Source organism: Lactuca virosa, chromosome 4, assembly GCF_052849685.1.
Source record: "Lactuca virosa cultivar CGN04683 chromosome 4, Lactuca_virosa_CGN04683_v6, whole genome shotgun sequence".
Taxonomy (NCBI): domain Eukaryota; kingdom Viridiplantae; phylum Streptophyta; class Magnoliopsida; order Asterales; family Asteraceae; genus Lactuca; species Lactuca virosa.
The window spans coordinates 283,164,644-283,236,732 of record NC_136429.1 but is presented as its reverse complement, the minus strand read 5'-3'; the positions used below and the strand labels follow the sequence as shown (position 1 = coordinate 283,236,732).

The window sequence follows — 72,089 nt, the reverse complement described above, 5'->3', positions numbered from 1 at the left end:
TAGTGCTCAACACTACCGAATTGATTCAGCAAGTACGCGACCGGCTACGACTCGCCTAGAGCCGTCATAAAAGCTATACTGACCGGTACCGATCGGATCTTGAGTTTCAGGTGGGGGATTTCGTCTTGCTGAAAATGTCACCATGGAAGGGTGTCATTAGGTTTCGGAAGAGGGGCAAGCTAGGGACCCGATATATTAGACCGTTCAGGTTTACTGTCCGGGTGGGCAAGGTGGCATATCGCTTGGATCTGTCGGACGAGCTTAGCCAGATACACAACACCTATCGATTAGGAATGGATTGAAGTTATAACTTCAGATCTGAACTCTTCAAAGCCCCTATAGTCATAAAGTTATCAACTTTACCAATCTTTGTCCCTTCTTCATTCCCTAAACCTATTATCAAGTTTGGTTTTAGAATTTTAGCTCTTGGAGCCTTACATGCACGTAAAGTTGGCAACTTTACATGGAAACTACACCCTAGAGAACTGGATCTGTAGTTTGGAGCTTTAGATTCGACTAAAAAGGGTTGAATAGGTTTAGACTTGTAACATCCGGTTTTCCAGGTATATTAATTTAAGCATTTATTTTAAGAATCTTGGGCGGACTCGACGAGTTAGTGCCTCAACTCGTCGAGTGGGATCGCAATTTGGTGACGTGTTTAATGAATGGACTCGACGAGTCGGGTATCTGACTCACCGAGTTAGCACTGCTGCAGAAAACCCTAATTGTCCGGGTTTGTGGCCTATTTAAAGGCTCTTATGGCCTTCATTTGCGGCCACACTCACCCTTGATAGACCTTAATCGATCCAGAGAGCTTAGAGAAAGAAAGGGAGCTAACTTCTTCATTTTTGGTGCATTCTTGAAAAGGAAGAAGGAGAGGGTTCAAGCTTGGCTGTCTAGAAGGGGCTCAGATCTTTCACTATTTCATTCAAGGCTTCTGTTGGAGGTATGAGTTCATACCTATTTTTGTTTGATTAGTAGATCTCATGAATTTAGGGTTTCTTTACCCTCTTTTAAGTTGGGCTATGAAATATGTGAAGTCCCCTTGAGGTTTAGACCTCAGATCTGGACCTTGAGAGGTCCAGAGAGTCCCAAGAACCCAGCTTTATGCAGTCACATAAGAATATTGAGCTTAAGACACCATTATGAGGGTTATTTTGTCAAATAGAGCTAGATGTGTGATGCATGATCATAAAGGTCGAACCTTTACGTGAGTAATGAGCCTTTAGTGCATGGATCTGAAGTTTGGGAGAGTGTCTTGCACTAAATCGACTGAATGCAAAAGAGTCTTAATAGACTCGCCGAGTCGAGCCGCTGACTCGGCGAGTAGCCCAGGGTTTTGTCCCTACGAACTGAGTCAAATGGTGACCCGTCGAGTTAGGGGTTAGCTCGTCGAGTCGGAGCTTGTTGGGGTTGCCATGATCGACTGGACTCGACGAGTCTCCCGAATGCACTCGACGAGTCTGGTCAGAGTTGGAGTTGATTTCTGTTGACTTTAGGGTTTGGTCAAGATGAGTGAAAGAGGTCAGGAAGGGTAGAATAGTCTTTTACCCATCCGAAAAAGCATAAGAAGGGAATAGTCTAGCCTTTTAGAGCCATTATTAATTAGAGGTAATTTATGTGTGTGATTAGGCGAAGGCTAGATCAGTGTTTCGAGTTCGAGATCACCCGAGTTTACCCGAGGTGAGTCTTCTCACTATACTTTACCTAGAGTGGTAATTATGTGTGACCAGAGGGTCTTATGTTCTTTCTTGAGTTATGCATGATTGTGTGATATGTATTGTATGCTATATTATTTGTTGCTTATACCGGACCGGAGGGTACAACGAACTATGAGGCCAGAGGGTCCTCAATCAGACCGGATCGGAGGGTCCAACGAGCTAGACCGGACCAAAGGGTCCAACGAGCTACGTGATGGGTTTTGAGCATTCTAACACTCCTATGGTGTACATGCAACCCTAGAAACCTTGGATCTATGTTTGACTAAGATACATGCAAATAATTATTTTTCCAAGGTTCTTATCCTAACTAGCATGGCATGGGGTACTTGAATCAAATAAAACTAGTAGAATTACTTACCTTGTAGTAGTAGTTGATTGCTTGGAGTTTGAGAGCCTAGCACCAATAATGTGGATGCCTCAAATGGAAGTCACAAATCACCACAAACTTGGAAACTTGAGAGAATAGTCACAAACTTCTTGAAATCGGCCCTCTTAGTTTACACACATAAACTAGTGTTATTTCAAGAACCAAAGCCTCCTTTATATAGTGTGGTGGATTAGGGTTACATCCATGTAAGCCCTAATACCCATGTCTTTTCATTTCCATGAGATCCATGGGTTAAATCTCCATGGAGTATCCATGGACTTTCCATGCAAGCCTAGCCCATTCCAAATAAGCATTAGCCCACACTATATAAATACAAGAGCCCATATTTAATTAGTCATACTTTTGATCTCTAAATTAATTCTAAATTAATTATAGATCAACACTAATTAAATAATATGATTTTATATTAATATATTAGAACTTATAATATATTAATAAATCATAACTTATACTATTCTCAAAAGATTATCCGTAAATTGTTCGGGTGAAGTGCAACCCAAATGGACCATGCCGGGTCGGGTCAAGTACATACCAAATATAGTTATGGACTTAGACACTATCTCCAACAGTCTCCCACTTGGATAAGTCTAATAACTATAGTTGCAAATATGACTTCAGGAACCGATCAGCAATCGTAGCTCTTAAAACTCTGTTGAACTATGAAGCGCCATTTCAGATAAGTGATCATATAATCCTCTGTTCTAGATATCAGCCGGACAAATACATGGAACATGGTCTTGCTTATTGTCCAGCATTTGTTTCCCGATTTCCGATTTGTTTGACATAGAACTTAACTGAACACATCAATTTAGTTCTGACCGGGCCCGGTACATAGGTCAAAACAAAATCATCGAGGGGCCCAGATATCGCTTCTAATTCTAGAAGGAACAGATAAACTTCGACTCATATGTTTGCTCTACTACTTGTTGAATTACACACAAAAGCACGGTTTATAACATCGAGTTACCAATGCGTTTTCGTGCAATCAATGCATAACCAACTCATAGGCAACAAATCATATCTCTAGGTTTGAAGACTTATATGATATTACCGTCTCACGATCACTCGAGATAAATTCCATGAAGTGATACAAGTGAGCGTGGGTTGAATCCAATACTCAGAACTTATGAGCACTCATGAGTGCTGTAGCCCCGCTTTGTCTAACATCTTAGACCTCTACAAGCCAACCCATGACAGTCTTGATTCATATCTACTTCCAACATATGACCGACTGTGGAGAGTTTGAATAATATGATATAAACCATAACATAATTATTCTGGAAGTCAAAACATGCAAAAAGAAATAATAGTAAACGATTGACAAGAGATAGCAACACTTTACTCATAAATAACAGCTTTTATTTATCATCAAATGTCAATTACATTTTACAAATTTCAAGATTATCTAACTACTAAAACTAATATCATCCTTCAGCCCTATGCTCCAAGCATGCTGGAGATGCTTAGCCCGAGTCAGTCCCTTCGTGAGAGGATCTGCTGGATTCTTATCTGATGATACCCTCTTTGCCACGAGGATTCCTTCTTCTATTCGATATCTGATGAAGTGATATTTTCTGTCAATGTGTCTGGATCTCCCATGATCTCTTGGTTCCTTGGCTAAGGCAACCGCACTATTGCTGTCACAGAAAATCTCCATTGGCTCCTTTATAGCTGGTACAACTCCAAGGTCTCCGATGAAATTCTTTAGCCATATAGCCTCCTTTGCTGCCTCACTTGGTGCTATATACTCTGATTCACAAGTGGAATCAGCCACTGTCTCCTGCTTGGAACTTTTCCAAGTAATTGCCCCTCCGTTTAGAGTAAAGACCCAGCCCGACTGAGAGCGGAAATTATCCCTGTCAGTCTGAAAGCTAGCATCACTGTACCCTACAACTCTCAAGTCCTCACTGCCACCGAGGGTAAGGACCCAGTCCTTAGTCCTCCGTAGGTACTTGAGGATATTCTTTACCGCAGTCCAGTGTGCCTTGCCAGGGTTCCCCTAATACCTGCTAACCATGCTCAAAGCAAAGGCTACATCAGGTCGAGTACACGTCATAGCATACATGATCGATCCTACAGCTGAAGCATAAGGTATTCGACTCATTTCTGCTATCTCAGCCTCAGTACTAGGGCTTTGTGTTTTACTCAATCTGGCGTTACTCTGGATGGGTAACTCTCCTTTCTTGGAGTTATGCATGTTGAACCTTTTCAACACTTTGTCCACATAGGTGCTTTGACTAAGTCCAATTAGTCTTTTACTCCTGTTTCTCAAAATCCTTATCCCTAGGATATAGGCAGCTTCTCCAAGGTCCTTCATAGCGAAACACTTCCCAAGCCAGGACTTTACTTCCTGCAGGGTTGGGATGTCATTTCCTATGAGTATTATGTCATCCACATACAGTACTAAAAAGCTGACTATACTCCCACTAGCCTTGATATAGATACAAGATTCATCTTCACTCCTTGAAAAGCCAAATTCTTTGACTTTCTCATCAAAGCAAAGATTCCATCTGTGAGGTGCCTGTTTTAATCCATAAATGGATTTCTCGAGCTTACACACTCTACTGGGGTACTCTGTACTGACAAAACCCTCTGCCTGAACCATGTAAACATCTTCAGCCAACTTTCCATTAAGGAAAGCGGTTTTGACATCCATTTGCCATATTTTATAATCATGAAATGCAGCAATGGCTAACAGAACCCTAATAGACTTAATCTTGGCCACTGGTGAAAAGGTCTCATCATAATCAACTCCCGGAGTTTGAGAATAACCCTTTGCAACCAGTCGTGCCTTATAAGTGTGTACATTACCATCCATGTCAGTCTTTTTCTTGAAGATCCATTTGCACCCAACTATCTTACGATCAGGTACATTGTCAACCAAGTTCCAAATTTGATTGTCACACATGGACTGTATCTCCCTATCCATAGCCTCTTTCCATTTAGCAGCCTCAGGGCCTGCCATGGCTTCCGTGTAGCTGTTAGGCTCATCCAGATTTACCAGTGTGTTATCACTGATAAGTGTCTCACCTTTTGCAGTAATATGAAAACCATAATAATGCTCAGGTGCATTCCTAACTCTGGTGGAACGCCTCAGAGGTATAGATTCTTCAGTCGGCTCAACAGGAGTTTCCTCCTCAGGTTGAGGGCTAGGGTTTGAGGTTCCTTCACCACTTGACTCTTGAATTTCCTCAAGGTCAATTCGCCTCCCACTGTCTCCTTGGCTCATGAATTCTCTCTCTCGAAAGAATCCTCTTCTTGCTACAAAGACCATATTATCACTGGGTCTGTAGAAGATGTAACCAAAGGATTTCTGTGGGTAGCCTGATGAAAATACACCTTTCGCTTCGGGGTTCGAGCTTATCGTGAGTCTCGCGTCTCACGAAAGCCTCGCAACCCCAAATCTTGATGTGGACTAGATTGGGAACTTTTCCAGTCCACAACTCGTGAGGTGTTTTGGCAACCTTCTTTGTAGGGACTAGATTAAGGATATAGGCGACAGTCTCTAAGGCATACCCCCAAAATGAGATTGGTAGCGAAGCTCGACTCATCATGGAACGAACCATGTCCAACAAGGTCCGATTGCGCCTCTCAGCTACACCATTCAACTGTGGTGTCCTAGGAGGTGTCAATTGTGAGACAATCCCACATTCCTTAAGATGGTCAAGGAACTCAGTACTAAGATACTCACCACCACGATCGGATCGAAGCATCTTAATGTTCTTGCCCAACTGATTCTCCACTTCTTGCTTAAACTCTTTGAATTTCTCAAAGGTTTCTGACTTATGCTTGATTAGGTAGACATATCCATATCTACTAAAATCATCAGTAAAAGTCACATATAACCGATTAGCATCTCTTGTGGCGGTTCTGAAGGGTCCACACACATCCGTGTGTATGAGGTCCAACAAACCTTCACCCCTAGCACAAGTGCCAGTAAAAGGTGATTTTGTCATTTTACCAAGCAAACAAGATTCACAACTATCATCTGACTTTAGGTCAAATGACTCCAAGACTCCATCCTTTTGGAGTTGGCCTATGCGTTTCTTGCTTACATGTCCAAGACGACAATGCCATAAGGATGATTTATCTAAGCTAGTGGAAGAGTTAATATACAATACATTATTTCCTAGATTATCTACAACAGATACAGTTTCATACACGCCATCACAAGGTAATGCTTTAAAATAAAGAACATTATTAAAGAAAGCATCAATACTACCATTATTATTATCAAAATAAAAGGTAAAACCTTGTTTATACAATGCATGAAAGGAAATAACATTTCTTGCCATTTCTGGCGAATAATAACATTTATTTAAATCTAATGTAAACCCACTATTTAGCACTAAGGAATAAACTCCTATCTTGGTGACAGGTGAAGCTTTCCTGTTTCCCATGATCAAGTTTATCTTTCCCTGCTCCACATTCTCACTTCTTTTTAGTCCCTGCAAATCACAACATATGTGAATACCACAACCTGTATCAAGGACCCAAGACTTAGAATGAGGTGAGTTATTAGACAATATAGTGTATATACCTGCATGGTTGGGTTTTACTTTCCCATCCTTCAAATCTTGCTGGTACTTTGGGCAGTTTCGCTTCCAGTGCGACTTTTCATGGCAATAGAAGCATTCAGCCTCATTAGGGTTAGCAGAAGGAGTGACAAAACCTTTCTTGGTTTTGCTTGAAGAGGAGCCTTCAAGGGTCTTACCCTTGGTACCCTTAGAAGGGTTCTTTCTCTTCTTCCCTTTGCCATGCCCGATTGCCAAGACATTGGCCGCAGTTGGAGTAGGAGTAGGAGTAGTAACAACCGACTTACCCTTTAGACCACTTTCGGTGGTCTTCAAGAGTCCTTGAAGTTTGTTGAGGGTGACTTCTTCCTTGTTCATGTGATATGTCATGCGGAATTGATCATAACACGATGGCAAGGAGTGCAAAATGATGTCTATTGCTAACTCCTCAGGGAAGTTCACATTCAGCTTCAGTAAACGGTCCACATACCTTTGCATTTTCTGCATGTGGCCCGTGATGGGTTCACCATCCTTCATTCGGGTTGTTATCATAGAGGAGATTATTTCATATCGCTCTTGACGAGCACTTTGATGGTAGTAGTCCATCAAGTCCTGGTGCATCTCAAAAGGATAATAGTCCTCATAGGACTTTTGGAGCTCAGCTGTCATGGTGGCCATCATGATGCATGCCACTTTTGTAGCATCTCTTTCATGTACCTCATATTCAGCAAGCTCTTCAGGAGTAGCAGTTGGCTCGGGTACCTTCAGCTCCTTGTCGAGAACATATTCTTTGTTCTCATACCGAGTGACCATCCTGATGTTTCTGATCCAATCTGTAAAGTTGGACCCATCAAAGATGACTCTCCTACAAAGATTCATGAGAGAGAAGGAGCTAGTAGGGTTTGAGCCAGAAGCATTGTTATTGGAAGACATCTGAAAAGAAGAGGGAATAGATTAGATTAGATATAGAGATAGTCCTTAACAAAACACCCAAATGTAATATTAAGGCTAGGACCCAACACAATATTTTATAACTTAGAAGAGGGATGCCGTAATCTAAGCTATAAGATATTTGAAGGTAGGCGAATGACGATTCACCAATTTCCACCATGAAAAATGAAATATTTAATTAGGTTTTAATTGGTTTAGAAACTCCTAGATTCTTTGAGATTCATTGAACTTTCTTCAATGGCATGTTTCAATCTCGAGTGTGCCCTTCAAGTTTTGTGACTGGGATGCCGAGGATCACAAAACAAGGTGTGAAGTAACCATGCAAATTACTTGGTACCCTTAATGTATTACCCCTCAATCGATGTGCCGGTTAACCACACACGCTCCATCGATACTATGATAAACATTAAGTCACCCTTTACCTACCTTGTTAAGTTCAAGTTAGTGTGCCGGTTAACCACACACGCTCCACTAACGACTTAAACAAAGTGTAAAGTGTAATTTCATAGATTAGCACCTTATTCACATTTTCCTAAAATAACTAAGATTGGGAATTCAATAAAGTTTAGTTACTTTAGTATTATCATTATACTTTTAATGAGAATTTATAAGTCCTTGTCCTACCCGTTCGGCTAACGACCCTCCACCGATCAAGGAAGCGGTGGGTGAGAGTGGACACCCATTAAATTGCCATTTTATTGGCAACAACCTTATACCCCCCTTATAGACCGGCTTCGTGAATGAGGCGTACTAGCGGTAAGACGACTTGATCTTATACATATATAAATATTATTAAACTTATAATATTATAAAGTATAAGGGTTGAATTTTAACTTTTAAAATTCTAGGGGTTGGAACTAAAGTTTTTAATATGACTTTACATGTTCCAAAACTTGAGGGCAAGTTTTGTAAACTTTCAAAACTTTTCATTTCTCATAACTTATGAGTTAATGGTTATTAAAAATGAAGACTCTTCATTTTTTGTAACCTATGTGTTCTTTTAATGGTTATTTATAAATGTGACTTTTGGTTATCCATAACTTAAGAACTAGTTATGGACTCCATTAAAACACATAAAGATCAAGAATTAATCTAATCAATTATTAGCACATAATTTCTATGATCTTCTAAACTCATATGTTTATGAATGTTCATATCAAAAATTTCAAGAATCGTAAGTACATATACAAAACATGAAATTTTGATACGAGCTTTTGAACAAAACATCGATTTTCAAGTTTTTTTTTTTTTTTTTGCATCAAGTATCAAATAAACAAACCTGGCTCTGATACCACTGATGGGTTTTGAGCATTCTAACACTCCTATGGTGTACATGCAACCCTAGAAACCTTGGATCTATGTTTGACTAAGATACATGCAAATAATTATTTTTCCAAGGTTCTTATCCTAACTAGCATGGCATGGGGTACTTGAATCAAATAAAACTAGTAGAATTACTTACCTTGTAGTAGTAGTTGATTGCTTGGAGTTTGAGAGCCTAGCACCAATAATGTGGATGCCTCAAATGGAAGTCACAAATCACGACAAACTTGGAAACTTGAGAGAATAGTCACAAACTTCTTGAAATCGGCCCTCTTAGTTTACACACATAAACTAGTGTTATTTCAAGAACCAAAGCCTCCTTTATATAGTGTGGTGGATTAGGGTTACATCCATGTAAGCCCTAATACCCATGTCTTTTCATTTCCATGAGATCCATGGGTTAAAGCTCCATGGAGTATCCATGGACTTTCCATGCAAGCCTAGCCCATTCCAAATAAGCATTAGCCCACACTATATAAATACAAGAGCCCATATTTAATTAGTCATACTTTTGATCTCTAAATTAATTCTAAATTAATTATAGATCAACACTAATTAAATAATATGATTTTATATTAATATATTAGAACTTATAATATATTAATAAATCATAACTTATACTATTCTCAAAAGATTATCCGTAAATTGTTCGGGTGAAGTGCAACCCAAATGGACCATGCCGGGTCGGGTCAAGTACATACCAAATATAGTTATGGACTTAGACACTATCTCCAACACTACGGGACTGGAGGGTCCCGCTGAGACACATAGACCGGAGGGACTTACAGAGTATAGCCTCGAATGGCGAATTGTTGTATGTGGTATTTTGGGGAACTCACTAAGCATTCGTGCTTACCGTGTTATGTGTTATGTGTTTCAGGTACCTCAGAGGATCGCGGGAAGGCACCGGCGTGATTGTACACACACTCTTGTTATGGAGCTATGTTTGTGGATCCTGGATTTGAATAATTGTTTTGAAAACTTGTTGGTTGATTTCGAGAACTTATGATGAGATATATGTTTTTATGTGTATTAAAAATGAAAATTTTGGTTTGAAAAATCATGTTGTTACAAGACTGGGGAAAACTCGACGAGTTGCCCTGGTAACTCTACGAGTCGGATCGAGTTACCCCGTTTTCTGGATGTTGAAGGAACTCGACGAGTTGATGACACAACTCGGCGAGTTGGCTAGGGTTTTTTCCCGGTTTTCTGAACACTGAAGGAACTCGATGAGTTGCTAGATGCACTCGACGAGTTGGGTCAACATGGACTGTTGACCTTGACTTTGACCATGGTTGACCAAGTTTGACCTTAAGTGTATGTAACGCCCACGTTTCGGGGCTAAGCATTATTAGATGATCTAATAGTCTAGGTCAACTATTGTAAATCTTTTTGAAGTAATAAAGATGAAGTATTTGAGTATTATGTGATTTATGTGCTTATATATTTAATTATAAAGAAATAATAAAGGATAAAAATAAGCTTCAAAATTAAAGTGTGAGATAAACCCAATATCTATACATAAAGTTGTAGTGGTCGAAACAAGGGTTCCGGGGATATAAAGAACGCCGAAATCCTAGTTATAACGAAGGAGTTATGACCCGTCGAAGTTTCGCGACGGATCCGGCACGGCACCAGGAAGCGTAAATAGTGAATTTACAATAGAGCGACTTTTAGCCTTAGCGATCTAAACAAAAGTCATAGAAAACGTTAAACCGAGATCGTCCATAAAAAGAACGCCCAAATCTGACTTCGTATGAGGAAGTTATGATTTTTCGAAAATTCGTCTTAGTAGTGTACAGCCCGAAGTTCGAATATTAGATCGGTCGATTGTTGGCCGACACAACCCAAACGAGAATCGAATATCTCGTTAATATCAGTGCAACGGTAAAAAGACAGACGAAAACGGAGTCCGTGTGTGGAAGTTATGAGTTTTACACGGTCGTTTAACGGTGTAATCTTCTCATACTATTAAATTTAAAATCAGTCGAGAATTAACCGACAAAGTCTAAACGAAAGTTGTAGAGTACAATCCCACCTACGTGTGGATATAAAGAACGTCGAAAACGGAGCTCATATGAGAAATATATGAATTTTAGAAGTTGGAGGTGCAAATTGCGAAGCTGGATGCGAGGCTACGCCCAGCGTAGGCTTCGGACGCCTCGCGTACCAAGTACGCCCCGCGTACGAGGACCCTACGCCCCACGTATTGACTTTTTCTGCGGTTCCAAAGATGGCCACGTCGCCCCACCCGAAGCGAGACACCTGCCCCTACGCACAGCGTACCACCGAGGGTACGCCCAGCGTTCCGAGGAGGCTCGCGCCTATAAAAGGGCTGCCAAAACTTTTTCTCATTTCCTCAACTCTTTCTCTCTCCATCTTCTCTCTAACTCACCCAAACACCCCCCCCCCCCCCCAAAGCCTTGGTACCTTCCTAGCAATAGAAGAAAACCTCGGAGAGCCTGGAGTCTCCGAGAAAAAAAGAGTTTTTCGGTTTGAAACTCTGCCCGCGCAGAGCCCGGTTTTCAAGCAAACTTCCCGGTTTCGTCAAAGAATATTATTTTTAGAAGCGAAGTGATGTCCAAATCACTCCGTATCAAGTGAGTGTATAGTCACTTTTATCATACACATACATATGAAGTATTTTATATAAATTATGTGTTGTGTGTATAAATATGTTATCTGTTTACCTGAGATGTTTGTTGGATGAAAAATCTATACTTCTTTCCTTCAGATCTGAAACTTTTTCCTTCAGACCTACACTTCCTTACCTCAGATCTAAAATTTTTCTTCAGATCTAAACTGTATACTTTGATATCTATGTTGGATGAAAGATTTGAACTTCTTTCCTTCAGATCTGGACTATATATGTATTTTATGCTTTAAAGGTTATGATGGATAAAAGATGTAAGCTTTATTTTACAGATCTAGACCATGTATGTATTTTATATCTACAAATATGTTGGGTAGAACATGGGTATATGAAATAGTTGGTGTGTGGTAAAATAAAATGATGAGAGGCCTCCATGTTGACATTGTTCCAGTCATCTAGCGGAGTATGGATGACGACCACAGACTTTTCTAGGAAGTCCAGTGGAACGCTAGCAGGCTCGCAACCTGTAGGTGTTTGTGAACGAAGTGTTCACCGGTGTACTCCATCCCCCCCATGGTTGCCGTACGGACACTTATGGCTGAGTAATCCCCTTATCAGTAGTGTACATCCCAATGAAATTCCTTAGGATAGGTCCCTTGTGATAGATGCTTTAGGGACGTAAGGTGAGGATAACGGGAATGGGTAATCGGGTTTAATAATTGTTGAAAATAATAAAATTATTTATTGTGGGTTGAAAACCCTATATGCTCACCAGGCTCCCCAGCCTGACCCACTCAGTTTCCTGTATTACAGGTAGTGGCAAAAGCATAGTTGGATGACTTGACGAGAGATTATGGATTTGAGACCAGATTGTGTTTTGTGGCCTAAGATGTTTATTTCTTTTTGGTTTATGCTTATGGTCTGTATTGATGATTGACATCCCGAGTTTTTGTAATGTAATGAAAATACATTTCTTTAAGAAATGCTTTGATAAAATTTATATCATATTTTGTTTTGGGAACAAATTCCGCAATACTTTTCTTAAGAAGTTACTCTGATTTTTATTAAAAAGCATAAACGAAATCGGTCTTTTCTGGCCGTAAAAATGGGGATGTCACAGTTGGTATCAGAGCATTAGTTTAAGCGAACTAGGAATTTGTAGGATTTGTAGACTTAAACTTAGAATGCTAAGCGATGATCGTGAGATGAGTGTCTTCTATATTTTAGACCCAAGCACTAGTTTATTTTAGGAAAAATGCCTAAAATTCTTTTATGTGCTAAATGCTTTATGCTTTCCTTATGCATTGTTAATTGTTCGGATCTATGGTCTGTTGCCGACCGGATCTGGAAACCTTATGTATTTAGGATTCTAAGTGTTCGGTTACGATATTAGAACTAGCATGTAACGTTTCGGTGTGATAAGGGGAATTTAAACGTCTATCGTGAATGAAGATCTAAATTCACCTAATTTGGTGTATAGATCGAAATGGCAAGAACCCGAAGTGGAGCTGGGAACACAAATGGAAACAGGAATCAGCAGCCTCGTCCCGAAGTGATTGAGCAGGTGCCGATAGTCGAAGTTGCACCTGAGCCAGTCACAATGGCTGGAGTTCAAGCCATGATTCGTGCTATGATGGCCGAATAGAGGGAAGAAATGACACAACTGTTGCTGAATAACAGAAGCAAACCTTCAATGCCTGTTGAACAACCAGAACGAAATGACGGAGAGTCGGAAGAAGGGAATAACAGCCGCACTGTCAGTCAAGTGGAACCCCCAGTGGTAAGAAGGATTGACTCGGAGAGGGAAATCGACCGAGAGGGACGTATGTATAAGAACTTCTTGGGTGCCAAACCACCAAGTCTTTCCGGAAACCCAAAGCCTATGGAGATTATGGACTGGATCTCCGAAACGGAGATGGTATTTGAAAGCTGCAACTGTAGTGAAAAGCAGAAAATCGTCTTTGAAGTTCGACAACTGAAGACCGGAGTCTTGAGCTGGTGGAAATTGTTGGCGGATACGATGCCGCGAGGAGAAGCTTTGAAGATGTTTTGGGAAGCGTTCCTGTAGAAATTGAAGATGCAGTATTGCTCCGAGATAGATCTGATCGATCTAAACAATGAGTTCCAAAACTTGAAGAAAGGGAAAATGAGCATTGATGACTATGCTACTGCGTTTACTGAGAAGATGAAGTTATTTCCATACTTGGTGCCGACTAAACTCGCCAAGATCGAGAAATTTGCTAACGGATTGCCATCAGACTTTGGCCCAACAGTCAAAATGGCAAGCACACTGAAGGCAGCTGTTAGGGCAGCCAAAAATGTTGAGACCCAGTTAAAGGAAAGGGGTCTGGAAAGAACTGAGGCAGGAGAGAAAAGGAAGTTCAAGGGATCTTCAAGATCCAACAAGAAAAGTAAATCCTCGAAGTCTGGTTTGAAAGGAAGGGGAGGCGAAGCGAAATGGTGCAAAAAGTGCAAAAAGAAACATCATGGGAAATATGACGGGGAAGTCACGTGTTTTAAATGTGGGAAGCCTGGGCACTATGCCAACGACTGCACGTTCAACAAGAAAGTTTGTTATGGTTGCAATGAGGAAGGGCACCTTTTGAAGGACTGCCCGAAAAAGAAGGAAGCAGCAAGGCCTAATGTCCCACTGAAGCCAAAAGCCAGAGATTTCCAGATGACACTCGAAGTCGTGAAGGAAGCAGCGGACATCGCTTCAGGTACCTTTCTTGTAAATGGATTGCCTGCCAAAATATTGTTTGATTCTGGAGAAAATTACTCCTTTATATCACATAAATTTGTTGGAAGACTAGCATTGCCTATAGAAAAACTTGATGATGCCCTAGTTGTAGAAGTTGCCAGTAGCAAATTCATACCTGTTAGCAATTGCATTAGGAATATCGTCATCGACTTAAACGGAAACGAATTCCATGAGGAGCTGTTACCTATTGAGCTGAATGGTTTCGATATCGTACTGGGAATGAATTGGCTTAGCGCCAATGATGTCGAGATACTGTGCAAGAAGAAGATAGTAAGAGTGAACCCGCCTGGGAAAGAGTCGTTTGTGGTCTACGGGGACAACCGTAGAGTGAATTCTAGAATCATCTCCCTGATGAAAGCCAGAAAATGTTTGTCCAAAGGTTTCTCATCATACTTGGCATTTGTGATCGATTCTAAGAAAGAGAAGAAGGGGATGCAGCAAATACCAGTGGTGTGCGATTTTCCGGAAGTCTTTCCCGAAGATCTTCCCGGATTACCACCTGATAGACAAGTGGAGTTCCGAATAGACTTGTTACCAGGAACAACACCAATAGCAAAAGCACCATACCGATTAGCACCGCCGGAGATGAAGGAGCTTATGACGCAACTTCAGGAGTTGTTGGACAATGGTTTAATTAGACCTAGTTCATCACCCTGGGGAGCTCCATTGTTATTCGTGAAGAAGAAAGATGGAAGCATGATGATGTGCATAGATTATAGAGAGCTGAACAAGGCAACGGTGAAGAACAAGTACCCATCGCCAAGGATTGATGACCTGTTCGATCAGCTGCAAGGTTCAAGTTATTTCTCCAAGATCGATCTTAGGTCAGGATATCATCAACTGAAGGTGCGAGAGCAAGATATTGAGAAAACCGCGTTCAGAACGAGGTACGGACACTATGAGTTCTTGGTTATGTCGTTTGGACTAACCAATGCTCCAGCAGCATTCATGGATTTGATGAATAGGGTTTGTAAACCGTTCCTCGATAAATATGTAATAGTGTTCATAGATGACATTCTGGTTTACTCGAAGAGCCAGCAGGAGCATGGAAAGCACCTGCGAGAAGTGTTAGAAGTTCTGAAGAAGGAGAAGTTGTACGCAAAGTTCTCCAAATGTGATTTTTGGATTCGAGAAGTCCAATTCTTGGGTCACGTGGTTAACCAAGAAGGGATCATGGTTGACCCAGCAAATATTGAAGCTGTGATGAAGTGGGAACGACCGAAAAGTCCTACAAAGATCCGAAGCTTTCTGGGATTAGCCTTATATTACCGAAGGTTTATCCAAGGCTTTTCTTAAATAGCTGCTCCATTGACAGCTTTGACCCACAAAGGAGCTACTTATACATGGAGTGAGAAGCACGAAGAAGCATTCGAGAAGCTAAAGAAGAAATTATGTGAAGCACCGATTCTTTCTCTACCCGAGGGAGTCGAAGACTTCGCAGTCTATAGCGATACATCAGGAGTCGGGTTGCGATGTGTTCTGACCCAAAGAGAAAAGGTGATAGCATATTGTAACGCCCGTAGATCTGGGCTAGTTAATTTAGAGATAATAGGGGGTCGAAAACGACTTTTCGACAAAAGATTATTTAGAATAAATAATCTTAACCAAATTGTAGAATATGTCTCAAGGATTCTGGGGATATAAAGAACGCCGAAATCCGAGTTATAACGAAGAAGTTATGACTCGTCAAAGTTTCACGACGGAACCGGCACGACACCGGGAAGCGTAAATTGTGAATTTACGGTAGAGCGACTTTTAGCCTTAGCAATCTAAACAAAATTCGTATAAACGTTAAACCGAGAGCGTCCATAAAAAGAACGCCCAAATCTGACTTCGTATGAGGAAGTTATGATTTTTCGAAGTTTCAGCTTAGCGGTGTACAGCCCGAAGTTCGAATATTAGATCGAGCGGTTTTTAGCCGACACAACCTAAACGAGAATCGAAGATCTCTTTAATAGTAGCATAACGATAAAAATACAGACGAAAACGGACGTCGGATAAAGAAGTTATGAGATTTTAACGGACCAATCCTGTCCCGGCTTGTTAAAAATATAACTTTTAAAATAAAGTCAAAATTAGCCGACGGAGTCTGAACGAAAGTTGTAGAGTACGTTCCCGCCTACGCGTGGATATAAAGAAAGTCAAAAACGGAGCTCGTACGAGGAAGATACGAATTTTAGAAGTTAAGGAGGCAATTTGCGAAGCTGATTCATGGATTGATGACGTGGCCTAAGTCCCAGCCGTCCGATGAGCTCGCTTCGGATTGCGACACGCCACCCTCGCATTACGCCCCGCGTCCGAGGTTGGGTACGCCCCGCGTACTCCGATCCTTATCCCTTCCGATGTGCGAGCCAGCTGGTGCGAAGCTGGCAACCCTATCCGGAGTTATGCCCAGTGTAACCGAAGGCTACGCCCAGCGTAGTCCGAGGAGCTGCAGCCTATAAATAGCTGCGAGATGTTCCGAGAAAATCACACCTTTCTTCATTCTCTCTCTAAATACTTTCTCTCTCTAGGGTTTTTAACCCCCCCTAAACCCTAGATAAAACCCCTAGCACCCAAAGGAAGCCCCGAGGCTCCCGGAGTCCCGAGAAAAAGGGTCTTTCGGTTCGGAAACGCTGCTCCGAGCAAAGCCCGGTTTTTAAGAAAACCCGCTATAAGTGAGCTACGCCTACGCAATTTTTAATATAGCTTTTAAATAATTATAGTAATGTTATTAGGTCCTTAAAATAATTATTTGGGCTATTATTATGAGTTATATTGAGTGTTATTTAACGCTTATATAATAGTAATAATAGTTAGACTATTAACCAGTCGCGCTTAACGTTAGACTAAACCCTAGTGGTATTGATACTAGGTTTTGTCAAGGAAAAATTGTTTTGAGATAACGAAGCGTTGTCTGAGTTCGGAATCACCACCTAATCAAGTGAGTGCATAGTTACTTTCATCTTACACATAGATATGAAGTATTTTATTTAAATTTCGTGCTATGTGTGCATATTGTTTGAATACTTGTTGTCCATGTTGTGTGAAAGATTTTTATACATGTTTTAAATGATTTAAACTGTATATGTATTTTATATCTACAAATATGTTGGGTATAACATGGGTAGATGAATGATGAGGGACGAAAGCTGATATAGAGGAACATTGGTAGTGTGGATATAGTGCCCTATAGGTGGACATTGGCAGCAATGGACCTAGTACCCTATAGATGATCATTGGCAGATGCGCCATAACCTGTAGATGTTTTTGGATCTACGAGGTACTCTAAACATCCTAGCAGCTGCGCTCTAAGGATAGTGTCGGCATCTGCGCCTAATAGAGGACATTATAACCGTGACAGTAGCGTTTAAAGGACAATACCGGCAGAAGCGCCTCATAGAGAATGTCATAATTATGGCAGCTGCGCCTAAGTGATAATATTAGCTGTTGTGCTTGACAACTGTGGCAACGTTGGACTTCGTGCCATATCCTTAGGATGATCCTAGGATTGAATGAACGAGGAATAGCTGATTCTTAGGGTAAATCCTTAAGAAGATAACGGGGATGGGTAATTGGGTTGATTGTTTGATGTTTAAACATAATAATTATATTATTGTGGGTTGAAAACCCTATGTACTCACCAGGTTTCCCAACCTGACCCACTCCAGCTTATTTGTATCACAGGTGTCGATATGAAGTTACATTACACTGAGAGATTAAGGAGATATAAATCACTAGTGATAATGAATGTAAGTTCAGTTTATGCGTATGTTTCTGTATTGACAATGACATCCCAACGTTTTAAAAGGAATAAAATACATTTCTTCGGAAATGATTTGATAACGTATTTATCGTGTTTTTCTGGGAACAAATTCCGCAACATTTTTCTTAAAAGAGATACTCTGATTTTTATAAAGCATAAACAAAATCGGTCTTTTCTGGCCGTGAAAGTGGGGGTGTCACAGTTGGTATCAGAGCATTAGTTTAAGCGAACTAGGAATTTGTAGGATTTCTAGACTTAAACTTAGAATGCTAAGCGATGATTGTGAGGTGTGAGCACTAGCTTATTTTAGGAATTGTGCCTAAAATGCTTTTATGTGCTAAATGATTTGTGCCTGATATGCTGTTATTTGTTCGGATCTATGGTCTGTTGCCGACCGGATCTAGAAACCTTATGTGTTTAGGATTCTAAACGTACGACTACGATATTAGAACTAACATGTAGACGTTTCGGAGTGATAAGGACGGTTTAAACGACTATCCTAAATAAAGATCTAGATTCACCTTATTCGGTGTATAGATCAAAATGGCAAGAACCCGCAGTGGAGCCGGGAATGCTAATGGGAACAGAATACAACCCCCAGTGATTGAGCAAACACCGGTTGTGGTAGCCGCTGCTGAGCCAATAACGATGGCCGGAGTGCAAGCGATGATCCAGACGATGTTAGATCGTCAAATGGAGGAAACCAGACGTTTGCTCCAACAGAATCGAGAGGAAGCTACCATACAGATCGAACAGCCCGAGTTGAACGAAGGGCAGTCTGAGGAGGGGAACTACAGTGGGACCATTGGTCAAGCCAACCCACCAATAGTTCGACAAAACAACCAAGATGACGGAGTCGAGAGGAATGGATGCAAGTTCAAGGATTTTCTGACTTGCAAGCCATCGACTTTCACTGGAAAGGAAGATCCGATCGGGGTCATGGATTGGATCTCGAAGATGGAGTTAGCTTTCATGACGTGTGGTTGCAGAGGAAAACTACACACCACCTTTGCAGTGCGTCAGTCCGAGGAGGCGCTGTTCGTTGGTGGAACACCCTGGGGAAGACACTGAGCCCCAATGAGCCCCTTCAACTAACGTGAGTAGAGTTTTTGTACAATTCAAACGCAAGTACTGCTCATCCCAAAACCTGCTCGAGCTAGAGAACCAATTCCTAACCTTGAAGAAAGGAAGCATGTCGATTGATGAATACACCAACAACTTCACAGAGAAGATGGAGTTTGCCTTACGTCTTGTCCCAGATGGAGTTTCAAGAAGAAGCTTTAGAGGAAAATGACCGAAAAGAAGAGGGTTTGGGCAGAACGCTGGTGTTCGGTACGAACAATCAAGGGTTGAAGGTATTCCATGATAGGATTTGGGTACCTAAGGCGGGAGGAATAAGAGATATTCTGATGGAGGAAGCGCACAAGACCATGTACTCGATTCATCCCGGTAGCACTAAAATGTATAGCGACCTAAAGCCCTACTACTGGTGTCCGACGATGAAACTCGATGTTGCGAAGTATGTGGCCGAGTGTGTGACATGTGCGAGAGTTAAGGCGCAACATCAGAAACCGTATGGGAGTTTAGAACCTTTACCTGTTCCCATGGGTAAATGGGAAGACATTACCATGGATTTTGTCACTAAACTGCCCAGGACAAGGAACGGTCACGACATGATTTGGGTGGTCGTTGATCGATTCACTAAGAGTGCACACTGCATAGCAGCTAACGAAAGATGGACGATGGATAAGCTCGCCAATGCTTACGTGAAGGAGGTAGTAAGACTTCACGGTGTTCCTTTAACGATTGTATCAGATCGTGATAGTCGTTTCACATCAAGGTTTTGGAGGAGTCTACAAGAGGAATTGGGTACGAAATTGTGTTTAAGTACAGCTTATCATCCGCAAACCGATGGTCAGAGCGAAAGAACGATTCAAACGATGGAGGATATGCTAAGAGCGTGTACCCTAGAGTTCCAAGGTAACTGGGATGAACACTTACCTCTGGTAGAATTTTCCTACAACAATAGTTACCATTCGAGCATTAAGATGGCACCTTATCAAGCCTTGTACGGACAGAAGTGTCGTACGCCGTCTTGTTGGCTTGAAGCCGGAGAAAAGCAGTTTATGGGTGTCACACCCCGGCCGTCGGCGGAAACACCAGGCGGTGTAACGTCATTTCTCGTATCATAGTTATCAATTTCCTGAAAACACATGCAATTTAAAATACGTCAACATAAAGTTGGTGAGTCCACAGGTTTTGACTCCATATAAAAATAATACATTTTCCAAGTTCAAAAGTATAGTTTTGAAAATATCATTTTGACTCTCCAACGTTTAGTATATATATCCTAGGTATAAAATTTTACTTACCAAATAAGTAATTTACCTATAAGTCTCATATACTATAAATATAAGTGTTTGTAATTCCATACAAACGAAAGTTGCTACGTATAAATCTTATTTCAATTCTATACGAGTAAAACCGTTACGTATAAATCTATTTCAATTCTATACGAGTAAAACCGCTACGTATAAATCTATTTCAATTTTATACGAGTATGTGTGTTAGGTATAATTATCTACTTAATATACAAGTATTATACCTACCAGTTTCTTGTACCTAGAGTATAAGTGTTTGGGAAACTTATACTTAACATTAATACTTGTATAACGACAAAGTATAATGCTTCTAACAATTTGCTACCATGAGTCCGTAACCACGGCTATATGACTAGTTTCAAACCTCTGCTTGATGCTACAAGTTTCGCATCTTGAGATAAGTTCCACACACTTCATCAACGTCGGAACAATACACAAACAAAAGGACAGTTCGTCACTCGCACACGGTTTTGTTGTAGCTAGCAACCACGAGTCGGGTTGTCAACCCGTATCTTATTCATACACGACTTCCTCGCTCACACGGGATTAACGGTTACAGGTCAGAGGATTTTCCCTAAGATTTCCAATCTTAGTTGATGAATACAATAACTCATGTAGACTTGTCGAGTTCCGTTAGTTCTAGTAGTAAAATCATATTCGTGTCTAAAACCCTAAGTTATTAGACTATGCTTTTAACATTACTCCTAATATTTATAATACTTAGGTAGTACAACAGCTATAATTAGAATTAAAACCAGGTTTTATCTTGACATAAAACCAATAATAACAACATATAACGTTCCTAGTTTTATCTTGACATAAAACTATTAATAACAATATATAACATACTAAGTTTTATCTTGACATAAAACTAACAATAACAACATATAACATACCAAGTTTTATCTTGACATAAAACCAATAATAGCAACATACTTTATAACTTAACATATAGAACTTCCGAATATAACTTCGGAACTATATCGCACACAAAATATATATAGAATCCTATCATATAGACATAATAATAACGTATATACAATACTTAGCATATGTTTTCCCCCGAAATATTAGAAAGTGGGGCTGTGAAACTCACCTTAATAGCGTGATTTTATGTAATCTAAGCAGAAACGGTCAGCGTACGAGGTCGTCGGGGCTCGGGATGCAAGAGGGCTTCAGCAAAGGAGAGAGGAGAAAGAAGTTCAGGTGTAAGAATGGCTGGGGTCGATCTTGCTATTTATAGTAAGATTTTTGGCCCTCACGACGTGAAAAACTCATTGTTCACGTCGTGAGTTTGGATCTTATCTCTTCGTAGACTTGTCATCCGTCTTCTAGCTTCCGAAGGTGGCAAAATGACTCCTCACGTCGTGAAATATCAATGTTCACGTCGTGAGTTTGGATCTTATCCCCTCGCAGCCTCGTCACACCTTCTAGATCCGAAATATGGCGGTTTGACTCCTCACGTCGTGAGTTTCTGTGCTCACGTCGTGAGTTCAGTCAAATTAGGGTTTCTGACAGCGAAATCTTCGGAAGGCCATAACTTTTGCATACGAACTCCGTTTTTGACGTTCTTTATATCCATACGTAGGTAATTCCGAGTACTACAACTCTCTAATAGATTACAATAGCTAATTCTAAGCCTATTTTAAATTCCTCTTTTTATAAAGATTTTATAGTTTCGGTTTATCATAACTTCTACACGCGAAGTCAGATTTAGACGTTCTCTATATTTTTGGAATCGTATGGATGTATACTTTGATTTATACTATAAAGTATGTATGAAAATTCATATTTATATTAGAATTATCATGAAATACATAGTAAGTTTACTACATTACTAGTTTTAACAAAATCACATTACATGATTGATATAATCACATGTGATTGTTATTGACCTACTTTTGACTAGTGTTACAATGGGCACCGAGATAGTCCATCAGACTGCTGAGAAGCTGAAGGTGATCAGGGAAAGGATGTTAGCAGCTCAGGATCGTCAAAAGAGCTATGCTGACAAGAAGAGGCAACCGGTGACATTCGAAGTTGGGGATTCAGTTTTGCTCAAAGTCTCACCGTAGAAGGGACCTATAAGATTTGGGAAACGAGGAAAGTTGGGTCCAAGGTTTATTAGACCGTTCAAAGTTCTTCAGAAGATTGGGAACCAAGCTTACAAGCTCGAATTACTTGAAGAACTAGATGGTATTCATAACACGTTCCATGTGTGTTATTTGAGGAAGTTCACGGGAGAAGTTCCCGACATAATTCCAATCTCAGAGTTAAGGATGGATGAGAATAAGAGGCTAATTGAAGAGCCCGAGGCAATAGTTGATCGTAAGACTAATAAGTTACGACGCAAGATGGTCGACTTAGTGCTAGTCCGTTGGAAACATGCGAATGGGCCGAATCTCCCTTGGGAAACAGAAAGTGACATGATGAGTCGCTATCCGCATCTGTTTGCTGACACATGATTCCGGGACAGAATCATCCTAAGGGGGAGAGAATTGTAACGCCCGTGTTTTGGAGCTAAGCATTATTAGATGATCTAATAGTCTAGGTCAACTATTGTAAATCTTTTTGAAGTAATAAAGATGAAGTATTTGAGTATCATATGATTTATGTGCTTATATATTTAATTATAAAGAAATAATAAAGGATAAACATAAGCGTCAAAATTAAAGTGTGAGATAAACCCAATATCTATACATAAAGTTGTAGTGGTCGAAACAAGGATTCTGGGGATATAAAGAACGCCAAAATCCGAGTTATAACGAAGGAGTTATGACCCGTCGAAGTTTCGCGACGGAACCGGCATGGCACGGGGAAGCGTAAATAGTGAATTTATGATAGAGGGACTTTTAGCCTTAGCGATCTAAACAAAAGTCTTAGAAAACGTTAAAACGAGAGCGTCCATAAAAAGAACGTCCAAATCTGACTTCGTATGAGGAAGTTATGATTTTTCGAAGATTCGGCTTAGCAGTGTACAGCCCGAAGTTCGAATATTAGATCGGTCGATTGTTGGCCGACACAACCCAAACGAGAATCGAAGATCTCGTTAATAGCAGTGCAACGGTAAAAAGACAGACGAAAACGGAGTCCGTGTGTGGAAGTTATGAGTTTTACACGGTCGTTTAACGGTGTAATCTTCTCATACTATTAAATTTAAAATCGGTCGAGAATTAACCGACAAAGTCTAAACGAAAGTTTTAGAGTACGATCTATGCGTGGATATAAAGAACATCGAAAACTAAGCTCGTATGCGAAAGATATTAATTTTAAAAGTTGGAGGTGCAAATTGCGAAGCTGGATGTGAGGCTACGCCCAACGTAGGCTTCAGACGCCTCGCGTACCAAGTACGCCCCTCGTACGAGGACCCTACTCCCCGCGTATTGACTTTTTCTGCAGTTCCGGAGACGGCCACGTCGCCCCACCCGAAGCGAGACACCTGCCCCTACGCGCAGCGTACCACCGAGGGTACGCCTAGCGTTCCGAGGAGGCTCGACCCTATAAAAGGGTTGCGAGGGCTACCGAAATTTTTGCTCATTTCCTCAACTCTTTCTCTCTCCATGTTCTCTCTAACTCACCCAAACACCCCCCCCCCCCAAAGCCTTGGTACCTTCCTAGCAATAGAAGAAAACCTCGGAGAGCCCGGAGTCTCCAAGAAAAAAAGAGTTTTTCGGTTTGAAACTCTGCCCGCGCAGAGCCCGGTTTTCAAGCAAACTTCCCGGTTTCGTCAAAGAAGATTATTTTTAGAAGCGAAGTGTTGTCCAAATCACTCTGTATCAAGTGAGTGTATAGTCACTTTCATCTTACACATACATATGAAGTATTTTATATAAATTATGTGTTGTGTGTATAAATATGTTATCTGTTTACCTGAGATGTTTGTTGGATGAAAGATCTATACTTCTTTCCTTCAGATCCGAAACTTTTTCCTTCAGATCTGAAACTTTTTCCTTCAGATCTACACTTCCTTACCTCAGATCTAAACTTTTTCTTTAGATCTAAACTGTATACTTTGATATCTATGTTGGATGAAAGATCTGAACTTCTTTCCTTCAGATCTGGACTATATATGTATTTTATGCTTTAAAAGTTATGCTGGATAAAAGATGTAAGCTTTATTTTACAGATCTAGACCATGTATGTATTTTATATCTACAAATATGTTGGGTAGAACATGGGTAGATGAAATATTTGGTGTGTGGTAAAATAAAATGATGAGAGGCCTCAATGTTGACGTTGTTCCAGTCATCTAGCGGAGTATGGATGACGACCACAGACTTTTCTAGGAAGTCCAGTGGAACGCTAGCAGGCTCGCAACCTGTAGGTGTTTGTGAACGAAGTGTTCACCGGTGTACTCCATCCCCCCCCCCCCCCCCCATGGTTGCCTTACGGACACTTATGGCTGAGGAATCCCCTTAGCAGTAGTGTCCATCCCGATGAAATTCCTTAGGATAGGTCCCTTGTGATAGATGCTTTAGGGACGTAAGGCGAGGATAACGGAAACGGGTAATCGGGTTTAATAATTGTTGAAAATAATAAACTTATTTATTGTGGGTTGAAAACCCTATATGCTCACTAGGCTCCCCAGCCTGGCCCACTCAGTTTCTTGTATTACGGGTAGTGGCAAAAGCATAGTTGGGTGGCTTGACGAGAGATTATGGATTTGAGACCAGATTGTGTTTTGTGGCCTAAGATGTTTATTTCTTTTTGGTTTATGCTTATGGTCTGTATCGATGATTGACATCCCGAGTTTTTGTAATGTAATGAAAATACATTTCTTTAAGAAATGTTTTGATAAAATTTATATCATATTTTGTTTTGGGAACAAATTCCGCAATACTTTTCTTAAGAAGTTACTCTGATTTTTATTAAAAGCATAAACGAAATCGGTCTTTTCTGGCCGTAAAAATGGGGATGTCATAGTGTATATGTAGTATTTCAGGATTTTGACAAGCTAGTCACATGATGATTGTAGGCAGTTGAGTTGGAGCTAAGCGGTGGGACTTATCTGATCTTATCTTATCAGTTCAGCATTCTTGAGAACTGAGTATTCTCACCATACCAATGGTTCTAAGGCACCAAGGCCGGCCCATTTTATGATATGTGGATTGATGATTGATTATGCATTATGTTGGTATGACACTTGCATGGAAGACCCGAGGGAGTTCTCGTGGCAGTAGATTGAAACCATGTGGGGGTTCCCATGGCGTTGGTGTAAGACCTTGGAGGGTTTCCATAGCATCCTAGTATATTTGCATGTTTAGCTTGTATGATATTTTCATGGTAGTAAAGACCATGTGGGGGTTCCCATGGCAGGTAGTTAAGACCACGTGGGGGTTCCAGTGGCACTAGGTGTAAGACCTTGGAGGGTTTCCATGGCATCCTTATATGTTGTATGCATGGCTTATGTGGTTTATGTAGCTTTTATAGCTAATATGGATTATGCGATTATGTGGATTGTGTGGGGTATGCTATGGGAAACTCACTAATAATTAGCTTACAGTTTTTGGATTGTTTCAGGTACTTCTGAGCCTAAGGGCAAATGCAAGGCTTGATGGCGCGTCATGCACTCTCTCAGGAATTTTTATGGGACACTCTGACATTTGAAATAAAAATGTTGATGTTATGAATTTGAAAGCGATTGTACTTGAGATTTGGTGGTTTATTGGGAAATGTTTTTATTATTTAAAAACGAAAAATTTCTTTTGAAAAATTGGGTTGTTACAATCCATGAATTGTGTCCCATTAAGACATGCAAATGGATAAAGTTGCCAACTTTATTGTTCAGGACGTCTTAAGGAGGATAGATCTAAAGTTGGACGTTAGGCCTTAACTGATTAAGACCTTAAAAAGGGAATTTGGCATGATGGGGCGTACATAGGGCGTACGCAGATGTATGCCAAGCATACGCGCTTGGGGTCCCGATCCAGTGAAGCATCCGAGTATGCCGGGCGTACTGAAGGTATGTGTCCCGTAATCATGTAAGGGAGTCTTGGGCTTTTAGTTTCGGGCCATCTTAGGATTTAGTATTGTGGGCCCTTGTTGGACCGCAAGTTATTTTGAGTTCGTCCTTTATGGATTTGGGCCCATATTGGACTTGGAATGCCTTTTTTGGACTTTTGGGCTAGTTTGGATTTGGGCCTTGGTATGTTAGGCCCGATAAGGGGAAGGAAAAGCAGTCTTTTTTCCCTTAAAGTCGGGATTTAAGTTTTGGACTCTTGGGTTGGGTTATTGACCTAATTTCTAATTAGGGTTTTATTACTTGTGATTTAGTGAGAGGATTTCACGAGTCAGCAGCTCAAGTGTGATTTTATACCTTTAGTCTGAGATGAGTTTCCTTCACTATACTCGTGGGTCGAAGACACTAATGTCAGCCCACCGAATTATGCTTAGAGGTTGATAGTTGTCTTTGTGACAATTTTCCTATTATGATTGTATGTGCTTGTTGTCTCTGTGACTCCAAATGTTATGATTATATGCTAGTTGTAGGGGGTGAAGAAGACCCGATACCGGTTGAAAGATATCGAAGGGGGTGAATTAGACCCAATACCAGTTAAAATATACCAAAATGGGGTGAAATAGACCCAGTACCGGTTCAAAGATACCCAAGGGGGTGAAATCGACCCAATACCGGTTGAAAGATACCGAAGGGGGTGAAATAGACCCAATATATTTTCGACTGTTATGTATGTATGGTATGGGATATTTTCGGGGAGCTCGCTAAGCTTTATGCTTACGGTTTTCAGTTTATGTTTCAGGTACTTACAGCTCAAAGGGGAAGGGTCCGACTTTATCGCACTGCATCTGCCCATGTTTTCCGCATTTACTTGATTTTGGGATTTGTACTTTGATATTATTTCCATTATGATACTCTTTTGGTTGTTTTATCATGAATATTTGTCACAACTAGCATTTTTGGCTAGGAAATTATGTCCTCATGTACTCAACTTTTGTGTAATTTCTAACTTTAAGTTGATATTATGCTCTATGCTAATTCAAAATCAACCATTTGAACCAAAAACTCACTCGTGAAGTTCAAAATCTAACTTAATACATCTCATATACTCAACTGTAGGTATGAAACCCTAATATCCCGGTTCAAACTCATAATGGACCAGGATCCTTTTATTGGGCCTATTGGGCCAATAAACTTTCAAGTTGGGTATGTTGGACCAAGGAACCCTATTTGGGCTCTAATTGGACCCACTTTCATTAAACTATAACGTTTTGGGCCATGTTGGGCCTAAAATGTCTCACTTCATTTTCATAGGCCTTTATGGGCCGTGAACAACTCTCTTGAACATTATTTGGGCCATAAACCCCTTTATTTATCGTTTTGGGCCGTAAACCCTTATATAGGCCCAATGGGTCGAAAACCTTCATAGCAGGCCACATAATTTCGAGCATATTCAAAAATGGCCCAAACATTTCTTTCTCTTTTCCTTCCCTCCCATTCTCGGCCATATAAACAAAAAAAATATTTAACAAAAACTAAGGCTTGCCACCTGATTATTGTTTAGTGGATATCTAAGCACATTAACCACCATACAACTATGCATTCCCATATCTCCATGCAACATCTTGTCACTTTCTTCCTCTCCTTCTTATTCTCGGCCAAGACTCATCACCACCTCCCTTCACTTCAAATCTCTTTAAACACTCTCTAAGCACAAGAAATCCCATCCTTTACTCTCTCAAATTTGCGTGAGTTTGTATGAGTGCATGAAGAGCTCTTCATCAAAATCCATCGATTCTTGGTAAGCTACTTTCTCATCAAGGTGTTTAACTTCATATTCATGTTGAACTTACTTCTCTTACACTTCATTTCATGATCTATGTTCCTTAGAAACCTCATAAGCTCGAGATCTACTCAAGAAAGCTTGCTAGCGCCGAAATCTCTCTATTTTCTTCTCCAAAACCGAATCCATCAAACCAATGTGAGTTCATACCCCCTATTTTTGGTTTTTACTATGTTTTGGGGGAGAATACAAGTTGTTTTTTGTAGATCTATGTGTATATGCATGATTATGTATGTTTTTTTTTCATGTTATATGTTCTGATTATGTGTTATAGACTTCATAAACTCCACAATATGCTAAAATATGATGATATTTGTACAACATAACACTTGATGCAACTTATTATGCAAATAAAAGGCTTAAAACATTTCAAGGTGGTTTAACTAAGAAAAATCGTATAAGAGGGCCAAAAATGACAAAATAATCAAAAAGTGAAGTTATTATACATAAATCACGGTTTTGAAAAGATTTATTTTAATAAATATGGATCTTTATGGTATTTATGATTTTAGAAGGGCTAAAAGTGTAAACTTTCACAAATGGGCCTCATATTGGACTTTCAGAGTTTTTGGGCTAATATTGTAAATTTTTGGACTTTTGTGGGCTTAAGTGTCAATTTAAACAAAGTTGAGCCAAAAATGTTATTTTTCGGTTATAAGGGCTGAAAATATAATTTTATCAAACTTGGGCCAAAAAGGAATAAATTCTATGCTTTTGGGCCGAAAATGATCTTTTTGACAAAAGTAGGGTTAAAAATGTTATTTTACTCAAATCAAGCCCTTAAATGTAAACTTTTGGTTTTAAAGGACCTAAAGTGTCATTCTTACCAAAAATGTGCTTAAATTGTAAATTTTCGGTTTTAAGGACCAAAAACGGCTTTTTACAAAAGTGGGACGTTTATGTTATTTTGGTGAACAATTAAGCTTAACCAATCAACATAACAACAAACGGATTAATTACGTCACTTACACCTTAATTGGGCCCAGAATATATATTACATGTTTATTGGGCCTTAGTGTTCCATTTACATGCTTGTTGGGCCTGGAATATTCATTACATGTTTATTAGGCCTTAGTGTTCCATTTACATGCTCATTGGGCCTGGAATATACATTACATGTTTATTGGGCCTTAGTGGTCCATTTACATGCTTGTTGGGCCTGGAATATCCATCTACATGCTTGTTGACTTCATTCATTCATTTATATATACTTGTTGGCTTGTAAACTTAAAACTTGCACGGAAACAATATACTTTGTGCAATTCAATGTTAGCGTAAATTCAGTTAATGATCTTGTGAGACACGTCGTTTGGCACCTATCGAGTGTACAACCGTAGCCTGTAGTTATAACCAGAGTCTCCTGGAGGGAAAGCCGGAGTTTGTGTATAGATCTATACGGGGGTGACACCCCATACCTGAGCTGTTCGCTACAGTTAGACTAGGCCAGCCTAGGGTGACAAACCTTACCTAACAAGTCGGCGTCTGAAAAACGTCATGACGGGTGGATTAGTCATTATCAAGTATAGTTATAACGACTCACTTAGAGGAATTAACTCCATTATAAAAATTTACGGAATACCTTTACAGTTTGGTAACACGGAAACTTACACTAATAAGACTACAACGTTTTTATAGACAGACAATATCGAATTGTCTGGGACCAATCACTTTATACATTTTCAAATATTAACACACATGCATTAATACGAGATCGGACACAAACATTTCAAATTGTCTTTTAGAAAATATCGGATTTTATGGTGTTTACAAGTAATATAAAACATTTTACTAAAACATGATTATGAACTCACCAACATTATATATGTTGACCCTTTTCAAATTAACTTGTATTCTCAGGAAATCGTTGAGTAGGTTGGTCAGCAAGAATACCTGGATATTTTGTTGTGTTTTGTTATCATCATACTTTGAATATTTAGGCATGTAATTTGAAATATAATACTTGATGTAAACAATGACAGTTGTAATATTGCATGTGTGATGGTGATGATGATGTTTGGTTTCAGTTATATACACTGTGATGATACTACAAAAATGAAGTCACCGAACCCCCGGACGTTTTCGTCGTCTGGTTCGGGGGTGTGATAGATTGCTATCAGAGCATTGTTTATAGTGAACTGGCGTATCTAATTATACAAGATATGCAACTCTAAATACAATGAGACTAAACTACTGTGAACAAAATAATTAAACTACATACCTAGGTGTGCATTAATGCAATAACACGAAAAGTCTCTGGAGGAAATTGAACATCGTGGTTAAACCCGGACAGTTATGTAGTCGTATTGGGGATAAATAGAGCCTAATCAATTATATTTATTCAAAATACGACCAACATGTGTTTGGGAGTGATCATGGTGGGCAATGAATCTGGAAACTTACCAACCTTGTACCCAAAAAGCTTTAAGGAACTCAAACATAAACAATTAAAATACTATAGGAGTATTTTGGAATGCTTTCTACACACACTCCTTACACACTTCTCACCTCTCATGCATACCCTATGGCTGGATTCCATCATCCAGGAGATCCTTATTTCGCTAACCAGGGGAATGGCGGATGGTTAGAGCCGGAACTGGAGGAAGAGCCGGAGGAGGAACCAGAAGACGAACCCGAAGAAGAACCTGTAGGAGGACCGACAGAACCGGTAGCAGACTCTGATGAGGAGGAGGTTGATGGTAGTGATGCAGATGACTTGGACGCGGAGTCCGAAGTCATTAATCTGCCATACATGGCCAGAGTGCCCCCGTACAGGATGGGTCCCAACGGCCCTATGCCCCCATGGGCACGCGAGATCTGGAGGTGGATTCGCCAGCAGGGGATGCGTCCCCCATTCGGTATGAACCAGGACTATTACGACCTGAGTCATGGTGGACCTGCAGATCGAGCCTTGCCAGTAACGGTTAGAAGGACGCGTGACATCGGTGAGCAGGCACAGGCAACCTCCGGTCAAATGGTTGTGATGCGAGTTGCGATTGAGCGCGCAGAAAGGATGACTCATGAGGTGGTCAGGGACTATTAGGTACGACAGGCATCGTTGCAGGCCCGGCTTCGAGCCACTGATCATCATCTGGCCAGACTCCAGGGTGCATCTACCTCATCATCAGCCCCACCAGACCCTTCTCACCGCAACTAAGGATCACTTTCACCCACTACTGTTGTGGTTTTCTTTCATAAGATGCCTCAAAGACCAAATCGCGGAAACAACACGGCGCCACCACCACCACCTCCACCAGAGGTAAACTCGGATGCGTTCCAAGCAGCATTGTCAGCTGCGGTCACCGCAGCACTGGCATAGATTCATAATGGGAATAACGGTGGAGGTAACGAGAAAGGAGCTGGAAGCTCGAACCAGTGGATGAACCAAGGACCTACAAAGGTCTGTACCTACAAGGATTTCACAAATTCCAAGCCTCGAACCTTCAATGGAATGGGAGGTGTGATAACTCTGAAGCGGTCGATAGAAAAAGTTGAATCGGTTTTCGAAATCTGCGGATGTCCTGAGGGATGCAAAGTGAAATTTGCAGCTTGCACCTTTGTCGATCAAGCGCTTTCCTGGTGGAATGGTCATGTAGAGGCCATGACACTCCCAGTGGCGAATGTTATGCTATGGGAGGAGCTTAAGGAAATGTTAATGGTGGAGTATTGTCCAAAAGGAGAGATCCAGAAGATGGAGTAGGAACTGTGGAATCTCACAGTTCAGAACTCAGACATCGATGCGTACATCTCTAGGTTTAGTGAATTGTCACTCCTATGTCCAGGCATGATCACGTCTGAGGGGAAGAAGATTGAAATTTTCATTTGGGGATTAACCTCCCCAATCCAAGGAAACGTAATAGCAGCAAACCCTGAGACGTGTGACAGTGCTAAAAGACTATCCAAGAAGTTATACGACCATGACAACAAGAAAGGAGCCAAAACCGCTGAGACCGAGACAAAAAAGGAAGGAGATAACAAGAAAAACAAGGACAACAAACGAAAAGGACGAAAAAACCAAGAGTCATCGAAGAAGCAATAAACTATAGCAGTCCATGCTGCTACTGCTCAGGTTGCCTCAGCACCACATGTTCCAGCCTCAACTATGCAAACCACCACCAAACCCTACTCGGGAACCTTACCTAAGTGTAACAAATGCGGCTTTCACCACCATGGAGAGTGAAGAGAAATACAGTGTACTAATTGAAACCGTAAGGATCATACCGCTCGATACTGCCGATCTCAACCCCAACAGAACCAATAGCCAAACAACAACAACAACAACAACAACAACAACTGCAACAACAATAACAGCAACAGTAATGTTGGGGCTAGTCACACATGTTATGGATGTGGAGGAACTAGCCATTTCAGACGCAATTGCCCCAAAGCCAACAACCAAGACCCGCCAGTTGTCACTGGTACGTTGGGGCTAGTCACACATGTTATGGATGTGAGGCAGTCCAAGACCCGACAGTTGTCACTGGTACGTTCCCACTTAACAACACTTACGCATGCATTTTGTTCGATAGTGGAGCTGAGCGGAGCTTCGTTAGTAACAAATTCAAACACTTACTAAACCAACAACCCCAAAAGCTAAGCGAAGCCTTCACGGTGGAGATGGCTAATGGGAAAACCGAAGCAACCAAAGATGTATACGTAGGGTGCACATTAACACTAAACAACCATTCATTTCAAATAGATTTGATACCAGAAAATATTAGGAGTTTTGATGTGATAATCGGCATGGATTGGTTAAGCCCCCACCATGCTGATAGTATGTGCCACGAGAAGGCCGTTCGCCTTCACCTTCCCAATCACGACACCCTAATAATCTATGGTAATAAACCTGGCGCCAATCTTCGTCTTATCTCATGCATCAAGGCACAAAAGTGCCTGCACAAGAAAAACTATGCCTTCCTCACTCATGTTGTGGATAAAGCCAAGGAAGAAGTAAACATTAATGACATCCCAGTGGCATGCGAATTCCCGGACGTATTTCCTGAAGATCTTACGGGAATGCCCCCAGAAAGATAGGTTGAATTTCGAATTGACCTAATACCAGGAGCCACATCAATTTCCAAATCACCCTACAGGTTAGCTCCCGTCGAAATGCAGGAGTTATCCAATCAATTAAGCGAACTTCTAAACAAATGATTCATCAGGCCAAGCTTCTCACCCTGGGGAGCTCCGGTTTTGTTTGTCAAGAAGAAAGACGGATCCTTCAGAATGTGCATCGACTATCAAGAGTTGAACAAACTCACTGTAAAAAATTGATATCCACTCCCTCGGATTGATGATCTATTTGACCAGCTTCAAGGGGCTAGTTACTTCTCCAAAATAGATTTAAGATCCGGTTATCATCAGCTCCGATTCCGAGAAGAGGACATTTCGAAAACTGCTTTCCGAACTCAATACGGCCATTATGAATTCGTTGTGATGCCCTTCAGTCTAACAAATGCCCCCGCATCATTTATGGACCTCATGAATCGAGTATGTCGTCCATTTATCGATAATTTCGTAATCGTCTTCATCGATGATATTCTCATATACTCCCGAAGTAAGGAGGAGCATGGTCAACATCTCCGTCAAATCTTGGAAACTCTAAAAGCTGAAAGGCTATATGCAAAACTCTCCAAATGCGAGTTCTGGATTCGCAGTGTAAACTTCTTGGGTCATGTAGTCAGTGAGGAGGGAATTCATGTGGATCCTTCCAAGATCAAGGCCATTGAAGGTTGGGCGATTCCAAAAACACCAACAAAAATTCGACAATTTTTGGGTCTCGCAGGCTCCTACCGAAGGTTTATTCAGAACTTCTCCAAGATAGCCAAACCCCTCACCACTCTGACAAAAAAAACCGTACCCTTCAACTGGACGGTCAAGCAAGAAGCTACCTTCCAAACCTTGAAGCGAGCTCTCTGTAGTGCTCCAGTGCTATCCTTACCAGAGGGAACCGAAGACTTCGCAGTATACTGCGATGCTTCGAACCAAGGGTTAGGCTGTATCCTCATGCAGCATGGAAAGGTGATAGCTTACGCGTCCAGGCAATTGAAGACATATGAAGTGAATTACACCACCCATGATCTCGAGCTGGGAGTCATGGTCTTCGCCCTAAAGATTTGGAGGCACTACCTCTACGCTACAAAGTGCACCATCTTCACAGATCACAAAAGTCTCCAGCACATTCTAAATCAAAAGGAGTTGAACATGAGGCAGCGAAGGTGGGTTGAGCTGCTAAATGATTATGAATGCGAGATCAAGTACCACCCAGGCAAGGCTAACGTAGTAGCCGATGCACTGAGCAGGAAAGAATACTCAGGTCGTCGGGTGAAAACATTATCGATAACCATCCACTCCCACCTAACCTCACAGATCAAGGGAGCTCAATCAGAAGCATTGAAGCCGGAGAATATCGCAAATGAATCGTTGCGTGGGATGGATAAAAACCTTGAAGCCAAAGAGGACGGAGCTTACTACTTCATGAATAGAATCTGGGTCCTATAATTTGGGGGATTCAAAGAGATAGTCATGAACGAAGCTCATAAAATGCGATATTTCGTCCACTCAGATTCCGATAAAATGTACATGGACATCAAGCAACATTATTGGTGGCCAAATATGAAGGCAGAAATCGCCACTTACGTGGGCAAGTGTCTCACTTGCGCCAAAGTGAAAGTTGAGTATCAGAAGCCCTCAGGGTTGTTACAACAACTAGTGATACCCGAGTGGAAATGGGAAAGGATTATCATGGATTTCATAACCAAATTGCCTAAGACAGCAGACAGATTGAATGCTATCTGGGTGATTGTCGATAGGTTAACCAAATCTGCCCATTTCCTGCTAATAAAGGAATCATACAAAATGGAAAGATTAACACGAATCTATATAAAAGAGACCGTGCGACTTCATGGGGTACCAGTATCTATTATATCAGATCGGGATAGTAGATTTACTTCAAGATTTTGGCAGTCGCTCCAGAAAGCTATGGGAACACAACTAGACATGAGCACTGCCTACCACCCTCAAACTGACGACCAAAGTGAACAAACCATTCAAACGCTTTAAGATATGCTCTGAGCCTGTGTGATCGATTTTAGCAAATCATGGGATACCCACTTGCCCTTAATTGAGTTCTCGTAAAATAACAGCTATCACACGAGCATTAAGGTTGCTCCCTTCGAGGCCTTGTATGGCAGAAAGTGCCGCTCACCTCTTTGTTGGGCTGAGGTGGGTGACACCCAGTTGGCAAGAGGGAGAACACCAAACAGCACTCTCACGGGACCCGAGATCATTCGGGAAATGACAAAGAAAATACTTCAAATCAAGACACGACTCCAAGCATCGCATGACCGACAAAAGAGCTATGTTGATAAAAGGCGAAAGCCTCTGGAATTCCAAGTCAGAGATCGAGTGCTATTAAAGGTCTCTCCCTGGAAAGGGATGATCTGTTTTGGGAAGCGGGTAAAACTAAATCCACGATACATCGGACCATTCGAGATTCTATCCCGGATTAGTCCGGTGGCTTATAAGTTGCAGCTACCTGCGGAGCTCAGCAATGTACACCCCGTGTTCCATGCCTCGAACCTGAAAAAGTGTCTTTCAGATGAAACCCTAGTTGTTGTAAGAAATTGGGGTATAGAATAAAGGCTTGGAAATTCTGAGAATTGTGTATACACTTTCAGATTAAAGTATTTGGGTGGTACTCCCAACCTTTAATCGGATAAGACTCAGAAATGAGAACAAGAACAGAGAATCTGGGTGTTATGAATTTCGTGTGTACCATCAAAATGAAGACCAAAAATTAGTTAAGTAACCTTTCCATCAGAAAACTATCACCAGACAATTGTATGTCTGAAAACTGTTACAAAAATAGTTTGATGTCTGAAACCTATCACTAATCCGGGTTATTTATATAAGGGTCAAAACAAATTCAAAAACCGGGTTTATTTCCAAAATTCAGATTTCTAATGCATTTTTAATATAGCAATATAACCCAAATAAAAAATTCCCGCGCTGACCTGGCAGCTCGACCCCAGTCAGGGGCTTTGCCCCTTGGACCCCGCCAGGGGCTGCCGCCCCTTGGCTTCGCCCCTAAATGACAGTCTACTTTGAATCTTGAATAAACTTAAACAAGTGTGCACTCCACACCTTCCTTACTTGTTTAATATTCATCAAGATTGAATTTCGGTCAACAAGTCAATCCATTACACATAAATACACATTGATGATACAAAATCACCAACAAACCTCCCCCATTTAAGTGTAATCTTGATTAACTTAAAACAAAACATAACAACAACAAACTGATGCATAAATGAAATATCATGACGATTGAATTTCACATTAGTATATTACTCATTTCAAATATTCGAATATCAGGGTGTCACTAAGGATTGAATCCTTCTATTCTAAGAGAATACATGAAGATAATATACACAACAATTTACATTCTCAAAGTTCTAACTTGACACTATATTTTACTAGCTTGTGTCCCATCCTTCAATAAGCATGTCAAAGTCAAGTCCCAACTTCTTGAAGCAGCTAAACTTCATGCTTATATAGGTAGTTCTTTTGTTCTTGCACCTGCAAATGCAATTTTTCAAAGAACTATTAAGAAATTAAATTTCAACCTCCTTTAACTTGCAATACTGAACACATACCTTGGGATGATGATAATAATATGTTCCAATCTTCAAATATCAAGCGTTCCATATTGAATTCATCATCTAATATTACATTAGATGGGAATTGGGTATCTCAATATAAAAGATTTTAAGTGGACTTTAAACCCATCCCTACAGCCGCCTTGTGCACAAGATCTCTTGCTAACCCTTTGGTTAAATGATCGGCTAAATTCAACTGAGTTCTTACAAACTCCACAGATATCCCACCAGTCATGATGAGCTCACGAATCATGCTATGTCTAACACCTAAATGTCTAGACTTTCCATTGTACACTTGACTATAAGCCTTAGCCAAGGTTGCAGCACTATCACATCTAATAGAAATGGTAGATATCGGTTTTGCCAAAATGGAATTTCATAAATCAAATTCCTTAGCCACTCAGCTTCTTTACCAGCAGCAGACAATGCAACAAACTCAGACTCCATGGTTGAGTTAGTAATACAAGTCTGTTTCTTAGATGCCCAAGAAATGACACCTCCTCCAAGAAGAAACACCCAACCACTTGTAGAGGAGTGATCCTCTAAGTTGTTAATCCAGCTGGTATCTGAATAACCTTCCAAAACAGAAGGATATCCACTATAAGTTAAACCATAATTCATGGTTCCTTTCAAATACTTGAATACTCTACTTACAGCTTACCAATGATGTGAACTAGGATTACTAGTATATCTACTAAGCCTTCCCACAACATATGCTATATCAGGCCTAGTACTAATCATGGCATACATTAGACAACCAATAGCCCTTGAGTATTCAAGTTGAGACACTGGAGATCCTTTATTAGGTAGAAGCTTAAGACTAGGATCTATAGGAGTGCTAACAGGAGAGAAATTCTCAAAGTTAAACTTCTTCAATATCTTCTCAATGTAATGAGATTGAGACATTGAAATCCCATTGTTTCCTTTTCTAATTCTTATACCAAGAATTACTTCAGCCTCCCCCATGTCTTTCATGTCAAAACTAGATGATAAGAATTTCTTGGTTTTATCAACTTCACCTTGATCAGTACCAAAGATTAACATATCATCAACATATAGACAAATTATAACTCCTTTACCAGAAGAATCAAATTTGCTATATACACATTTGTCAGCATGGTTTAATGCAAAACCATTAGACAATATCACATCATCAAACTTTTGATGCCATTGTTTTGGTGCTTGTTTCAAACCATATAATGATTTCTTCAACTTACACACCTTATGTTCATTACCAAGTATAACAAACCCTTCAGGTTGTTTCATGTAAATTTCCTCATCTAAGTCACCATTCAAGAATGCAGTTTTCACATCCATTTGGTGAATCACAAGATTATGTATAGCTGCAAGAGCTAACAATAATCTAATAGTGGAAATTCTAGCAACAGGAGTATAAGTATCAAAGAAGTCAATGCCTTCCTTTTGCCTAAAGCATTGGATAACCAATTTGGCTTTATACTTATCAATTGTGTCATCTACCTTCATTTTCCTTTTGAGGATCCACTTACTACCCAATGCCTTGCAACCAGGAGGTAAATCCGACAATACCCAAGTATTGTTATGCATGATAGAATCAATCTCATCCTGAATTGCTTCTTTCCAGAAATGAACATCCCTGGAAGCCATAGCTTCACTAAAAGTCTTTGGATCCTCCTCGATATTAAAACAAGATTTATGTTGACATATAGTTTCATTCCTTGTTCCTTCAACTAGATAAAGTTGAAAATCAGATCCAAAAGACTTGGCTTTTCTTTCTCTTGTGCTTTTCCTAGGTTGAGGTACAGAGCTTGCACCACCAGAAACATCTTCAGCTTGAGTAATACTCTTGTTGGAAGATTGATGAATCATGTCCCTTGGTCTAGGTATAGATGTAAATATTTGTTCATCAAAGATAGCATCTCTTGACTCTATCACTGTGTTTACAGACACATAGTCATTAGATTCTAAAACATAGAATCTATATGCTTTGGAATGCTCAGCATATCCAATAAATATACAATCTACACCTCTCTCACCCAATGTTTTCCTTTTGGGTTCAGTGAGCCTTACTACTGTTCTACAGCCCCAAACTTTGAGATAACTCAAATATGGTACCTTTTTACACCAAAGTTCATAAGGAGTATTCTTACTCTTTTTATTTGGAGTTATGTTCAAGATGTAACATGCAGTTAACATTGCCTCACCCCAAAACCCTTCACTTAATCCAGAATAGGACAACATGGAATTAACCATTTCTTTCAAAGTCATGTTCTTCCTTTCAGCTACACCATTTTGTTGTGGTGTATAGGGAGCTGTGGTTTGATGTATTATTCCAGTTGATTCAAAATAAACTGGATCATAATACTCACCGCCTCTATCAGTACGCAATACCTTTATGAATTCATTTTTATGAAGCTCAACTTGTTGTTTATAAATTTTAAATTAATCAAGTGCTTCATCCTTAGAATGTAGCAAATAGACATAACAATATCTAGATGCATCATCAATAAAAGTAACATCATACTTTTTGTTTCCAAGGGAAGGTGTTGCATGGAAATCACATAAATCACTATGTATAAGATCCAACACCTTGCTTTCCCTAACAACAACTTTGAAAGGATGTCTAGTGATTTTAGTTAGCATGCATGTTTTACATTTTTCATTATTTTGCATATCAAAAGCAAGAATTAAACTCATTTTAGACATGTCTTTTAATCTCTTGTAATGAATGTGTCCTAGTCTAGCATGCCATAATTCATATTTATTAAAATTATTGCTAGTACTAGTAGAAGCCATGCAAACAGAATTATCAATAGAAGGATAATTAATATTAAGCCTAATCATTCCATTACATACATAGCCAAATACTATAAAAGAACCATGTCTTGACAAGATATACTTGTCACTTTCTAACACTTGTTTGTAACCACAATTATTTAATACAATTTCGGACAACAGATTCTTACGAATCCCTGGAACATATAAAACATTGTTCAAACACAAACATTTCCCAGAAGTAAAAGTAAGTAAAACAGATCCTATGCCCTTGATTGGTTCAGTTGAAACATTTCCCATCTTCACAACAGATCCATCTTTAATTGGTTGAAAGTCCTTGAACCAATATAGATCTTTGCATACATGACTTGTTGCTCCCGAATCAACCCACCATGCAACATTATCATCCTGCACATAAAATGCTTCAGAAATCACAGAAATATAATTCTGAACATATTTAGAATTCTGCAATGAAACAGAAATCTGACCTTGTTGCTTTTCTGGATCCTTGGATCCACTTGGTCCAGCACCATCCTTGTTCACTTTGCGAAGCCGACAATCTTTCTTGAAGTGACCCGGTTTGTTACAGTTCTAACAAACCAACTTACCCTTCTTGTTGGAAGACTTGTCATCCTTTCCTTTATACTTCCTTTTTCCATTAGACTTCTTGGGATTCTTTGAACTTTCTCCTTCAACCATGTTCACAGAAGAGGAACCAACTTGGTTCTTGCCTTTAGGATTGTTGTCAAGTTCTTGAGTCCTTATGGACTCTTCAATCCTTAAATGGCTTCCAAGTTGAGTCAAAGTCAATTCCTCTTTGTTATGTTTCAGATTGTGTTTAAAATCTTTCCAGGAAGGGGCAGTTTGTCAATGATCACAGCCACATAAATGGCTTCATCCATTTTCAAATTGTGTTGAGCAAACTGTCCCAAAATCCTTAACATTTCATGGAATTGTTTCATAACAGGCCTGGAGTCAATCATCTTGTAACCCATAAAGTTACTAACAAGAAACTTCTTACTAGAAGCATCTTCATCCATGTACTTGGATTCAAGAGAATCCCATAGTTCTTTTGCAGATTCGAAATTTCGATAGATATCAAAAAGAGAGTCAGACATACCATTTAGAATATGACCACGACATATGTAATCATCATTTTCCCACTTTGATCTTCTTCTTGTTGCCTCCAAAGGTTCATCTTCAACAGATTCTGGTAAGACTGGCATGGGTGTACTTAGAACATATACCACTTTCACAGTGGTAAGGAGAAACTTCATCTTCTTCTGCCATCTACGAAAATCTTGCCCTTCAAACTTGCTCAGTTTTTTAAACTTACTTGTCATTTCCTTCACTGAATCACCACTTGCCATGATCACAGAAATACTTTAATCTTTGTAAGAAATTGGGGTATAGAAAAAAGGCTTGGAAATTCTGAGAATTGTGTATACACTTTCAGATTAAAGTATTTGGGTGGTACTCCCAACCTTTAATCGGATAAGACTCAGAAATGAGAGCAAGAACAAAGAATCTAGGTGTTATGAATTTCGTGTGTACCATCAAAATGAAGACCAAAAATTAGTTAAGTAACCTTTCCATCAGAAAACTGTCACTAGACAGTTGTATGTCTGAAAACTGTTACAAAAACATTTTGATGTATGAAACCTATCACTAATCCAGGTTATTTATATAAGGGTTAAAACAAAGTCAAAAACCGGGTTTATTTCCAAAATTCAGATTTCTAATGCATTTTTAATAAAGCAAAATAACCCAAATAAAAATTTCCCGCGCTGACCTGGCAGCTCGACCCCAGCCAGGGGCTCTGCCCCTTGGACCCCGCCAGGGGCTGCCGCCCCTTGGCTTCGCCCCTAAATGACAGTCTACTTTGAATCTTGAATAAACTTAAACAAGTATGCACTCCACACCTTCCTTACTTGTTTAATATTCATCAAGATTGAAATTTGTTCAACAAATCAATCCATTACACTTAAATACACATTGATGATACAAAATCACCAACAGTTGTTCCCCTAGATGAGATCGAAGTAAATGAAAACCTCCTATTCGTTGAAGAGCCTGTTAAGATAATGGACAGAGAAGTGAAGCGTACAAAACAGAGTCGCATTCCGATTGTGAAGGTTCGATGGAACGCTAAGCGTGGACCGGAATTCACATGGGAACGCGAAGACCAGATGAAGCTAAAGTACCCTCACCTATTCCCTCGTTCATAGCTCTATCTTTCAAAAGAATTTTGGGACGAAATTCCCTCTAACGGGGGGATGATGTCGCAACTAGCATTTTTGGCTAGGAAATTATGTCCTCATGTACTCAACTTTTGTGTAATTTGTGACTTTAAGTTGATATTATGCTCTATGCTCATTCAAAATCAACCATTTGAACCAAAAACTCACTCGTGAAGTTCAAAATCTAACTTAATACATCTCATATACTCAACTGTAGGTTTGAAACCCTAATATCCCGGTTCAAACTCATAATGGACCAGGATCCTTTTATTGGGCCTATTGGGCCAATAAACTTTCAAGTTGGGTATGTTGGACCAAAGAACCCTATTTGGGCTCTAATTGGACCCACTTTCATTAAACTATAACCTTTTGGGCCATGTTGGGCCTAAAATGTATCACTTCATTTTCATGGGCCTTTATGGGCCGTAAACAACTCTCTTGAACATTATTTGGGCCATAAACCCCTTTATTTATCGTTTTGGGCCATAAACCCTTATATAGGCCCAATGGGCCGAAAACCTTCATAGCAGGCCACATAATTTCGAGCATATTCAAAAATGGCCCAAACATTTCTTTCTCTTTTCCTTCCCTCCCATTCTCGGCCATATAAACAAAAAAAATATTTAACAAAAACTAAGGCTTGCCACCTAATTATTGTTTAGTGGATATCTAAGCACATTAACCACCATACAACTATGCATTCCCATATCTCTATGCAACATCTTGTCACTCTCTTCCACTCCTTCTTATTCTCGACCAAGACTCATCACCACCTCCCTTCACTTCAAATCTCTTTAAACACTCTCTAAGCTCAAGAAATCCCATCCTTTACTCTCTCAAATTTTCGTGAGTTTGTATGAGTGCATCAAGAGCTCTTCATCAAAATCCATCGATTCTTGGTAAGCTACTTTCTCATCAAGGTGTTTAACTTCATATTCATGTTGAACTTACTTCTCTTACACTTCATTTCATGATCTATGTTCCTTAGAAACCTCATAAGCTCAAGATCTACTCAAGAAAGCTTGCTAGCGCCGAAATCTCTCTATTTTCTTCTCCAAAACCGAATCCATCAAAACAATGTGAGTTCATACCCCCTATTTTTGGTTTTTACTATGTTTTGGGGGAGAATACAAGTTGTTTTTTGTAGATCTATGTGTATATGTATGATTATGTATGTTTTTTTTTCATGTTATATGTTGTGATTATGTGTTATTGACTTCATAAACTCCACAATATGCTAAAATATGATGATATTTGTAGAACATAACACTTGATGCAACTTATTATGCAAATAAAAGGCTTAAAACATTTCAAGGTGGTTTAACTAAGAAAAATCGTATAAGAGGGCCAAAAATGACAAAATAATCAAAAAGTGAAGTTATTATACATAAATCACGGTTTTGAAAAGATTTATTTTAATAAATATGGATCTTTATGGTATTTATGATTTTAGAAGGGCTAAAAGTGTAAACTTTCACAAATGGGCCTCATATTGGACTTTCAGAGTTTTTGGGCTAAAATTGTAAATTTTTGGACTTTTGTGGGCTTAAGTGTCAATTTAAACAAAGTTGAGCCAAAAATGTTATTTTTCGGTTATAAGGGCTGAAAAATATAATTTTATCAAACTTGGGCCAAAAAGGAATAAATTCTATGCTTTTGAGCCGAAAATGATCTTTTTGACAAAAGTAGGGTTAAAAATGTTATTTTACTCAAATCAAGCCCTTAAATGTAAACTTTTGGTTTTAAAGGACCTAAAGTGTCATTCTTACCAAAAATGTGCTTAAATTGTAAATTTTCGGTTTTAAGGACCAAAAACGGCTTTTTACAAAAGTGGGTCGTTTATGTTATGTTGGTGAACAATTAAGCTTAACCAATCAACATAGCAACAAACGGATTAATTACGTCACTTACACCTTAATTGGGCCCAGAATATATATTACATGTTTATTGGGCCTTAGTATTCCATTTACATGCTTGTTGGGCCTGGAATATTCATTACATGTTTATTGGGCCTTAGTGTTCCATTTACATGCTCATTGGGCCTGGAATATACATTACATGTTTATTGGGCCTTAGTGGTCCATTTACATGCTTGTTGGGCCTGGAATATCCATCTACATGCTTGTTGACTTCATTCATTCATTCATATATACTTGTTGGCTTGTAAACTTAAAACTTGCACGGAAACAATATACTTTGTGCAATTCAATGTTAGCGTAAATTCAGTTAATGATCTTGTGAGACACGTCGTTTGGCACCTATCGAGTGTACAACCGTAGCCTGTAGTTATAACCAGAGTCTCCTAGAGGGAAAGCCGGAGTTTGTGTATAGATCTATATGGGGGTGACACCCCATACCTGAGCTGTTCGCTACAGTTAGACTAGGCCAGCCTAGGGTGACAAACCTTACCTAACAAGTCGGCGTCTGAAAAACGCCATGACGGGCGGATTAGTCATTATCAAGTATGGTTATAACGACTCACTTAGAGGAATTAACTCCATTATAAAAATTTACGGAATACCTTTACAGTTTGGTAACACAGAAACTTACACTGATAAGACTACAATGTTTTTATAGACATACAATATCGGATTGTCTGGGACCATTCACTTTATACATTTTCAAACATTAACACACATGCATTAATACGAGATCGGACACAAACATTTCAAATTGTTTTTCAGAAAATATCGGATTTTATGGTGTTTACAAGTAATATAAAACATTTTACTCAAACATGCTTATGAACTCACCAACATTATATATTTTGACCCTTTTCAAATTAACTTGTATTCTCAGGAAATCGTTGAGCAGGTTGGTCAGCAAGAATACCTGGATATTTTGTTGTGTTTTGTTATCATCATACTTTGAATATTTTGGCATGTAATTTGAAATATAATACTTGATGTAAACAATGACAGTTGTAATATTGCATGTGTGATGATGATGATGTTTGGTTTCAATTATGTAAACTGTGATGATACTACAAAAATGAAGTCACCCAACCCCCGGACGTTTCCGCCGTCTGGTTCGGGGGTGTGACACTATTAGATGTTTGAAATGAAAATTTTATCTGGAAATTTCGGGATGTTACTCGTTCTTCATATGCACGCTCTCGGTTTAATGACTAATATAAATTTCGTTTAGGTTACATAGGCTGAAAAACAATTTATCAAAAATTCACTTTTTACGATACACAGAGTCGTGTCGGTTTAACCGCTTAACTTCGAGGAAGCATAACTTCTTCATATGAAGTCGGTTTCAGAGTTCTTTATATGTACGGAATCTTTGTCATATACATTTTAACTTTTATTAAGATTATTTATCCTAAATAATCTTCTATCAAAAAGTCATTTTTAACGATTAATATATCTTAATCGACTAGCCCGAAATTGTGGGAGTTACATCTGCTATGACATTAGCATCCATTTACTAAAAACAACATCAAATAATTGAAACAAAGCATCGGGTGGTATGATTTTCAAATAACATAAACAAATTCTTTGTATTCTGAATAATGTTTGATATGACATTAGCATCCATCTACCAAAAACAATATCAAATAACATAAACAACCCATCAAATAGTATACTTTTCAAATAAGGAACACAAATTCTTTGTATCTAGGAGGATCAAGAGTTGCAACTTGACTAATTCTTTGTATCTAGGAATCCAGATTTCTAATTATTATCTAAACGTAAAACATAGTAAAAAAAAAAGGTGAATAGGAGAAAGCAGGTCATTTATGACTATGATATAATCACCACCAGAAACAGAAATCTAATCAAATTCAATGAAAAATTTGAACTCATACATGTAGACAAGAAAGTTCAAAAATGTGTATTCACTACACCTAAAAAGGCCTTAATCGAAGATGAAAGTGTAAAAATAGAAGCTTAGAAAGAATCGACGTCTGGAGGAGTGTACGGAGGTTGAGTCGCTAACGTCTGGTATGGCCGGAGGTGGAGTTACCGGTTGGAGCTGTGACCGGAGATAGAACAATTCAAGCCATCTGATGTGTATATACTCATAAAGTTGCAAAATTATTTTAATGTGAAAGGAATTATGTATGTGTGTATATGTATGTGTGTATATTACATAGGCTGCAATGAGCCATGGCCAATGGAGAAGCACATTACTGGATATCGCGGTATAGCCTTGTCGATTGGCGATTGATATTTCACCCCAATTGATAAACGAACATAAATAGAACCATAAAAATTCAATTGAAACATATTATAAGGAAAATGATACACATAAAATTCCATTTCAGTTGAAGCAAATCATGAAATTAGACATGTGATCGACATCGTTATGGTTAAAGAATCAAACAACTAACCACTTCTGATAAAATACCTCAATACTTCCAGGTTGACATGGTTCAAAAACTTTCAATTGTAGCATCAATTGATAAGTAATAAAATGGTGGTGGACGTTAAATCGTATAAATACATAGATGACCGTTAATTTTGGAAGCGATTATGTTGACCGTGTCTTTCGATCTTGCTAATCAACCCAAAAATCTCGATGATAATGTCTGAATCGTGTTCCCTATAAAGAGGTGGATTGTGTTCCATATAAAGAGGATCGAGATTTACATCATGTTACTGAGTTCGACTTAACGATGGAAAGGAAGTGAAATCGATGAAATTGAAAAGAAATTGTTGTTCCTAAGTTATGAAAAGAATTTGAAGATAGTTCCCTCCTAACTTTCCTTCCAATAAGAAAAAGGGAAAAAAATGTTTATTTTTTCTTACTAAATTGATTTTACAACTAATTGGGTTTGTATGATTTGTATACATAAATCGGTTGAACTAAACGCCTTATAACTTGTTAAGGAACACTACTAGAAAAATAGCCTTTTACGACGCGCAATGCGTGTCGTAAAACACTCAGACGACGCGCAAATGCGTGTCAAGAAAGGCCCTGTCATAACGAGAGACGACACGCTTTTGCGCGTCGTCTATTTACGACGCGCATTTATGACGCACGTTTACGACACGCATTGCGTGTCAAGGAAGGCCCTGACATAAAGGAAGATGACACGCATTTGCGTGTCGTAACCTTACGACGCGCGTTTAGGACACGCATTGCGTATCATTAAAGCCCCTGTCATAAAGAAAGACGACACACATTTTTGCGTGTCATAATTTTAAATGTTTTAAAATTTATATATTTTGATAGATTTAGTAATTTTCAAATTAAATAACACATTAAAAATCTTATAATACAAAATAAAATACAATAAATAAGAAAGATAATTCATTGCATTAATATGTCAAATACAAATTATCATTCCAATAGTAAGTAATGTAATACATTGCTAATATTGCATAATATTTATTATAGAAAAGCAAAACATGTACAACATTAAAAGGAACCCGTGAGTAATTTATGCTTTGACAATCTTCATGGCAACTTTAAGCCTTGCAACCTCACCATGGTATTGAACTTCGCCACCACCGACCTAAGAAAAAAATTGCGTATTAATATCAAAAAACAAGATAGGATCCAATCATTCTATGACACAAGGAAAAATATCACTAGAGAACTGTGAAAAAAATATGTATGGGTGGGGAGTGGAGAAATGTAAGTAGTGTAACAACGTGATTTTTCAAAACAATTTTTTATTTTTAAATCATACTTTCAATCACACGATAATCATAAAACATAATGTATTCACTGTGTCATAACAAAACATGTCCCAGAATCTCAATAACATAAACTCCGTAAGTGTGTACGAATCATGCCGGCGCCTTCCCGCGATCCTCGCTAGTACCTGAAACACATATCATAACAACTGTAAGCATAAATGCTTAGTGAGTTCCCCAAGATACCACATACAACACATACGCCTTTCCAGGCCATAACTCTGTAGGATCTTCCGATCCATGTGTCTCAAGGGACTTCCGTCCCGAATCCCGGTAGACCTTCCGGTCCTACCCGTATCGACCTTCCGGTCCGTAACCACTTGACCTTCCGGTCCATATCATCTTGACCTTCCGGTCCATATCATACATAACATACATAACACTTACATATCACATAACAACATACAGCTCATACATCTCATAGCATATAAGACCTTTCGGTCACACATAGGTACCCTTCCAGGTACAGTATAGTGAGAAGACTCACCTCAATGAAGTCGGATAAACTCTTGTGCTCAACGTCCCGACTTAGCCTCCTCCTATTATTCAAATAGCATCTCCGATCAATATTCTCTCATGATCTCATCTCTACAGATTGGGTAGAAGGCCATTCTACCCTTCCCTGAACTCTCCTGAATCAGTCTTGACCAGAACCCTAAAGTCAACGGTCAAACTTTGACCCGACTCGTCGAGTGCACAAGAGCGACTCGGCGAGTCCATACGGGTCCTCTGAATCCTTTCAGCCTCTCTTGGCTTGTCGAGTCATCCTTCCACTCGACGGGTTACACCTGTCACGAATCGCGGGGCAACCCCGACTCGACTCGTCGAGTCCACTTATGGACTCGGCGAGTTGCTCCCATAACAACTCTCAAATGACCTTCTGAGGTCAGATCTGCTTCTCTAAACTATAGATCTGACCTTCAAGTGCTCAAAGGTCACGTAAAGGTGCAACCTTTACGTGCATGCAACCCACATCAAGTCATAAATGGAGAAATAACTCTAAAAATGGCAACCTAGTCTCCAATCCTCCATGAACAAGCATAAAGCAGAATGGGAAAGGTTCTCTGGACCTCTATGGGTCCAGATCTGAGGTCTAACCCAGCAAGGGACCATAACCTCAACCTTTCAAGCCTTAAAAGGTTTATAGAAAACCCTAAATCATAGATCTTAACCCAAAACAGAAGGGAAGTTCGATTTGATACCTCAATAGTGTAGATCTAAACTTGAAAGCCCTGGATCCACAGCTCCCTTGACCTCCTCTTGTTGGAAACTACTTCTCTTTTGCTAAAACACACAAGAAATGGTGAATTAGCCTTCCTCTTGCACCACAAACGTTCTCTTTCTCTGTCTAGGGTTTCCCAGGGGTGAAGTGGCCACAATGGAGGCTATAAAGGCCTTTAAATAGGGCACAGGCCCCGAGAATTAGGGTTTCACTTAACAGCGCGGACTCGCCGAGTCCACGCATCGACTCGTCGAGTCCTTCATTAAATCAGACCAGAAATGCGCGATCCCACTCGGCGATTCTGAGCGCCTACTCGCCGAGTCCCTCTCTAAAATTCAATATAAATACTTAAAATAAGATACCTAGGAATCCGGATGTTACAAGTAGAGTACCTTAGATGTAATTGTGGAACCAGTTATGCTGATAAAGTTAGCTCCTGCTTCATTTGCAAGTGCTTTGGCAACAAGTGTTTTCCCAAGAGGCCCAAAAAGCAATATTCCTTTGCAAGGCTGACAACAAAAATTGAAAGAGCAGTTGCATAACAACATAGACAAAGCAAAAGAAAGCCAAACAAACAAGCAGATCTAAAAGGGGATAAAATCTTAGATCATGTTACTAAACAAAACCTATTATACTTTAACATAAAACATTAAGAAAACAACACCTTCTGGAGTGCGTCTCTATAAACATTTTCCTCACTCCTTCAAGAACAGCTTCTCTAGAAGCTTCACCATTGAGTCCATCATTAAGAACAGGATCTGATTGGCATAAAATAATAGCAACACCTTCTGGATTGCATCTCCTACCAAAAGTATGCAATCCAACATAATTTGACTTCACTGCACCATTATTGTACACCAACACAGTGGGAATATTACAATCTGGATAATTAGGAATGCAATGAGTTGATATAATCTTGACAAATTTGGTAGCTGAATACATTGTTTCCAATTCTTCCACACACTGCATTAGAACTCCACACTCTGGGTACCTATTCAATCACAAGTTCCCATTAACAACCATATAATCAAAATCAATTGCTAATCAATAACAAACAAGATAATAGTTAATTAGTGATTACCCATATTTGTATGGAATAACAACCACCAACACATCAGATGGATCTTGTGATACCTCACGCACAAAATCGGATCCTGAAATGGGAATGACTGACCGAAACTTTGCAACTTTCACTGTTTGCTTCATCTCTGCTAACCTCTTTCTCCTTCAAGAACATAAAAGAAAATGAAACCATGAAAATATCACATGAAGTTTAATGCCCTCATAAAATGAGATTAGGATTGAGGGAGTTGAAAGTACCTGCATTCTTCGAGGAAACAATTGTCATCAAGATCATCTTCTAAATCTTTGAGTTCTTCTTATGTCATGTTATCGATCCGAGATTTGGTTTTAGGTTTGGAATCTTCATCTTCTGCAGGAGTGAAATGATCGGGTTTGAAGGCAGTGGGTTTGGGAGGTAAGTTCCTGAGTTTTCTTTGAATATCATCCCATTGATTTGATGCTCCTTCAACATCTTTGTACACAAAGTGAAGATCAGCTTTATCACTTGGCTCCCAAGATCTCTGCAAGCATAACAAATAATGGGTATTAAGACTTAATAGATTACTAGAATATGTCCAAACAGCTAGTGTAAATGGATAAACCATCTCAGGAGATGCATAAATTTCACTTTATTGATTGCTTCAGAATTCATGTCATTGATTCACATTATACACACGTCTATAGTCTATACCAATAAATTCCAAAAACTTTGCTTGATTGCTACATGCTAACAGTTTACTTCATTGCTTCTGTCCCAATTACCACCAGCAAAGGGACTAAAGGAGACTACCTTCATAAATCATACCCAAGATTGGCAATAATAAAATGGAATAGACTGCTCTGCAAAAATAAAATAAAAAATACAGACCCTGAATAATGCAGTTTTCACATCCTCAAGAGCACCAATGTCATCAAACGTTATTCCGATTTCACCCGGTAGGACCACTGCTGTCCACAACACTCTTGAAATCTGATCATCCTCCTAAGGAGGGTCTCACCCGACAATAACTCTAATATTTCCTATTAAAAGAAAATAAATCGTCTAGATCAGTTAAATGAAAACTAGGTCAGCACTAGCTAGACCATGAATGTGCAGACCTAAAACAACAAGATCTTGGACCTCATTATATAGCTTTCAGAACTTAGCGGGTCCCCACCAATCACGCCTCGACACCTGGACGACCCACACACACATTTTTTGGCTGCAGCCCCAAAGACCCTTACATAGTTGTAATCAAATGTCAGTTCTTCCCCCTGAAACTCAACAAAGTAATCAAACCAGCATGACAAAATTTAACTTAAGAATATAATATACCATGAAATGTGAATACAATAGACATTACGTAAAAGATATAGCACTGTAGTTACATTTATATGTGTATTATAACAAATAATATACAGCAAAAGATGTGCATACCTTCTTAATATCTCTTATTGCAAAAAGTCCAATGCAGAGTTCCCCATTAATCATCCACTGGTCAGATAAAACACAAATTAAGTAGTAAGTTGACAAATTAAACAACATTCAAGCATATATTTTCCAGTGAGAATGTAAATTTATGAAGAAGTGAAATTATGATGCTATATATAAGTATAAGAAACAAATTAATGAAAACCCAAAGTAACATACTTGTTGAACGATAGCCACACTGCTTCCACAACGCTGTACAACAACCATGAAAGATCTAAAACTGCTTTCACCAGTAGCAGTAGCAACTTCTGCCTACATCATAATTCATGACTCTCATCTCCTTTCAAATACTTTTAAATATATATATATATATATATATATATATATATATATATATATGTGTGTGTGTGTGTGTGTGTGTGAAATATAATATATAGTGTGTACGAATATTGAAAAAGGCTTACAGCAGAAGCAGCTGCAGCAGCCACTCTTCTACTAACACTGGTGCCTAATACAAACCTCTCCCTCAAAGTTGCAGCCTCTGTGAGGCCATTTCTGACTTTTTCAAGCCCTTCTGTTGTATACTGACTCACCTGCACCACAAAACATAATTACATTATATGCATATGCATATGCATATGCATATGCATATGCATATGCATATGAGGAAGGGAAGTAGATACAATCTGTAAAGGGAATTGCTTCTTCATTCCAGCGCACAAACTCTGTGACAACTGTAACAGAGATTTATTGGTGGGAAGATGATATCAAAGCACCTTTTGAACGTCGAATTGACCCTGTTGACTCTCCCGATAGCTGGCTTTCAGAAAGCAGTTCCTCTATCTATATGCGTGACCTAAATCCTTAAATTTTTTGAAGAGATGACACTTTTTTAATGTCACACACCTTTGCGTAACATAAATCAACGAGTGTCGTGGTTTGCGCGTCGTAAAAGGCTATTTTTGTAGTAGTGGAAAAGAGCGGGAAAATATAGCACCATGACCATGTGTCGCAAAATTTACTCTTGTAGTATTATACTAGAGATAGAGATATTTAATATTTAGACAAAATTTCACAATTGGTCCCTGTGGTTTACAGAATATCGCACTTTGAAGACTTCCTAGCAAAAAGTCACGCAACTGGTCCCTGTGGTTTGTAAAATTACATGAAAGGTTCTCCTGCCGTTAAATCTAACTTTTCAGCTGTTAGATTTTAATGGAAAAGACTATTTTGCCCTTGTACCAATATTGCAATACACTACAAACCTCAAGGACCATTCATGTAATTTTATAAATTTGAAATTTTATGTATATATTAATTATAAATATAAATTCCGTATATATATAAATTATAAATATAAATTTTATATATATGTATATATTTTTTTTTTCAACAACTTGATAATTTTTTTTATCCTTTTGACATTTTATTTTCTATTTTTATTTTATAATTTTAGTTATTTATGGTTTTTTTTATGTTTTTATTTATTTTGATTCAAGTAAATAAACTTAAGTTCGATAAACCATATCGAAACCTTTTTTTTCTTAATTTTGAAATGAAACGTTAATGTTTTTTTTTTAATTTTTTGTTGTTATGGTTTTTTTTTTTTTTTTTTTTTTGACTTTGATGTTCTATAGTTAATATCGTTAGCAACTTTATGTTTGCATTTATCATTATCATTATTTCACATTTTGTTGTTGATATATATATATATATATATATATATATATATATATATATATATATATATATATATATATATATATATATATATATATATATATATATTTAGATTCAAGTAATGAAAATAGAAAAACAAAAAAACAAGAAGTAAAACCCCAAAGTTGTAAAATACTCTAATATATTAATACATTTTACACTTTTCATATTTTTTGTTTTTTTTTTTTTTTTTGCATTTTTTTATTAATTTTGGTTATTAATGGTTTTCGTAACTTTTTTTTATTTTGATTTGTGTAAATAAAAAAGTTATGTTTATTTTCTTTATTTATATTTGTAAATATAACTATTTTATTTACGCGAATCAAAATAAAAAAAGTTACAAAAACCATAAATAACCAAAATTATAAAAAACAAAAAAACTCAAACACCAAAATTGTAATATACTCTAATATATTCATACATTTTACACTTTTTGGAAAAGGCCAAAAAAAAGTGATCACGTTGATGAAAAATAAAACGAAACAACGAAAAAAATAAAAATAGGAAATAATTAAAAAATCAAAAATAGGAAATAATTAAAAAATAATATGAAAAAAATTAAAAAAAAAATAATAAAAAAAATTTTAAAAAATACGAAAAAACCAAAAAAAGATGAAAATGTAAAATGTATTAATATATTAGAGTATATTAGAATTTGGTGTTTGAGTTTTTGTTTTTTGTTTTTCTATTTTTCATTACTTGAATCAAAATAAATAAAAACAATAGAAGAATAATAAATAATTAAAATTATAACAAAAATAGAAAACAAAAGGTCAAATAATGATAATGATAAATGCAAACTTAAAGTTGCTAACGATATTAACTATGGAGCATCCAAAAAACATTAACAGTAACGGCATAAAAAAAAAAAAAAAAAAAAAAAAAAACATTAACGCTTCAATTCACAAATAAGAAAAATTAAAGAAAAAATAATTTCGACATGGTTTATCGAATTTAAGTTTATTTACTTGATTCAAAATAAATAAAAATATAACAAAAAATCATAAATAACTAAAACTATAAAATAAAAATAGAAAACAAAATGTCAAAAAAAAAATTATCAGATTGTTGAAATTATATATATATATATATATATATATATATATATATATATATATAAATCCAAAATGCGAAATTTATAATTTATATATATACATAAAAATTTCAAATTTATAAAATTACACGAATGGTCTTTGAGATTTGTAGTGTATTGTAATATTGGTACAAGGGAAAAATAGTCTTTTCCATTAAAATCTAACTGCTGAAAAGTTAGATTTAACGGCAGGAGGACCTTTCATGTAATTTTACAAACCACAAGGACCAGTCATGTGACTTTTTGCTAGGAAGTCTTCAAAGTGCGATATTCTGTAAACCACAGGGACCAATTGTGAAATTTTGTCTAATATTTATTGTTTTAAAATAATTTTATTTTTTTCAAATTTTTACCCAAACAAACCGTTGACAAACCATGGTACTATACAGAAATTGAGAAGTCTTCAAGGCTAACAGGAAACGTGTTTATGATTTGGAAGACAGATTGTCTTTTACTCGTTCACAGTCAATACACACATTTCTCTGTGACTAAATCAACAGGCAAGTTAGAATGGATGACTTTATAGAAGATGGGTTTTTCCTATATACGATACGATCATTTCGATAAACTGTTCTAATTCCATATCGCCACCTCCCCCACAAGGATCCATGATCATCCTCGCCCAAACACTCCTCTTATGGCTCTCAATTATCTTCATGTATTTAATCAATACTATCACCCTAGCTCAACATTCGCTCATTTATCGTTACTGTGAAAACGCAACTAATGATACCAGAAACAGTACGTACCAAAGAAATCTCGACAACACCCTCTCCGGCCTCCCCAACACCAACTCTGGATTTGGTTTCTACAACTTCTCCACCGGCCAAGGAAACGACAGAGTCTACTCCATCGCCCTTTGCCGGGGGGACGTCAATTTCGATTTGTGCCAGAGTTGTCTGAATGTCTCTATTGTTAGTTTGCGAGAAAACTGCCCTAACCAACGTGAAGCGATGATATTCTACGAGTACTGTTTGTTGCAATACTCCAACGAGACTATTTTGGGAAACCCTCGAACAAATATGACTAGATTTATGTGGAACCTTGGAAATGAAACCGATCAGTCTCGGTTCAGTGGGTCTCCGGGGCCATTGTTGAAACGGCTGACAGCGGATGCGGCTGCTGGTGGTCCGTTACAAAAGCTTGCCGCCGGAAACACGACTATACCCCCTTTCTCAACGATTTATGGGCTTGTTCAGTGTACTCCAGACTTATCAGAAGCGCAGTGCAGTAGTTGCTTGGATAAGTCACTCAATACGTTTGCTAGTGAGGTCTATACTGGGAGCAGTGGAGGGAGAGGTCTTCTACCCGCGTGTAATTTTAGGTACGAGACATATGAGTTTTTTAACATGAGTACTATGGTTATGTCCTCACCATCACCGCCAATCTGGCTTCAACCACCACCAGGTAACATATGTATTCTTATTATCGTAATGTCCAGAATTAGAGCAAATATATCAACTAGCTACAAGAATTGATTGAAATCTTCTTCCGATCATATCTGTAAAAAAATTGATACAAAACCTTGCGATAAGTTGCAAGAAACTCCAACTTTTCCGATACAACTGTAAAAAAATCAACAAATTTTGTTTTTTTTTCTTTCTTTCTTCAAAATAACTGAAAAGAGGAAGGGAATTTTTGTGTTTGTGTATTTGTTCATTTAAAAAAATTACATTATTAATTTGTGGTCGTTAGTTGATATGTTAAACGGACATAAATTAACATATATCAATGTAAACAAACATAAATGATAAAATGAATATATGTAGATAAACGAACTAAAAAACATCTTGAAGGGCGAACATATACAAACACGTTGTTAAAAACAATTGTTGAAAAATAAATTTAATTCGTAACAAAATTTAAACCTAAACCAAAAATATAAAATTACAAAGGAAAATAACTTTGTTAATCCTCATGTAAATATACAAAAACATGACTTAGGTTAATTTTATTTTTTTCCAAACTCAATGATATTTAAATATTTTAACAAGTTGTTTACTTATGTCCTTGTCTAACTTAGAGCATCATTAATAAAGACTTATATTATATTTTATTAACCGATTATTGTCATTGGATTATATTTTTTATATATAATATGATTAAAATATTTTAATCGTATTTCATTTTACCCTCTTAAATATATTTTAATTTTTAATATCTTTTATTACTTACTAATTAATTATTTCTACTAAACGTGTAATCACATTTCAATTATGAATATAAAATTATAACAGTTATATAATTTTTTTTAATCTTTTTTATGACTATGACGTGATAATTATTTCGTATTAATTTTTCCAAACGATATGATGATATGTTGTATTTTTTTTTAAACAATATATTGTAATATTTCTAATAAGTTAAAATACATATGTATTAAAAAATTATAGAATATTTTAGATATATATTAATCAATTAATTATATTTTTATAAAAAAATTATTTGAAAAGATCGATCACTAAAAGGGTTATTTAATTAGAGATTAAATTTAATGGAAAAATTAGATAATAATAATTTTAGATTATAATTAAGATTTATCCTTAGATTAGGTAAAACTAAATATTCTTTTACCTTTTGTTCTATTTATCTTTATATTAATATAAAATCACGTCATTCGAAATATATTAATTATTTTCTTTTAGTTTTTTTGGTAATTTTGATAATTATCTTGAATAGAAAAATTAATATGAAGAAATTTGATTTCTCTTATATTAGAGATGCTTTGATATACTTCCAAAAAAATTTAAAAAATTAAAATGGGACACGCAAGGTTGTAGGTCCTAGCACGTTGAATATTTGAAGGTTTACTATTTCATGATGCTATAATTTGCAAAGAAAATTTTATAAGTTAGGATAAAAAAATTATATTGTTTACCGGTAGGTAGGGTGTCGATTGATAGCATTTGAAATTTGAATTTGTGTTTGTGTCAATTATAAAAACACGACGTCGTCTCGTGTCGTGTTCATGTTCATGTTCAAAATTCGATACGAAATTGACATGATTTAGCATTTGTTTGTTGTGTTTTTCGTGTTTGTCGTGTTATTTATGATTAATTATTAATTAAATAAAATAGTTGTTATTTTATGTTATATTTATTATATCGTGTTGTGTTGTCTTTTTTAAATTGATTTGTTTTCGTGTTAATTAAAAAAACACGACATCATGCCATGTTATGTTCGTTCATTTTACATAAAACATTGTCTTATTGTGTTGTGTCAGGCAAAAACATGGTACGATTGTCCAATTTGCAACCCCTGGTGACTTGGTAGTGAATTTGAGGGATTATTATAAAATGTCATATAATATATAAAATATATCTAATTTTCTGTAGTGTTCAATGATTTGACTATATTTTTAAAATATGGTATTACGAATCACGAATGGAATCAATTTTGTTTTAGACTACTTTTATTTATGGCAAATTGCAAGAAAGTCAATATATTACCATAAAATTTTGATTTAGACACCGAATTTTTTTCTCAATTATGTTACTATATTTAAAATTGTGTTGCAATATCAACCAAATGATCGGTTCTCTCTGTTCTCTTAGTAACCACTTTTTCCGAATTCCAATAGTCACTAGGTTTACCAAAATTTCGATTTTGACACCGAGTTTGTTTTTCGATTTTAACACCGATTTTTTTTTCTCAATTATGTCATTACATTTACAATTTTGTTGCAATGCCAACCAATTGACCGATTCAGAAGATGTTATTGTAGTTTAGAATCTCGATTTGTACAACGAATAAATGAAGGTATGTTCATTTGTTCAAACTCACTTACAAGTCAGCGAAAATGGCACAGTCACCCTTTCAGGAGATATTATTATGGTTTAGAAGCTCGATTTGTACAACAAATAAATGAAGACCCTTGCAAGGTCGATTTAGTGGTTCAAACTCACTAAGCATCTCCTGGATCTTACTTGTAGGGGTCTTCATTTACTTGTTACACAAACCGAGCTTCTAAACTACAATAGCATCTCCTGAAAGGGTGAGTACGCACTTTTCAAAACTGACTTTTAAGTGAGTTTGAACCATTAGATCAACTAAAAAAGATATGTGAAATTGGGTTCAATGCAAATCCTATATTTTAATCTGAATCCTACCACATAAGGAGATCTTACATGACTTCCACATCACAATATTGTCATGTCATTTATTTGGTAACCTGCTAGAATTATGGTAACCGGTCAATTGGTTGACATTGCAATATCAACAACTTTGGTTGATATTGCAACAATTTTTTTTAGATATTGCAATAATTTTGTTGATATTGCATCAATTTTATTGATATTGCAATGTCAATCAATTGACCGGTTACCATCAATCTAGCAAGTTACCAAATAAATGACATGGAAATATTGTGATGTGGATGCTACGTCAAATCTTATGTGGTAGGATTGAGTATAAAATATAAGGTTTGAATCAAACCTAATTTCACATATTTTTAGGTTGAACCAGTGGTCCAAACTCACTTAAAAGTCAGCAAAAAGGGCGCACTCACCCTTTTAGATGACACTTTTTATTATAATGTTTAATATTTAATATTTAATTATCGTCAGAGTATTTCTTCACAAGTGGCATCTGAAGGTCAATCTTGTGGTCAAACTCAATTAAAAGTCAGTGAAAATGACATATTCACCCTTTCAGGTGATGTAATTATAGTTTAGAAGTCGATTTGCACAACAAGTAAATAAAAACTCATATAAGGTCGATCCAGGAGATGCTTAATAAGTTTGAACCACTAAATTAACCTTGTAGGGGTCTTTATTTATTTGTTGTATAAATCGAGCTTCTAAACCACAACAGCATCTCTTGAATCGGTTAACTGGTTGACATTGCAACAAAATTGTAAATGTATTGACATAATTTTATTTATAAAAAAATTAAAAAAAAAATTGGTGTTGAAATCGAAATTTGTGGTAATATAGTGACTTTTTTACAATTTGAAACTCGGTGACAAAATCAAAATTTTGGTAAACTTAGTGACTTAATTTATTGCAATTCGGGAAAAATTGTTATTAGAATAACCGGTCATTTAGTTAATATTGCAACAAAATTGTAAATATAGTGACATAATTAAGAAAAAAAATGGGTATCAAATAAAAAATTTATGATAATATAGTGACTTTCTTGCAATTAGCCGTTTTATTTAACAAAATATATTTTTGAAAAATAAATATTTTTATAAAGGGTTTTAGACTAAACTTGTGGACGAAGTAAAAAATTTATATAATTTGATATAACATGTGTTAAATCTAAAGAAAATTTTCAAAATTTAAAAACAAAATCTTCATTTTTATTGAAACTTAATAAAAAAATTAAGAAACATAACAAAATCGAATTTGATTACCATACAAAAAATATACCAATTAGTTGAAAACCATTGATAATAAGTATTTTGTATTATGAAAGTTCAAAAACATATCCGAAATCCAACAAGAAGTTAAGAAAGTGAACTAAACCGGAAATTTATTAATATGTATGGATTAAAAATGTCATTTAACTGAAACATATTTCAAAATTGTAAGAATATGTCTGGAATTTAATAAGAAAAAATGTACCAAGAATGAAATAGATGGTGATAAAAATGAATAAAAAAAATATCATTTGGTTGAAAACCCAATTATAATGGATATATTATAGTTAAAAGGTAAAAGAATATTTTTCGAAAATGTTTGGTGCAAATAAGAAAAAAAATCAAATATTCTTCTATATATTGTTTCTGTTTATCTTCTTACCATTAGACCAACGTCAAAATTAAAAAATACATATATTAAAAAATTATTAACAGATGTTATCATTTAATATAAATACAAAGATGTATAAAAACAAAATATATAAAATAATTAATTTCTCATAAAAGAAATATTTAGTTTTTATGTCTCTGATCCTAGATTGTCAATATTGATGAATTGTAAACTTTGAGTTATTATCTCCTGAAATAATATAGTTATTTTTTGTCATTATCTCCAAATTTAAGGATAACACCCACATATTCAACTGCATTTAATCAGCACGATTGAATGATGTATAGACCCTTTAGTAACTTTGTCAAGAAAAATGGGCAAAGAATCTTTTTTGGTAAGTCCTTTGATATTTTGTCAAATATAAATATGAAAATAAATAGGTATAAAATGTAGAGACATTTAATTTCTCTTTTAGGTAATGATCAAATTAAGTATTTGGCATAAAGAAATTGGGATAATGACTTGAAAGGGTAACGAACTTTCGATTTTGTTCACATTTAGTCACTAAACTTTTTTTCGTTATCTATTTGCCACTGAACTATTGAAACTGTTCACATTTCACCCTTATGACCTGTTGTTACCGGTCATAAGGGTAAAATGTGAACAGTTTCAATAGTTCAGTGGCAAATAGATAACGAAAAAAAGTTTAGTGACTAAATGTGAACAAAGTCGAAAGTTCGTTACCCTCTAAAAAAGTTCAATGACTAAATGTGAACAAACTTCCTCTTGTATTATGTTTTAGCAAATTATTTATTTTTGTTAAATTGTAGCAACATTTGTTGATGAAGAAATCTATGAAATAAAAAAAACAAAACCTCGAAAAATATATTAAAAAAAACGAAAAACCGAAACCGAAATAAAAAACCAATGGTTTGGTAATTTCCAAAATAAAAAATCACAATTTTCCAATTTGATTTCGGTTTTACAAAAATTCAACTTTTGGATTTCGATATCTAAATCTCTCCCCCTTTTTAATTCCGCATGCCAAACCAATGGTCATAATTCACATCAGTGAGAAATGTTCATTTTTTTGTAAAACCAAAATCAGATTGGAAATTTTGATTTTTTATTTTGGAAAATGTCAAACCATTGGTTTTCTATTTCGGTTTCGGTATTTCATTTTTTTTAAATATATTTTCGGGGTTTTGTTTTTTTTTTTTAGTTCATAGATTTCTTTATCAACAAATGTTGCTAGAATTTAACAAAAATAAATAATCTGCTAAAACATAATACAATAGGAAGTTTGTTCACGTTTAGTCATTGAACTTTTTTAGAGGGAAACAAACTTTCGATTTTGTTCACATTTAGTCACTAAACTTTTTTTCATTATCTATTTGTCACTGAACTACTGAAACTGTTCACATTTTACCCTTATGACCGGTAACAACCGGTCATAAGGGTAAAATATGAACAGTTTCAATAGTTCAGTGGCAAATAGATAACGAAAAAAAGTTTAGTGACTAAATGTAAACAAAGTCGAAAGTTTGTTACCCTTTCAAGTCATTATCCCAAAGAAATTTTGATTGTCAATAGAATTGAATTAACAAAGATGTCTAACGATGGCCAAGAACGTCTTATTATACGTTAATAAAAGTTGGTCAGAATGGATGTCCATGCCTTAATTACTTATATTTGACATGATATTATAAAGATGATACTTACGACTAAAATCACTTTTATCCTTATTTTATTTTTACACTAAAATAAATTATGCAAATAATATTTCATTCACAACCATACATTATTTTTCTACACTAAAAGTTATGTTCTCTAGTATATTCTATTTTTAAGCTTATATAAATTGTCAAGAATACTCTTCAACTTATTAGTTTTTTATCAGTTATTTATATTTTATTGAATAAAAAGTTTATAAAATATATTATTACAAATTTATGGCCAAATTAACAAATTGTATATTATTAATCATAATTAGGTTTTTCTTTTATTAGAATAACATTTGGTAAATAAAAAATTTATATTTAAAACGCATTTTTATATATTTATGATTAATTAATTTCGCTTTAACATAACATATTATAATAATGAATAAATATTCAATTTATGAGATAGTTATTTTTATCAACTAAACTAAAATAGAATAAAATGAAAAAAAATTAAAATTGACGTGTGAAAATGTCAGAATAATATAACATCAAATTTGGTTTTATATTGTTTTTTTACATCAAAATGGTGTAGAAAATAAAATGGGTCGGAGATAACTCCACTCATTTAGGTGTAAAAATTTGGTTTGGTGTTAGACTGGAGATGTATTAATGTGACAATAAGAAGAGTTTAAAAATAATTAGAGCATATCTATTGATAGTTTTTTTTTAAAATAAATTCTATCTGGAAAAAAAGTTACAGCAATAAATAAGAGTTTTTTTAAGCTATTTCCACGACTTCCTAAACTTTAACACTTTAAGAAGGGCAAGCTACCCCACAACAACAAAATTAATTAAGAAACAAGGTTTTTTTTTGTAATATATTTTGACACATTCAATATAATATATTTTGGGATAATGACTTCTGAGGGTAATTACTTTTTCATCTTGGTCACGTTTAGGCAATATCTTTTTTTTACACATTTGATTATTTAACATGTTAAATATGTTCACATATTACCAATGTCACATGCTATGGTAATATGTAAACACATTTAACAAGTTAAATGGTTAAATGTGTACAAAAAAATTGTCTAAATTTAAACAAAACGAAAAAGTTAAATATCCTGATAAGTTATTTTTTTCACTTTTAATAGCGATTTTATTTTTCATATTTATTTGTATTATTTTTTCAAACGTTATTTTTAAAAGTATCCATAATGATTGATTATTTATCCCATTTATAGTCTGTTGATTTTGACAAATCAATTTTCTAATAATTTTTTAGTAAAAACTTACTATCATAAATATTAATTAATTATCGAACAATTCTAAACTCTATTTTTTAATTAATAAATATTTTTTTGTGAAATATTTTATATAGCATCTTATATTTTTTTAAACATATGCAATATTTTTAAAGTAAATAGTATCAAACAATAAAATTAAATAAATTAAATATCTAATAATAAATATGAAGAGTCTTTTAAAAAATAAAAAGAAAATATTACGTAGCAAATAAAAAACACAAAAAAAAACTATATAATGTAAATGTTTTAAAATTATTACAACTTTTTTATACTTTTTAAATAGAAGTTTATAAATTTTTTAATTTTTTAGTACAACGTTCTAAACTAGTATTTAACGAAAGTATTTTAAATGTTATAAAAAAAGTATTAAATTGTCATATAAAATCTATGAAATGCTTTAAAAATGTTGTAAAAGAAAGTTTAGAAATAGTTGTATAAAAGTTAGAAAAAATATTGTATGAAAATGTAAAAAAAAATAATAATAATAATAATAATAAATTAAAAACTTGTAAGAAAAATTTTAAACATTTAGAAAATATTTGGTTTAAAAAAACTTGTATAAAAATTATATGAAAGTATAAAAAAAAAGTTTTAAAAAAATTATAAGCAAAGTTTAAAACATTGTATTAGAAAAAAAATATAGGAAAAAAATATCATAAAAATGTTGTAATAAAATATAAAAAGTCTTAAGAAATTTATAAATAAAAAAAATGTTCAAAGTTAGGCAACTTTTTTTGTACACATTTAACCATTTAACTTGTTAAATGTGTTCACATATTATCATCATCACCTGCTATAGAATGTAATAATGGTAATATGTGAATATATTTAACAAGTTAAATGGTCAAATGTGTACAAAAAAATAAAAAGTTGCCTAAACGTGAAAATACGAAAAGGTAATTACCCTCACATGTCATTTTCCCATATATTTTAAATCTTCAAAAATATTTTTCCCTATAAAAAATTAAATTTATTTTGCCCTATTTTCAAAAATTTTATGGGTCCACCATGTTATATGGTTAGTTTTGACACTCTTTATAACAATTTAGTTAACACTTTAGTTATATTTAAACATTAGTATATTTTATTACTTAAACTATTTGATTAAATATACAAAATAGATTGAATATGTTTTATAGAAATTTATATAATTACAAAATAATTTTCAAAATTATAAAAATTTCAAAGATCAAAAGCATTCCATAACATACTATTTAATAGTTTTCTATTTATTACAAATATTAATATCACCTAATGTTATTTTTCAAAAAGACAACCTACACTTAAAATGTGGAAATTCAAATAAATATATTTATATAATGAAAAATATAAAGACAAATTAGTTAATTTAAACAAAACATGTTTAAAAGGTTAAGCATTAGAATGTGACTATAACAATATTTTTTATCGATAAAAGTTAATAGAAATCTTATGGAACAAAACTAATTATGCATTTTTAGATGAGATAATCACTTAGGTTGGTAACAAAATTAAAGTTTTGTTCATATTTAGTCATTTTTTTGTATACTATTTAACTGCGAACTAGTTTCTTGAATGAAAAAAATATTATTGCAAACGGTTATTACCGGTCATAAGAGTATTTTTGAATACCAAAATCAAGTTTACTGATACATTGTATACAAAAAAAAATGATCGAATGTGAGATTGTTCATTGATTTTATTATATACATTGTGTATTGGTCATAGTTCCATTTTAATTTCCTTCTTATCTTGACCAAAAGTAATTAGGCACTAAAAACGAATTACTAATTACGGTAATTATAGTAATTAAGAAATATTCTGGTTAGCATTCAAATTTCATCTTCACTTAAAAACTTCAATATTTTTTAAGCTTTCACAAGTGAGGATGTCAAATGGATAGGAACATCAAACACTTAAATCAACATTTGAGTGCTAACTAGAATTTAGTAGATTTTTTATTGTTTTTATTATTATTCATCCAAAAATGGTTGTATTTTTTCAAGAATTAAGTGTATTCTTTTTTCATTATTTATGTTGTTATTCTTTCAAAATCTCTATTATAATAAATGAATAGTTTTAATCTTCTTTTGTCAAGTGTCATTCTAATACAACTCCTCATTAATATTATGTCATGTGTCATGTTTGATATATTAGACAACTCATTTTAAAATTCAAATTCAAATTTATATTTTATAATTATATGTTAAATTTGAAGTTATAATAACTTTAAATTTTTGATATATCTCTTAATTAATAATTTATTTAAAATAACTTATTTAAAATAATTGATTAATAAATATAAAATTTTCTAATAAAAGTTTAATTAATTTTATAACTGTGGTTCCCACGGATAATAAATTAGTTGACTAGAATAAATAGATTCTTCATTGTTTTTCCTAAATTTTGGGATTAGATTTTTATTTATGGGTTTGAATGAGTTCCTTAAAATCTGTATAACCTCGCTTTTATATTTTCATAAAATATGTGATCTACCTTTTTTAACTGTTTTTAAAGAAATTAATTAATAATAATCGAGATAATTACATTTATTGTATGTTAATCATAACCTTGATTTTGAAAATCCGATAGTCGGGATGTTGTATATTTACACACCAGATGTCATTTATATTTGAACACACACACACACACACACACATATATATATATATATATATATATATATATATATATATATATATATATATATATATATATATATATATATATATAAACTTCATTCTATTAATTATTTTTTAACAAATGTATGTTACATACAATAATCCTTAAATTGAGTTATCACAAAATTATAATAAAATAAAATATCCTTAATTTGAATTAATTATGAATTTTTAAAGCAATATTTATTAAATAAGAATTACTTTCTAACATACTTTTAAAGAAATATCATATGTATTTTTAGAAATATTACACATACATTGAAGTAATACATATCCTTACGTTGAAATAAATTCTCCATAAATAAGCAACTAACATGTCACAAATGTTTATTATTACATTTAATACTAGCATTTAAATTACTGTATTTTATTTTTAAAAACCTTTTAAATTTTTATATGAATTCGATATATAAAGATCAAAATTTGTTATTATGATTAAGTAATATCATTTATTACTGGTGTTACAAATATTAATTATTATATTTAAATTATAATCATTATATTAAACTAAACTAGAAATGTATATACCGAAAATTAAAGGGACTAAAATTGATAATCAAAAGTGTTATGTATCAATGTTATTTATTTACATCAAAATCGTGCAAGAACGTATAATGTTTGACGATGTGTTTACACCATTATGATGTAAAGTATTGGATTTGAAGTCACCGTTGAAAATGCCCTTTAAGTTATATTTTATTTTCGTTTATCTACAAAATATGAATTTCTAAGGAGAATTTAATTTTTTGCAGGTAAAAATACAAGCAAAAGACGAACTGTGATAATAATAATTATTATTATCATAGTGTGTGTCGTCATAGTAATTACATCTATTTGTATCTTCATGAGGAAGAAGCAGCAGCAAAAGCCTCCAATAAAAAATCTAGAAAGTAAGCACGATGTTCGAAACTTGAAAGTCATATTTGGAACATGCATGAACTAAAAGAGTCATGACTTATGTAATAATTAAGCAACACAATGCTATCGTCTCGACCTTGTGCTTGAACTGTAGTAGTGTAGTTATTGTATTAGGGACAACACTAGTGCTTGTAGTATAACTTCATAGTTAACACAACTTCTAACTCTTCCTCATCATGTTGTACTAGACGAAACCATGGATATTAGCACTTCTGAATGTTTGCAATACAACTTTAGTACAATGAAAGCAGCAACATATGACTTCTCGGAAGACAATAAGCTCGGAAAAGGCGGATTTGGAGCTGTTTATAAGGTAATAACATGTGATTTGTAGTCACGTGCCAAAAGTTAAGAATTTTTTGATATTTCTCCAACGTTGATATATATTGGTATGTGATTTTTAGGGTAAACTTGGAGATGGACAAGAAATTGCAGTTAAGCGGCTAGCAAGGGATTCTGGGCAAGGGGACATAGAATTCAAGAATGAGGTTTTGCTTGTTGCCAAGCTTCAGCATCGTAATTTGGTTAGGTTGCTTGGTTTCAGCATAGAAGGAAGTGAGCGACTTCTCATTTACGAGTTACTGTCAAATGCAAGTCTTGATCAGTTTATATTTGGTAAGTTCTGAAGAGCGACCTCTTTCTCGACCCAACTTGTTGCATCCCTCAAAAGGCTTAAAAAACTAGATATTCCACAAATTACTGTTATGTTGTTAACGAAATACTTCTCATACGACATCTCAAGAATTAAATTCAACAATACTTGTAACCAAAAAAGTTTATTTTTGTTTGTTGAAAAGGATCGAATCAACGATGTTTACCAATTACACATGTGGGGTAGCAAATGATGTTTTTTTGTAGTGAATATTGTTACCGATTCGACTTATATACTTCTTGTTGGTGTTTGTAGATCCAACTAAGCATACAATACTTGATTGGGAAAAGCGATACAAGATTATTAAAGGCGTTGCCAAGGGACTTTTATACCTTCATGAAGACTCCTGTCTAATGATTATTCATCGTGATTTAAAAACCAGTAATATTTTGTTAGATATTGAAATGAATCCTAAAATTGCGGATTTTGGCATGGCCAGATTGTTTAACCCTGAGGAAACTCAAGGGGACACAAATCGAATAGTTGGAACCTAGTAAGTATACTTGTCTTATTCCCATGTAATAAAGTGTAACTACTGACCTTTTGTCGTTCTTTATTGCATCAAATAGTGGTTACATGGCACCAGAATATGCCATGCACGGCCAATTTTCAGTAAAATCAGATGTATTTAGCTTCGGAGTTTTGGTGTTGGAAATGGTAACAGGTCAAAAGAACCAATACATTCGTAATGGAGAGAGCATGGAACACTTTCTTAGCTATGTAAGTACCCAATGATTCAATAAACTCTACAAGAAAACATATACACAAACAAAATCAGATTATTTGTACGAAAACCTTCCCTTAAAATTTAAGTTTCTAAATTTAACTAGTGTGCCTGTTAATAAAAAAAAAAATTGTTAATCTCTTTTAGGCATGGAAAAGTTGGCAAAATGGGACTGTGTCAAGCATTATAGATCTCACATTGACGACAGGATCTGGTTCATTATGTGACATCACTAGAATTATCCATATTGCCTTATTATGCGTTCAAGAAAATTCTAGTGACAGGCCAACCATGGCTGAGGTTGTTCATATGCTTAATAGCTTCTCTCTCGTGCTTGCAATACCAACAGAGCCTGCATTTTTCATGCGTGGTACCATTCATCCCCAAGTGCCACTCGTGAATTTTTCCGAAAATCTTGTCTCCGTATCTGAAATAGCTCCTAGATAGGTTTTGAGAATGCACATAACCCTACGATTGAAGGTTTCATGTTTTAAAAGTGTTACAGATGCTATTTGACATGTTACAGATTTAAACAAGTTGATGAGAATTTGAAGCAATGTGTAGGCACGATATGTTTTATTGTCTTTTTGATCGGAAATTGTATTATAACTATGAAAGTGCTAAAGGAACGAAGTACAAATTTATTCAGACTTTGGATGGAAAAACATTAATCCATCGCGTTTCAACCCGAATCAACGCATATAAAGCCAAGGAACCTCGGAACAATTTTTTATCCATAAAAAAGAAAGAGACTGAATGTGGTCGACTACGCATCTCGTTCCTAGTTGTCGACAGACAACAGATTGAAGATAGATGTATTGCACCTAAAAGCTTGGATTTCTTTTGGTCCGAAAGGATTGAAGTCATGGACAAAAAATGTTGCAAATTAGATTGTAATTCTAGCTTCAAATTACACCATTCGACAACCCATTCTCATGTCTCGTTGGCAAACGAGCAATTGAGTAAATATCAATCTATTATCAAACTAATTTGATCATACAAATAGTAAAGCTTATTTAAAACTTGACAATGATCTAAGAACAAAAATCAACACAAAAGATTACACAGCGTAAACCTATAGATATTCATACAATGATAAGCTCTTTCAAAATTGTATGCGTGTCAATGTTGTGAAGAACGACATCAGAATATGACGATGGTCGCCCTCGCTCAATGTTTTATACTTCATCCAACTTTTAGTCCACAGCTTCCAGCTAGTTCGACTTTTAGTCCTCTACTATAATCATTTATTATTTTGGAAGCCTTTTCGTTTGCAGGAATTTAAGAATATATTTAAATGTTTTTTCCACAAAAACTAAAAAAATATGTTGCTATTTACAGAATTTCTATGGAAGATACGTTTCTATTTCCATGCTTAAACAAGACCTCACGTGTTTAAAAGCTAAAATTAGACATTATGCTATTTCCAGAATAATATAGAAAATAAGATGTTTCTAGAATTTTACAGAAACTACATTGTTATTTCCATGCCAAGTGAGTAACATTCCTAGTTCCATTTATATGTTCATTATAGCAAAATACTTTTATTCTTTTCTACTAAAACATTGTATTTTCAAAAAGAAATATGAAACGAGAAACAAATTATATACATTCTACACACGTAGCAAAAATATAAATTATAAATTTGGATCATAAAGGAGGAATTTGGGGCAAAAATTGAGAGATAATGTGATGGTAATGAGAAGTTTTAGCCCAACATGTGCCTAGCCCAAAAAGACTTTTGGTGTCCTTTGGAGGGCAAAATGGGAAAAGCAAGAAAGTAGTTAGAAAGTTTGTTAGAGAAGAGATGACAAAGGAATAAAACGGAATGGAGCTAACTAATGACGTAAGAAGATTCCATAGATTGTTTTGGCTCTAGCACTATCTGCATAGAGAGAGGAGGTTTCACGGGTACAATTTTCTGTTCATTATTCAATAGTTGATTATTCACAGAGTTCTTCAGAAGGCCAGGTGAAATATAGAAGTCGTCTGATGAGACAAAACCATGAAGTTTGAAGGATTAATTTCAGACATCTCTGTGATTATCATGTATACAGTATTTAACAATTACAATTGCCTTTCCTTACACGTTAATGTTAATGTGGGTTCTTAGTTTAATTCTTTAATATTTGAAATGGGACAACTTGTTATGGTGCTAAGAATGAACTGGTCAAAAACTTTGCTGCAATTCTAATGGTTCTATTAGTTTAGATTGTTTCTATGTTATTTCGCGTCTTTATCATAAAGACCTCATAGTTTAACGAGTTGTATATTCAGTCCTTCGAGTTCTAACATGTTTTGAAACAGTAATGAACAATCCTAGGGTAAAAATTCATGAATCAAGTTCTGTACTTTCTATGTAAAGATAATAATATATTTGAACTAAGAAACGTCGGCATGGTGTAGATGATTTCAAATTCTTAGAAGCCTTGTTGCTTAATTGGGCATATTATTTTTGAAAAATCCATCCAATTTCAACGTTATACCTTTATTTTTTAAATACCAAAATTACCCTTAAAAATTTAGGGTTCACAGTATACTGAAAAACCCAGGTAGAAAATAATAATAATAACAGTGGATCATACGAAAAGATAAATAGCAAAAACATTAATCAAAACGTTGGCAATGTTCTAACCTTTAGAGTCCAGTTCATCACCCCAAAAGACAAAATAATAACAGCTGAAAACAGTTATAATTGTTTGAAAGATTGTAGGGACATCAGAATGCATTGATAAGAACATTAGATCTTAGAATGCCAGAATATCAGTACCCTTTCATTTTGGCAACGTACAGCACTCAATCCACTATCATCAAGCGAATGAGAGACTCTAAATTGTTGCCTGAGCAGTATGCAGTAATACTATAAACAACTTAAATCTACTTTTCAAACAAAAAACCAATGAAAATCGAAAGTAAAAGAAAGCCTCAGAAAGTGGATGTGAGTACTAATCAAAGGAGGCTCTCAAAGAGAACCCTTTCAGATGGTACGGACAATACATCATACATCATCGGCAGTTTATCAGTGACTTTGATATTCACATACGAAATAAAGATAGGGAAAAAGGAAATAGAAGAAAAAGAAACATCCATGGACGACTGGTGGTTGAAGGACGGCGTCGGCTCTATGGCGTTTGAGATATGAGAAGGGGATTTTGCACCTTTATAGAGAGTAAGAAACCCTAATTATCGCTATCCCACCAAAATTACCACACCACGGCTTCACGCTTTCAGGATGTTAATTTTAAACTCTTTAAATTTTAGAATTTTACAATAGATAATTACGAAAAAAAACACTATTTTTTTAAATATTCGGTTTAACCATCAATTTTTAATAGGTTTAACCATCAATTTTTAATAAGTTCTTAAAAACCACCACGTTTCGGTGAAAAGTTTGAATTCAACAGAATTGCATTTCTCGCATGGGTTGTGTTCGGTTAGAGTTCAGTGGTGCTGCGAGAGTGGAAGCGAGAACGAGGATTCGTCAGCCAGGGTGAAGATTAAGGTCTCCAGTTGTCAGCATGGGAGGTGGATTGAGGTGTCAGACTTGACCAGATTTCAAGAGTGTTCTTCCAGATTTCAGAGGATGGGCGATCTTAAGGTTTAACTGGGGACTGATCGCTAGCATTGGTAAGTACATGTTGTCATCAGCGGATTGTTAAAAAGCAAGAAGGATTGGGAATCCTTCAATTCTTACGTGTCGCGAAGACTTAGTCGAATCTAAGTGGGGGAGAATCGATCAAGTATTCAGGAGCAGAAATAGGTGTGAAACTAGGATGAGTTTCGCATCCCCATCAGGGAGGAAGGTGGTCGAGTGGCAGTCTTGATTGAGGATTGGGTGAGTTGGGAGTTCAGAAAATGTTCCAACAGTTGGTTCACGCATTTCCTTGGCATTGGATAACAGGTTTAGGGAACCAGGTTAGAGGTCCAAATAGAATTCAAGTTCAGTTGAGTGTTAGGTCGAGTGCGTGTTCGACCCAGTATGGACAGTGTTGTAAGACTACGGGGGTAGCCGTAGCATTCACAAGCGGTCAGATAGTATGGAAAGTGTTGTAAGACTACAGGGGTAGCCGTAGCATTCACTAGCAGTCAGATAGTATGGAAAGTGTTGTAAGACTATGGCGATAGCCGTACGTAGTATTCACTAGCAGTCAGTTAGCATGGAAAGTGTTGTAAGACCGCGGGGGTAGCCATAGCATTCACTAGCGGTCAGATAGTGATAGAATGTTGTAAGTCTGTGGGTGTAGCCCTAGTATTCATAAGGTTGGCAGATAGTGATAGAGTGTCGTGAGACTGCGGGTGTAACCGTAGTTTTCACTAGGTTCATAGATAGTATGGGAGTGATGTTAGATCACGAGAAGAACAGTAGCACCCACCAGTCCTTGTGCAACAGTGATGACATGGAAATCCATGCATTGGGTTACTGAAATTACGCAGATGGTTTAGATTTGGTTGAGCTAGTGATAAGACCGTAGGAACACCATGGCGG

At 36.3% G+C, this 72,089-nt stretch overlaps 1 protein-coding gene, 1 non-coding gene and 1 pseudogene across 3 annotated transcripts; 1 reads left to right on the top strand and 2 right to left on the bottom strand.

Annotated features, from left to right (window-relative positions):
• Nucleotides 1-47,219: 47,219 nt before the first annotated feature.
• Nucleotides 47,220-51,883, bottom strand: LOC145105935 (uncharacterized; annotated as a pseudogene).
• Nucleotides 51,884-54,385: 2,502 nt separating this feature from the next.
• On the top strand, nt 54,386-68,203 carry LOC145108339 (cysteine-rich receptor-like protein kinase 44). Of its 2 annotated transcripts, none has more exons than XM_079045354.1 (7): nt 54,386-55,392; nt 66,062-66,199; nt 66,416-66,540; nt 66,632-66,842; nt 67,135-67,372; nt 67,449-67,599; nt 67,751-68,195. In XM_079045354.1, the coding sequence occupies exons 1-7, from the start codon at nt 54,594-54,596 to the stop codon at nt 68,048-68,050; spliced, it is 1,962 nt and encodes a 653-aa protein (XP_078901480.1). In that variant the 5' UTR covers nt 54,386-54,593; the 3' UTR covers nt 68,051-68,195. The 2 variants fall into 2 exon arrangements, with proteins under 2 accessions (XP_078901480.1, XP_078901481.1); XM_079045355.1 differs by having other exon boundaries at nt 54,995-55,309; nt 67,751-68,203.
• A 2,320-nt stretch (nt 68,204-70,523) lies between these two features.
• LOC145110561 (small nucleolar RNA snoR117) lies at nt 70,524-70,617 on the bottom strand. Its single transcript, XR_013709938.1, has one exon. It is a non-coding gene; the product is annotated as a small nucleolar RNA snoR117 (small nucleolar RNA).
• Nucleotides 70,618-72,089: the final 1,472 nt, after the last annotated feature.

Excerpts from the sequence above, each read along its gene's own strand:
- LOC145108339 (XM_079045354.1), top strand. The coding sequence starts at position 54,594 with ATGATCATCCTCGCCCAAACACTCCTCTTATGGCTCTCAATTATCTTC. Across the intron at positions 55,393-66,061 it reads CTGGCTTCAACCACCACCAG|GTAAAAATACAAGCAAAAGA; the intron begins GTAACATATGTA and ends AATTTTTTGCAG. Across the intron at positions 67,373-67,448 it reads AATCGAATAGTTGGAACCTA|TGGTTACATGGCACCAGAAT; the intron begins GTAAGTATACTT and ends TGCATCAAATAG.